Source organism: Staurois parvus, unplaced genomic scaffold, assembly GCF_062004578.1.
Source record: "Staurois parvus isolate SC_StPar_1 unplaced genomic scaffold, SC_StPar_1.0 ptg001447l, whole genome shotgun sequence".
NCBI classification, from domain to species: domain Eukaryota; kingdom Metazoa; phylum Chordata; class Amphibia; order Anura; family Ranidae; genus Staurois; species Staurois parvus.
Window position 1 is genome coordinate 1 of NW_028319243.1, and position 53,402 is coordinate 53,402.

At 45.9% G+C, this 53,402-nt stretch overlaps 1 protein-coding gene across 1 annotated transcript; it reads right to left on the reverse strand.

Moving 5' to 3' along the window:
• Positions 1-5,863: 5,863 nt before the first annotated feature.
• Positions 5,864-53,016, reverse strand: LOC149435926 (SAM and SH3 domain-containing protein 3-like). The gene is made up of 4 exons (XM_089662245.1): positions 52,879-53,016; positions 28,497-28,589; positions 6,794-6,937; positions 5,864-6,085 (listed from the first exon to the last, which is right to left on the reverse strand). Exons 1-4 carry the CDS (start codon positions 52,933-52,935, stop codon positions 5,864-5,866), a joined length of 516 nt encoding a protein of 171 aa, XP_089518371.1. The 5' UTR covers positions 52,936-53,016.
• Between the last annotated feature and the right edge of the window lie 386 nt (positions 53,017-53,402).

Sequence of the window (53,402 nt, forward strand, 5' to 3'; positions counted from 1 at the left end):
GTTTTCTGCCACTAACACTGACAAAGGGGCACAATTCATCCCATTGACACCAATGATGAGGATGTATTCTTCCCACTGATATTAATGATGGGCCACTACTCCTCCCAATGACACTAATGATGGGTCACTATTTTTCCCATTGACGTCAATGATGGAGCACTATTCCTTCCACTGACACCAATGATGAGGCACTGTTTCTTCCATTGACACCAATGATGGGGCACTATTCCTCCCACTGACACCAATGATCGGGCACTGTTCTTCCCACTGACACCAGTGATGGGGTACTATTCCTCCCACTGACACCAATGATGGGGCACTATTCCTCCCACTGACGTCAACAATGGAGTACTATTCCTCCCACTGACGCCAACGATTGGGCACTATTCCTCCCACTGACGTCAACAATGGAGTACTATTCCTCCCACTGACACCAATGATGGGGCACTATTCCTCCCACTGACGTCAACAATGGAGTACTATTCCTCCCACTGACGCCAACGATTGGGCACTATTCTTTCCACTGATGCCAGCAATGGTGCACTATTCTTTCCACTGACACCAATGATGGAGCACTATTCCTCCCACTGACACCAATGAGGGGGTCACTATTTTTCCTATTGACATCAACGATGGGTCACTATTCTTTCCATTGATACCAATGATGGGGTGCTATTCCTTCCACTGATGCCAATGATGGGGTGCTATTCCTCCCACTGACACCATTGATGGGGAACTATTCTATCCAATGACAGGAACGATGAGGAACTATTCCTCCCACTGCCGTCAACGATTGGGGCACTATTCCTTCCACTGATACCAATGATGGGGCACTATTCCTCCCACTGATACCAATGATGGGACACTATTCCTCCCACTGATACCAATGATGGAGCACTATTCCTCCCACTGATACCAATGATGGGGCACTATTCCTCCCACTGACACCAATGATGGGACACTATTCCTCCCACTGATACCAATGATGGGGCACTATTCCTCCCACTGATACCAATGATGGGATACAATTCCTCCCACTGACACCAATGATGGGACACTATTCCTCCCTTTGACAACAACGATGGGGCACTATTCCTCCCACTAATACCAAAGAGGGCACATTGTTTTCTCCCACTGACATTGGATCATTTTCTAGTCCTGCAGGCCAAAGTCTGGCCCCCTAAAGTTTGAAGGACAGTAAATTGGCCTTTTGTTTAGAAAGTTTGGAGTTTCCTGATCTAGAACTAAAAAAAAAAAAAAAAAAAAAATTGGTTAGCATTCCACTTTCTTGAGGGAAGTTTTGTAGAAGTTCAGGGATTTCTTTATAATTAAACAACTCAGTTATTTGGCTGACGATAGGATAGAACTGTAATCTCAACCAAACAGGCCTATTTCAAAGCCTCTAATAAAAGATATCATTTGCAAGGCTTTTTACTACGTATTTCTTTTCCTCTATCAGATTCAGACTCACCATAAATTAGGTGGGTACTTTCTTCTACCTAATTAAAAATACAGTATTTGCACAAAAAAAGAAAAAAAGAATGCTGTAGGCAAACAAATGCACTGCTGTTATCTGAATCATACAAAAATAGATCTATCTTTGTTTATATAGATGGTGAGGGGTATAAAAATATTCATTTGAACTTCTTTCAAATGATATGAGTGCCAAAGATCCAACCCCAAGAAAACATCAAAGTTTAATGAAACAACAATGAAAAGTCATTCTTCCGCCTAGGTATCTTGTCTATCGCCTCTTCGTTAAAGTCATAATAACTCAGTATAAACATCCTGAAGTGACATTTCCCTTCATAGGATATCCTACAATCCATTTTTGTATACTTATTTTGTAGTTCTGCCCCATAAGAGGGCAATAAAGGGCAATCTGTTCACCCTATTGTTGACTCCAATTTCTTTTTGTGTGTTATGGTGCCTGGCAGCCTGGTACCCTGGCAGGTGAAGCAGGATCACTCAAGGCATGGAGTCTAGATACCAGCTGGTCTTCACCAGAGCTCCTGATGGTGGAGATTGGCTGGGAAATCCTGCTGTTCCCTGGTTTTCTTTGCTACAAACTGGCACCAGGTCACAACCCTCAAGGTTGTCCCACCAACGGGTTGCTGTGACAGAATGAATACATTGCGGACACTGTTCACGATTCTATAGACAAGATAGTAGTCAGGTCCAAGCAAATGTTATGGTAGGCAGCAGGCAAGAGAACATTTAGTTCCAGGCAGGGGTTGAGCCAGGCAGCAGGCAAGAGAGTAGTCAAGTCCAGGCATAGGTTGTAGCAGGAAAGAGAGTGGTCAGGTCCAGACAGAGGTTGAAGTTGGGTGGCAGGCAAGATAGTGGCCATGTCCAGGCAGAGATTGAAGGTGGGTGGCAGGCAAGAGAATGGTGAGGTCCAGGAAGAGGTTGAAGGCAGGTGGCAGGGAAGAGAGTGGTCAGGTCCAGACAGAGGTTGAAGTTGGGTGGCAGGCAAGATAGTGGCCATGTCCAGGCAGAGGTTGAAGGTGGGTGGCAGGCAAGAGAATGGTGAGGTCCAGGAAGAGGTTGAAGGCAGGTGGCAGGCAAGAGAGTAGTCAGGCCCAGGCAGAGGTTAAAGGCAGGTGGTAGGAAAGAGAGTGGTCAGGTTCAGGCAGAGGTAATGGTAGGTGGCAGGCAAGAAAGGAATCAGGTTTAGGCAGAGGTTGTGGCAGGTAACAGGCAAAAGAAGAGTCAGGTCCAGGCAGGGATCGAGGCAGACAGCAGGCAAGAGAATGTCCAGGTCAATTTAGGTTAACAACAAACAGGCATGTGGAGAGATGCAACATGGTGCGGATAGTAATTGCACAGACCCTGGTTGTAGGAAAACTTGGAACTTGTATTAAACAGAATACCAACCTTATAAACACCCTGGCAAGAGACCACAGCTTGAGAAACAACTCGAAGTTCAATGCAGTCAGATGTAGAGGAGGAGAGGTGCCGACAGAGTCTGTTTCAGAGAATGAAGCTCAGCCTGGCCAGTCAGGTCCCAAGAGGGAGGCTCCTATCCAGGAAAGTGAGGCCCTAATCTTTCCCTCCTCATCAGGAGCCTTTCCCTACCATTAGCTGCTTTCCCTAACCAGTGGGGTCTCTCCCCCTACACTACCCACATGCACAAGCACCCCAAAACCCAGAGGTAGGGGATTAAATAGACCCTGAAGACCCAAAAAGGCTTCCGAGGGTCACATAGACACAGAGTAACCAACCAGGACACTGCTTCATTGACCCAGGAAACCACAGAGAAACATAATTTCCCTTGGACTTCCTCTCTAGGCTGTGGTGCCACTTAGTTGAGTGCCACATGCAACTAACAGGTAAGTATTTTAGCACTTTATCTCTCAGGTAGCTGGTGATAATACACAGCACCAGACACTTCAAAGGCGGAAGTTTAAATATCCTTTTGGTCAGGGGTCACATCCGGCGTCAATACTGGGAACTATGGAAGCCTTGGAGCTAGTGAAGGCCCTAGGAATTTTGAAAGATCCGGTAGGGATCCTGCAAAGAATCCTGGAAGACCCACCAGGGATCCTGTTAATATGGTAACCTAGTGATTATTATAGGGTGTATCACTTTTGTGATTCCACTAATATACAGTATGTCCATCCTGGATATTCATTCTCTACCTCTCATCTAATTTTTCAACAGGTGGAAGTTCACAGTGTTGGATTCTCCCATTTGACTCAAAAATGTGCTCCCAGCAGAATCTCCAATTAGGCCTATGCGTGTCCAGCAGAGTCTCCACATACATGTGGCTCCAGCAGAGTCTCCACATACTGTAGATCCAAGAGTGGCCTGCAGAATCTTCCCTTAAATCCATGTGGCTCCAGCAGAGTCTCCACATACATCCAGGAGTGGCCTGCAGAATCTTCCCTTAAATCCATGTGGCTCCAGCAGAGTCTCCACATACATCCAGGAGTGGCCTGCAGAATCTTCCCTTAAATCCATGTGGCTCCAGCAGATTCTCCACATACATCCAGGAGTGGCCTGCAGAATCTTCCCTTAAATCTATGTGGCTCCAGCAGAGTCTCCCTCAACCTTTCAGGCCAATAGTTCTAGCAACCAACCACAGCGGAAGGGGGGAATCTGCACTGGAGACTTGGGGAAGGTCACAGCTGAGTGGCAGTGGATGTGCTTATCTCTATATTCCAATATATGGACCAGCACATCCATTGCCAGCTAGCTGGGGTTGCTACGGGTCAGATGTGGCCCATGCGCCGTAGTTTGGAGACCCTTGGTCAGGGGCGGACTGACAACTCATGGGGCCCCTGAGCAGTAGGGGATCATGGGGCCCCTGAGTCCTTGCCTACACTCAAAAAAAGCCTATAAAAGGTACCAGGGGCATTTCACGGGGCCCCCTACTGACCCCAGGCCCTCGGGCAGTGCCCGAGTTTTCGAATGGTCAGTCCGCCCCTGCCCTTGGTCTATATGGATAAGGATTTATCTATTCCAAAATGTTGAACTCTAGTTTGCTCAGCAAGTCTCCTCTCTCTGTTTCAAGAAGTGAACTTTTAGATTTTCTGCTCAATTTACCAAGAAGAACCATAAAAGAAGCCAACGGAAAATGAAGGAATACAGACAACAGCCAAGTATTACAAGAACACAAATTTTGCATCATCACTTTCACTGAAACTCAGCCTGGGGGGGGGGGGGGGGTCAGTAAAAAAGGATATAATGCCAGTACATGACCCCAATAAATGCACACTGCTGACCTTGAAAAGCCTGTTGCTGGCTTGTGCCTATTAAATGTTTTCATCTAGTATTTGTGTAATTCACACTTTAAAATAGTGACTGTGCCTAGATTGAGATTATGTCATCAGTCTGCTGCTGGCAGGTGGAAGCAGTTCCTCAGTCTCCTCTTTCCTAGTGACTTTGCCTAGGCCACAATGAAGTCATCAGTCTGCTGCAGGCACAAGGAAGCATTTCCTCAGTCTTCTCCTGTGACTTTGCCTAGGCTGAGATGATGCCATCAGTCTATTGCAGGCAGGAGAAAGCACCTCCTCAGTCTCCTCTCCCTCTGTGACTTTGCCTAGGTTGAGATGATGCCATCAGTCTGCTGCAGGAGAGAAAGCACCTCCTCAGTCTTCTCTTCCTCGGTGACTTTGCCTAGTCTGAGATGATACCATCAGTCTGCTGCAGGCAGGAGAAAGCACCTCTTCAGTCTCCTCTCCCTCAGTAACTTTGTCTAGGCCAGGGGTGGGCAACTGTGGCCCTCCAGCTGTTGTAGAACTACAAGTCCCATGAGACATTGCAAAACTGACAGTTACAAGCATGACTCCCAAAGGCAGAGGCATGATGGGACTTGTAGTTCACCAACAGCTGGAGGGCCACAGTTGCCCACCCCTGTCTAGGCTGAGATGATGCAATCAGTCTGCTGCAGGCAGGGGGAAGCACTTCCTCAGTCTCCTATCCCTTAGTGACTTTACCTAGTCTGAGATGATGCCATCAGTCTGTTGCAGGCAGAAGAAAGCACCTCCTCAGTCTCCTCTCCCTCAGTGACTTTGCCTAGTCTGAGATGATGCCATCAGTCTGCTGCAGGCAGGGGGAAGTACTTCCTCAGTCTCCCCTCCCCCAGTGATCAGACTGCAACATTGTAACTTTATATCAAATCTCAAGATGAGAAGCTGCAGCAGGGGCTGATCTGTGTCAGACGTTTGCGAACACAACCAACTCCAGGATTCAAATGACTGGTATCTCCGTCTAGGATGAAAATGGTGACCCTGAATGATGATTGAACAAAATGGCGCCGCCCTTCTGGAGAGAAAAGCAGATGAAAGCATTGTCAGGGGGTGCTGTGATCTCTGGGAGAGGTAATATATACCTGACATATTACTTAGGATGCATTCACTCAAAGATCCACATACAAATAAGTTCCCGGTGTGACTCGGATTGCAGTCTCCATCGTCTTGGTGCAGGAAATGCGCAGACACATACACTCACCGGTGGAGGTCTGTCTGCTGACAGATGTGTGCTGATTGTCCTCCGGATCAGACAGTTTCCCCGGGAAGCTCCCATCCAAACTGCTATCTAAAGACGTCGGAGACAAAGACCCAGACTCTCCCGTCTCCCCCTACAGGACACAAAGAGAAAAGTTAAAGGGGAACTCCATCTGTTGAAATACAGACAGTAGACGTAACTGTTCAGCCAGCCTTGCGAATCAGATGCGTCAGGTATAAAGCAAGGGTAGGCAATGCCAGCACTCCACTGTGGTGAAACTACAAATCCCATCGTCCAGCTGCCTCTGCGAGTCAGGCCTTGCAATGCCTCATGGGAGTTGTAGTTCCCTGGAACGCTGAGGTTGCCTACCGCTGGTATAATACATAGTGGTATAACACAACCAGGGGCGGACTGACCATTTGGAAACTCGGGCACTGCCCAAGAGCCCGGGGTTAGTAGGGGGCCCCATGAGATGCCCCTGGTACCTTTTTCATAGGCTTTTTTGAGTTTGGGCAAGGACACAGGGGCCCCATGATCCCCTATTGCCCGGGGGACCCATGAGTTGTCAGTCCGCCCCTGAACACAACCTCTGCAGATTTGCAGCTTCTTGTGTCACATGCATGGCTATTGAAGAAAATCAACTCTCTGCTGAGGTCCTTCTAGCCCCCAGTGCCTGAAACATGTCAGACAGCAATGTAAGATAATATTAAGATACTCAGGGGCCACTTTATTAGGGCCACCTACATGTTAAATATCCAAACAGTGAATCATGAGGCTGCAGCATAAAGCACACAGACATCACCAAGCCATCCCCCCCCCTCCCCCGCTGATCTCCTCTCACCATCTCGTCAGCCATGGCCTTCATCATCATCTTGCCGCTTTTCCTGTTCATCGTCCTCGATATCACCGCCCGCCATTTCTTGCCTAGTTTTACTGCACTGCGTTTCCCTTCTTCATGGGCGTGCGTGTTTTCATCCTCTGGGATCTGTGAAGAAAAAGCCGGAATCAAATGACAAACCTGAAACGTTGTTTCATTTCCTGTTCTTAGACATGGTCACAATCAGGGGCGGATTGACAACTCATGGGGTTCCCGGGCAATAGGGGATCATGGGGCCCCTGTGTCCTTGCCCAAACTCAAAAACGCCTATGAAAAAGGTACCAGGCAGGGTCGGACTGACAACTCATGGGGCCCCCGGGCAATAGGGGATCATGGGGCCCCTGTGTCCTTTCCCGAACTCAAAAAAGCCTATGAAAAAGGTACCATGGGCATCTCATGGGGCCCCCTATTGACCCCAGGCCCTCGGGCAGTGCCCGAGTTTCCAAATGGTCAGTCCGCCCCTGGTCACAATGCGTCTTGAACAGTTGTACCGGTTTCTCTCCTGGACTGAAATGGCTTCCTCTGATTTCCCCGCACACTGTGAGCTGCTCACCATGTGCATTAGAAGCTGCAGCCAGTCAGATAGAGCTCTGCCTCATTTCCTGGCTGGAGGATGTCCAGCATCTTCTAGTGCTTTCCTCCTCAGCCTGACTTCCCCTGGCCCCGCCCATTTCATTAATTGGATTTCAGTTCTTTTCATCAGGGAGGCCAGATACCACAGCATACCTGCAGAGGTCTAGTGGAGTCCATGCCTACACGGGTCAGGACTGTTTTGGCAGCAAAAGGGGGACCTACTCCATATTATGTGGGTGGTCATCAAGTTAATGGCTGATGGATATGTATTGATGGGTGCTGGGTGTGTATTTATATTGTATACAGTCATGGACAAAAATATTGGCACCCCCACATTTCTGTCATATAACTTCGCCCAGAAAATTGTTGCAAAATATATATAGTCATGGCTAAAAATATCGGCACCCCTGCATTTCCACATCTCCCAGAAAATTGTTTCACTTAAAATTGTTTCAGCATTCTCATGTTTATTTCTTTTGTTTGTATTGGTATGACACAAAAAACATGGAAAAACAAAAAGCCAAATCTGACACATTCCATGGAAGACCCCAGAAATGGGCTGGACAAAATTATTGGCACCTCCTCAAAATTGTAAGAAATAATTGCATTCCAAGTTTGTGATGCTCCTGTAATTTGTAAACTCACCTGTATCAATTAACAGATCATAATGTTCCTGTGTCCACTGTGCGCAACATTGTCAAGAAGTTTACAGCCCATGGCACTGTAGCTAATCTCCCTGGATGTGGACTAGAGGGAAAAAATTGATCAAAGATTGCAATGAGGGATTGTTGGAAGGGTGGATAAAGAACCTCCATCAACTTCCAGACAAATTCAAGCTGACCTTCAGGTACTGGGTACAACTCTGTCCACTCACACTATACGTCACCATCTGAATGAAAAGGGACGCTATGAGACCCAGAAGGACCCCATTGCTGACACAGAAATATGGTAGGAGACCCAGGAGGACCCCACCGCTGACACAGAAATATGGTAGGAGACCCAGGAGGACCCCACCGCTGACACAGAAATATGGTAGGAGACCCAGGAGGACCTCACTGCTGACACAGAAGCATAAAAAAGCCATTCTGGAGTTTGCCAAAATGGACCCAAGGATGCCAAAATCCTTTTGGGAGAATGTGCTGTGGACAGACAGAACAAAATTCTAGCTTTTTGGTAAAGCCCATCATTCTACTGTTTTCAGAAAAAGCAATGAGGCCTTTAAAGAAAAGTATCCAGTCCCTCCAGTCACACATGGTGGGGGTCACTGATGGTTTGGGGTTGCTTTGTTGCTTCAGGCACTGGATGTCCTGACCGTGTGCATGGCATTATGAAATCTGAAGACTACCAAAGAATTCTGGGGTGCAATGTAGGGCCCGGTGTCAGAAAGGTAGGTCTCCGTTAGAGGTCATGGGTCTTCCAGCAGGACAATGACCCAAAGCACTTGTCAAAAAGCCCCCAGAAATGGTTTCAGAGAAAGCCCTGGAGAGGACAGAACTGCCCAGCAATGAGTCCAGATCTCAATCCCATAGAGCTCCTGTGGAGAGATCTCAGAACAGCAGTTGGGAAAAGGAACCCTTCCAATCTGAGAGACCTGGAGCAGTTGGTGAAAGAAGAGCGATCCAAAATTCCAGCAGAGAGGTAGAAGAAACTCATTGATGGTGACAGGAAGCCATTGATTTCACTTATTTTTTCCAAGGGGTGTGCTACCAAATATTACATTGAGGGTGCCAATAATTTTGTCCAGTCCATTTTTGGGGTTTTGTGCGGAATGTGTCAGATTTGGCTTTTTGTTTCTCCACTCTTTTGGGTCATACCAATACAAACCAAAGAAATAAACATGGGGATGCCGAAACAATTTTAAGAGCAACAATTTTCTGGGAGAAGTGGAAATACAGGGGTGCCGCTACTTTTAACCATGACTGTATATATATATATATGACTTTTCATTGTAGTTGAGAATCGCTGTCTGAGCACGGAGAGAAGTCCGCTCTGATCTGACGTCACCTGGTATGTCACCACTTCACCCGTCCCCAGACGTCCTGTCACTTAGGTAAGAGGGAACCTGGCAATCCGCCATGTCTGAAACTTATTAAGGTCACCAAGATCTCATGTGAAGAAGGGGAAGTCTGGGGGGATTGAGCAAGTTCCCCCACTTGACAGCACTGGAGATATCTGACCAGGGGCGGACTGACAACTCATGGGGATCATGGGGCCCCTGTGTCCTTGCCCACACCCAAAAAAGCCTATGAAAAAGCCAATGAAAGGTACCAGGGGCATCTCATGGGGCCCCCTACTGACCCCGGGCCCTCGGGCAGTGCCCGAGTGCTCGAATGGTCAGTCCGCCCCTGTATCTGACAGTTACATCATCCTGCAGATTAGCTGGATCCTCCGGGGTGTCAATCCACTAATGTGAGTTATATCAACATAGATTGTCAAATAGACGTAAACCCAACGGGGTCATAAAAGCTTTAAAGCCCATCTGAACCTTTATCCTCCTAGATTGTAAGCTCTCCGGATCAGGGCCCTCTGTTTCCTCTTGTACCAAATTGTATTGTAACTGTTATGTCTGCCTTCATTTTGTAAAGCGCTGAGCAAACTGTTGGCTCTATATAAATCCTGTATAATAATAGATACACTGAGCTAAATACATTCCAGGTGCAGTCAGGGGCGTATTTACCACAAGGCAAACAGGGCATTTGCCTAGGGCGGCATTTTTCAGGGGGGGGCAGCACTGCCCCTGGAAAGAAGGGATGGAAGAAGGGACACACGCGGCATGGGGACCTGGTGGGTCCACTGTGGGTTTCATGACGGTGTATGCACAGCCCGACTCTCGTTCCTGGGGATGTCCGGAGCTGTGAAGTTGAGTGTCTTTCTCTCTCTCGCCATGGGGGATGATGGCTGCTGTATGGGGGCAGTGGTAATGCAAGGCTCGGGTGGAGGGCAGAAGTGCTCTTGGTCAATGTCAGGCTCTTTCTGTGGGGGTGGGGCACCGATTTTTGTGTTGCCTAGGGCAGCACAAAACCTAAATACATCACTGAGTGCAGTAAAGCAAAATGTGTGCAAGTTGGTTTTCTTTGGAAAGCAGACACAGTCTGAGTAGAAAAGCCTGTCCCCTGCCTGAATGCTGCAGAGCAGAACCTATGCCCTCCGTGTGGAAGCAGTGGTATCTCTGCAGAGGTCCTGTTGCTGATTCAGATCTATAGCTCTTCATACAGCAAAGCTCTTGCTCCCCGCTGATTGGAAAGTTGTGGCTCTGACTCAGCAGGAGACGTATTCAGGGGCGGACTGACCATTTGGAAACTCGGGCACTGCCCAAGGGCCCGGGTTCAGTAGGGGGCCCCATGAGATGCCCCTGGTACCTTTTTCATAGGCTTTTTTGAGTTTGGGCAAGGACACAGGGGCCCCTTGATCCCCTATTGCCCGGGGGCCCCATGAGTTGTCAGTCTGCCCCTGGACGTATTAGACCTCTGCAGACAGACCACTGCTTCCACTTCCAATGCTGTAGCTGCTGGCAGGAGACAGGCTTTTCTACTCTAAGCAATGATCTTTCTGCACAGAGGTCCGATATGCCCCCCCGCCCCCCATGCCCACAGAGTCAGAGTAATGAGACCACTGCTTCCCCACAGAGAGAAGGTGTATTTAGCCACTAAATGCCATTCAGTAAGGATTTACATCTAAAATACATTGTGCTGCATAAAAATGAAAGGTGTCTTATGGTTTCTAACGCAGCCACAGCCTGAGGAGCCAACAGCTGCAGAGAGGAACTTACTTTCTGTGGGGAAGCAGTGGTCTCATTGCAGGGATCTGGCACACTCCTTGTCAGGGGCGGACTGACAACTCATGGGGCCCCCGGGCAATAGGGGATCATGGGGCCCATGTGTCCTTGCCCAAACTCAAAAAAGCCTATGAAAAAGGTACCAGGGGCATCTCATGGGGCCCCCTACTGACCCCGGGCCCTCGGGCAGTGCCCGAGTTTCCAAATGGTCAGTCCGCCCCTGCTCCTTGTTAAGTCAGAACTATGCCTCTACAATCAGTGAGCTGTGACCAGGGGCGGACTGACCATTCGAGCACTCGGGCCCGGGGTCAGTAGGGGGCCCCGTGAAATGCCCCTGGTATCTTTTATAGGCTTTTTTGGGTGTGCTTTGAGTGTGGGCAAGGAAACAGGGGATTCATGATCCCCTATTGCCCGGGGGCCCCATGAGTAGTCAGTCCGCCCCTGGCTGTGACTCAGCAGGGGGGGGGGGCATGTCGGACCTCTGCAGAAAGATCATTGCTTAGAGTAGAAAAGCCTATCTTCCCCCATCAGCTACAGCATTGGACCCTTGCCCCCTGCGTGGAAGCAGTGGTCTCTCTGCAGAGGTCTAATATGTCTCCTGCTGAGTCAGAGCCACAGCTTTCAAATCAGTGTGGAGCATTAGCTTTTCTATATGAAGAGCTATAGACAGGAGAAGACTGACGACTGATGGGGCCCCCGGGCAATAGGGGATCATGGGGCCCCTGTGTCCTTGCCCAAACTCCAAAAAGCCTATGAAAAAGGTACCAGGGGCATCTCATGGGGCCCCCTACTGACCCCGGGCCCTCGGGCAGTGCCCGAGTTTCCAAATGGTCAGTCCGCCCCTGGCTATAGATCTGAATTAGCAACAGGACCTCTGCAGAGATACCACTGCTTCCACGCAGAGTGCATAGGTCTTGCTCTGCAGGATTCGGGAAGGGGACAGGCTTTTCTACTCCCATTGTGGCTACTTTCCAAAGAGAACCAACTTGCACTCCTTGTGCTTTAATGCACCTGGAATGTATTTATCTCGGCTTCACTCAGCAGGGTGCATGTTGGATCTCTGCAAGGAACCTGTGTCCTGCCAGCAGCCACAGGGCTGGACCTTTGCTCCCTGTGTGGAAGTCCACGGTCTCTCTGTAGAGCTTCAACACGTCAGAGACAGAGCTTTCCGATCATTGGGAAGCATGACCTTTGCTGTTTCCACAGCTATAGGTCTGACCAAGGCTGCTATTAGATATCACGGGGCCCCATCAGGGGTGGACTGACAACTCATGGGGCCCCCAGGCAATAGGAGATCATGGGGTCCCTGTGTCCTTGCCCAAACTGAAAAAAGGCTATGAAAAAGGTACCAGGGGCATCTCATGGGGCCCCCACTGACCCAGGGCCCTCGGGCAGTGCCCGAGTTTCCAAATGGACACATAGGATAACATGCTGGAGGGTTTACTGGGTATAGAAAAAACGTCAAAAGCCAAAAACGCTCGCTGTAAAAACGTCCCGTGTGCATGAGGACACATACTGAAAGTTAAAATATGAAAAGAATGTGGCGCTAATCAATAGCAAAAAAATACAACAATATGAAAAATATATATATATCCCCTCAATTATAAGTGAATAAACATATCTATTCAATAACCTCGTGTCTCTAAACACACACAAAACTCCTATAGTGATGGTGAAAAAAACAATCCTTTCAACTAATCTTGGTGCGTGTTTTACCAAACATATATAGACACATAAAATACACTTAATATATGTACATATGTATATATACACACACCACAAAACTCATAAAGGTGAATGAAAACAGAATCATGTGCACAAGTGAACTCAAATTAGTGCAAAAAAAACACAATAATAAATATTCATGCGTTTTAAAAGTCCAACTTTCAAAAATCACCCTCCAGTGAAAAAATAACTCGTGCTGATATCCGTGCGAACAAAACGTGAATTGGTGGCTATATAGAAAATCATCCGATAACCGGCTGAATGAGCCTCTCACCTTCCAGACTCGACCCTTGCGAGTCAAAACGTTTTTATACAGGATCCCTCTCACAGATCCTCCAGGTTGATATCACTCCAAATGACTGCTCCCAATATATACGGATCTCCTGAGGAAGTCACATGGTACTGTGACGCAACGCGTAGGCCCGACGTAGTGACGTATTTCCGGCGTGGCGGCCATCTTGGTACACCTTTTCTCATCCTGTACACCCATGCAGATAACATCCAAAAGCATGTGGTAGGAGCCTTGTTTTTTCACCAATGTAAGTGCGCATTCTTTGTTACCACACTTTGGCAATAAACATATTACGCTATGGGAGCTTTGTGTTTATGTTACATGTGAGTGGTTAGCGCAGTATGTGATCCTGCCTGGAGAAGGAGCTATTCTTGGAATCGTAATCCCTAGAGGGAGATCCGTATATATTGGGAGCAGTCATTTGGAGTGATATCAACCTGGAGGATCTGTGAGAGGGATCCTGTATAAAAACGTTTTGACTCGCAAGGGTCGAGTCTGGAAGGTGAGAGGCTCATTCAGCCGGTTATCGGATGATTTTCTATATAGCCACCAATTCACGTTTTGTTCGCACGGATATCAGCACGAGTTATTTTTTCACTGGAGGGTGATTTTTGAAAGTTGGACTTTTAAAACGCATGAATATTTATTATTGTGGTTTTTTTTTGCACTAATTTGAGTTCACTTGTGCACATGATTCTGTTTTCATTCACCTTTATGAGTTTTGTGGTGTGTGTATATATACATATGTACATATATTAAGTGTATTTTATGTGTCTATATATGTTTGGTAAAACACGCACCAAGATTAGTTGAAAGGATTGTTTTTTTCACCATCACTATAGGAGTTTTGTGTGTGTTTAGAGACACGAGGTTATTGAATAGATATGTTTATTCACTTATAATTGAGGGGATATATATATATTTTTCATATTGTTGTATTTTTTTGCTATTGATTAGCGCCACATTTTTTTCACATTTTAGTTTAAGAATCATTAGATATATGATTTAATGTTGGCAGCTTCTCACATTTAATTATTAATATTACTTAATATTATTGTGAGCGCAGGAGGTTCACACCACTATTGCTATACATACTGAAAGTTCTTTTGGGCTTTCAAATCCTCTGATCACGTACGTACAGCCCATGTATTTTCTTTTTGTAGCAGAATGCTCCTTTATTTATATATATAATATTTATTTTTACAATTGTATATCTAATTTTTTTTTTGTCTCTCTCCATCAAAATGTTTCCTTTTCTTTTGCCTTGAACAGTCTGAAAACAAAGAATATATAAAAGATTTGCTGCCAAGGGCTGAGAGCGGATGATGAAAAAAAAAAAAGTGTTATTTCAGGGCCGGTAACCTGTTGCATCCGGCTGTTGAACCCCCAACCAGTTCCTGCTCAGTGTGCAGATTGTATATAAAGCCAGGTCTCTGAACGCGATAAGCAGCTTTATCGCTGCACACATTTTTTAGAAGAAGAAAAACTTTAAAGTGTTCCTTTTGTAACCACGTCTGCTTGTTTGTGCAATGCTGCGTCTTGTGAAACTGTCCAAGTGACCACGAGGAACATCAAAATCAACATTACTGCCATTGTTTTTGAAAAGTAGGAGCTAAATAAAAATTGGTGCTTTATGTTGATTGCGTATAATGTCTCAACTAGAAGTGAGCAGACTAAGGCTGATCTGCTGCCTGAATTACTGGATCTGAGCTATAGAATTATTTATTGATTTATATTTTGCAAACTGGAATATGGTAATAGAGATGGGGCTCATGGAAATACCCCCCTCCAAAACCCAATCCCAGGGCTGAAGGGCACTAAGGTCCTCTGCACATGTGGTGCTCTGAGAAAGATTTTGTGAGCATTTTGGGGTTTTACAACTTTTATATAGTGTAAAAATGATATAGTAGTATATTTCTTTGGTTCAAAGCATTTGGACATGATTGGGTTCAGGTCTGTCCAGTGAAGGGTACTGATACATACAAGGACATTTTTAGATGAGTGATTTTCAACCAAGGTTCCATGGAAACCTAGGGTTCCTCAAGAGGTTGATAGGAGTTCCTTGAACTATGGCTGATTGACCTCCTATATGATGGTGCCTGTGTAACCGAATTGTTATAGGGTGATAGGGTGATAGAGATAGTTATACCAGAGGAGGGGGCTCATGGAAATACCTCCCTCTTATAGTAGTATATTTCTTTGGTTCAAAGCATTTGGACATGATTGGGTTCAGGTCTTTCCAGTGAAGGGTACTGGTTCATACAAGGACATTTTTAGATGAGTAATTTTCAACCAAGGTTCCATGGAAACCTAGGATTCCTCAAGAGGTTGATAGGAGTTCCTTGAACTATGGCTGATTGACCTCCTATATGATGGTGCCTGTGTAACCGAATTGTTATAGGGTGATAGATAGTTTTACCAGAGGAGGGGGCTCATGGAAATACCCCCCTCCAAAACCCAATCCCAGGGCTGAAGGGCACTGAGGTCCTCTGCACATGTGGTGCTCTGAGAAGGATTTTGTGAGCATTTTGGGGTTTTACAACTTTTATATAGTGTAAAAATGATATAGTAGTATATTTCTTTGGTTCAAAGCATTTGGACATGATGGGGTTCAGATCTTTCCAGTGAAGGGTACTGATACATACAAGGACATTTTTAGACGAGCCCTTTTCAACCAAGGTTCCATGGAAACCTAGGATTCCTCAAGAGGTTGATAGGAGTTCCTTGAACTATGGCTGATTGACCTCCTATATGATGGTGCCTGTGTAACCGAATTGTTATGGGGTGATAGAGATAGTCTTACCAGAGGAGGGGGCTCATGGAAATACCCCCCTCCAAAACCCAATCCCAGGGCTGAAGGGCACTGAGGTCCTCTGCACATGTGGTGCTCTGAAAAGGATTTTGTGAGCATTTTGGGGTTTTACAACTTTTATATAGTGTAAAAATGATATAGTAGTATATTTCTTTGGTTCAAAGCATTTGGACATGATTGGGTTCAGGTCTTTCCAGTGAAGGGTACTGATACATACAAGGTCATTTTTAGACGAGTCATTTTCAACCAAGGTTCCATGGAAACCTAGGATTCCTCGAGAGGTTGGTAGGAGTTCCTTGAACTGTGGCTGATTGACCTCCTATATATGATGGTGCCTGTGTAACCGAATTGTTATAGGGTGATAGATAGTTTTACCAGAGGAGGGGGCTCATGGAAATACCCCCCTCCAAAACCCAATCCCAGGGCTGAAGGGCACTGAGGTCCTCTGCACATGTGGTGCTCTGAGAAGGATTTTGTGAGCATTTTGGGGTTTTACAACTTTTATATAGTGTAAAAATGATATAGTAGTATATTTCTTTGGTTCAAAGCATTTGGACATGATGGGGTTCAGATCTTTCCAGTGAAGGGTACTGATACATACAAGGACATTTTTAGACGAGCCCTTTTCAACCAAGGTTCCATAGAAACCTAGGATTCCTCGAGAGGTTGATAGGAGTTCCTTGAACTGTGGCTGATTCACCTCCTATATATGATGGTGCCTGTGTAACCGAATTGTTATAGGGTGATAGGGTGATAGAGATAGTTATACCAGAGGAGGGGGCTCATGGAAATACCTCCCTCTTATAGTAGTATATTTCTTTGGTTCAAAGCATTTGGACATGATTGGGTTCAGGTCTTTCCAGTGAAGGGTACTGGTACATACAAGGACATTTTTAGATGAGTAATTTTCAACCAAGGTTCCATGGAAACCTAGGGTTCCTCAAGAGGTTGATAGGAGTTCCTTGAACTATGGCTGATTGACCTCCTATATGATGGTGCCTGCATAACCAAATTGTTATGGGGTGATAGAGATAGTCTTACCAGAGGAGGGGGCTCATGGAAATACCCCCCTCCAAAACCCAATCCCAGGGCTGAAGGGCACTGAGGTGCTCTGAGAAGGATTTTCTAAGCATTTTGGGGTTTTACAACTTTTATATAGTGTAAAAATGATATAGTAGTATATTTCTTTGGTTCAAAGCATTTGGACATGATTGAGTTCAGGTCTTTCCAGTGAAGGGTACTGGTACATACAAGGAAATTTTTAGACGAGTCATTTTTAACTAAGGTTCCATAGAAACCCAGGGTTCCTCGAGAGGTTGGTAGGAGTTCCTTGAACTGTGGCTGATTGACCTCCTATATATATATATATATATATATATATATAATACTACCATGATGGGGTTCAGGTCTTTCCAGTGAAGGGTACTGATACATACAAGGACATTTTTAGACGAGCCCTTTTTAACCAAGGTTTCATGGAAACCTAGGGTTCCTCGAGAGGTTGGTAGGAGTTCCTTGAACTGTGGCTGATTGACCTCCTATATATGATGGTGCCTGCATAACCAAATTGTTATAGGGTGATAGAGATAGTTTTACCAGAGGAGGGGGTTCATGGAAATACCCCCCTCCAAAACCCAATCCCGGGGATGAAGGGCACTGAGGTCCTCTGCACATGTGGTGCTCTGAGAAGGATTTTGTGAGCATTTTGGGGTTTTACAACTTTTATATAGTGTAAAAATGTTATAGTAGTATATTTCTTTGGTTCAAAGCATTTGGACATGATTGGGTTCAGGTCTTTCCAGTGAAGGGTACTGATACATACAAGGACATTTTTAGATGAGTAATTTTCAACCAAGGTTCCATGGAAAACTAGGGTTCCTCAAGAGGTTGATAGGAGTTCCTTGAACTATGGCTGATTGACCTCCTATATATGATGGTGCCTGCATAACCAAATTGTTATAGGGTGATAGAGATAGTTTTACCAGAGGAGGGGGTTCATGGAAATACCCCCCTCCAAAACCCAATCCCAGGGATGAAGGGCACTGAGGTCCTCTGCACATGTGGTGCTCTGAGAAGGATTTTGTGAGCATTTTGGGGTTTTACAACTTTTATATAGTGTAAAAATGATATAGTAGTATATTTCTTTGGTTCAAAGCATTTGGACATGATTGAGTTCAGGTCTTTCCAGTGAAGGGTACTGGTACATACAAGGAAATTTTTAGACGAGTCATTTTTAACTAAGGTTCCATAGAAACCCAGGGTTCCTCGAGAGGTTGGTAGGAGTTCCTTGAACTGTGGCTGATTGACCTCCTATATATATATATATATATATATATATATATAATACTACCATGATGGGGTTCAGGTCTTTCCAGTGAAGGGTACTGATACATACAAGGACATTTTTAGACGAGCCCTTTTTAACCAAGGTTTCATGGAAACCTAGGGTTCCTCGAGAGGTTGGTAGGAGTTCCTTGAACTGTGGCTGATTGACCTCCTATATATGATGGTGCCTGCATAACCAAATTGTTATAGGGTGATAGAGATAGTTTTACCAGAGGAGGGGGTTCATGGAAATACCCCCCTCCAAAACCCAATCCCGGGGATGAAGGGCACTGAGGTCCTCTGCACATGTGGTGCTCTGAGAAGGATTTTGTGAGCATTTTGGGGTTTTACAACTTTTATATAGTGTAAAAATGTTATAGTAGTATATTTCTTTGGTTCAAAGCATTTGGACATGATTGGGTTCAGGTCTTTCCAGTGAAGGGTACTGATACATACAAGGACATTTTTAGATGAGTAATTTTCAACCAAGGTTCCATGGAAAACTAGGGTTCCTCAAGAGGTTGATAGGAGTTCCTTGAACTATGGCTGATTGACCTCCTATATATGATGGTGCCTGCATAACCAAATTGTTATAGGGTGATAGAGATAGTTTTACCAGAGGAGGGGGTTCATGGAAATACCCCCCTCCAAAACCCAATCCCAGGGATGAAGGGCACTGAGGTCCTCTGCACATGTGGTGCTCTGAGAAGGATTTTGTGAGCATTTTGGGGTTTTACAACTTTTATATAGTGTAAAAATGATATAGTAGTATATTTCTTTGAATATACCGTTGAATATACCGTGATCAGCAGCCGCCAGCCAGCTTGCAGTAAGGGACTGAGTCTGAGAGGAACACTGGAAGGAGCAGAAGCTTAGCTGCTACACTGACCCCAGACACCCGGCATCTTTCTCTGTCCTTTCTTCCTCCCCTCTGCCTCCCCTCCTCTCATCCGAAGGATCATTTATGACGTGGTGGCGTCCCACACAGAGAGAGTGCTGGCCGGTGCAGTGCCTAGGTGCTCCTAGGTGGCAGTGTGCCCTAGGCAGCCACCTAGTTTACCTACTGGAAGTACTGGCCCTGGGTACAGCCATTCTCAATTAGGGTTCCATGGAAACATTGGGTTTCCTCCATGGGTTGGTTTCTTGAGCTGTGGCTGATTGACCTCCTATTTGATGGTGCCTGTATACCCCTGGAGTCATCACCACATAGTATAGCCAGATACCTAACACCAATTATATATTTAGCTGTCTGTAAAGAGGGTATTCTGACCACCACCGTAAGTGGAGGTTTCTTACCACTGACCACCAATGTACAGTAAGAAGCTGTTTTTTCCCACTGACCACCAATATAATTATTTAGGAAGGGGTTCCCCAAGATCTTAAATTATTTCAAGGGTTTCTCTGGGCTAAAAAGGAAGAGAAAATTTGTTTTAGATAAGGAAGACCCCTTTCTGTTCCACCATGACTGTGCAGCTGCGTACAAAGCCAGCTCCATAAAGACATTACTTGATCGGTTTGGTGTGGAGGAACCCAAGTGACCTCCACAAAGCCCTGGCCTTAACCCTATCGAACACCTTTTGGATGAATTGGAACACTGATTGAGAAACAGGTCTTCTCTTCTGACATCTGTACCTCACCTCCCAAATTTACACAAATTCTCATAGACACACTCCAAAATCTTGTGAAAAGCCTTCCAGGAAGACTGGAGACTGTTACAGACACAAAGGTTGGGGGGACAGCTCTCCATGGTTTGACCAGTTTGATGTGAAGGATCTCAGGTTGCCTACACAGAGCCATGGTTTTAATCCTACTAAAGACCTTTGGGATAAATTAGAACACTGATTGTGACTCACGTCTTATCATCCAGCATGAGCACCTGACACCACAAAAGATCTCTTGGCGGAATAGACACAAACTACCACAGACACAATCCAAAATCTTGTGAAAAACCTTCCTAGAAGAGTGGATGCTTTTATAGCCACAGAGGGAGGATAGCTTCATGTTATTGTCCATGTTTCTGAAATAGGAGGCCCAACAAGGTGTGATGCTTAGGTGTCCACAAACATTTAGCCATATATTGTATTTGCATATATTTGTATTGATATATCTAAAGTCCCAGGAAACTCAGTTGACTCCCAGTATCAGTGCTGGGACAAGGTCATCTAACACCCAGGGTGAAGAAACCAAATGATGCCCCTCATCCTCAAAATGTATGAGCAATATTTGCAGCACCCCCCCCCCCCAAGCATAAATTCCATTTGCAACCCCAAATTTTTCTCAAACAAAATCTCCCCATCTTCCAGTACAAATCCCCTCCCCCCCCATTGAAATCCCCGACCCAGAAAAAATATTTGCCCCTCTCCTAGCACAAATCCTCTATCCCTCAAATTTCTCCCCAGAACATAAATTCTCTCTCCCCCTCCAAATTCCCCTCTCATAGCGCTAATCCTTCCCCCCAAATTTCCCCTCCTAGTACAAATCCCCCCAATTATCTTTACTAGCACAAATCCTTCCCCCCAAATCCCTGCTCCTAACACAAATCCCCTCTCGTAGAAAAAATCTTCTGCCCCCCCAGCACAAATCTTCCCAGACCCCCCCCACAACAATTCTACTACCCCCAAAAAAATCTTGCCTCCTAAGTGCCACTGCCACCCTCAAATTTCCTCCTCCCATACAAATCCCTTAGCCCATATCCCCTTCCCCAACCCCCCTCATAGCACAAATACTCTCATCTCAAGCACAAATATTTGTTACTCTGAAGCTATAATAGAGGAGGATGGATGCCGCTCAAACCGAACCCCAGGAGTCAGAGAAGAATGAAATGTGGTAGGATGGTCTCAGCCATAACTGTAGCCACGCCCTCTGATGCATTTCACCCCACCCATAGGCCTCTGTGACCAAGCCCCCTATGGCTGTGGCAAAACGCATCAGAGGGTGTGACCAGAGTGATCGCTGAGACCATCCTACCACATCTCGTTGTTCTCTGACTCCTGGGGCTTGGTTTGAGCGCTGTCCAGGGGTGGACTGACAACTCATGGGGCCCCTGGGCAACAGGTGATCATGGGGCCCCTGTGTCCTCACCAACACTCAAACCACACCCAAAAAAAGCCTATGAAAGTTACCAGGGGCATCTCATGGGGCCCCCTACTGACCCCGGGCCCTTGGGCAGTACCCGAGTTCCCAAATGGTCAGTCCGCTCCTAGCACCGTTCATCCTCATCTATATTGCTAAGTGTCTGGAGTTACTTGGGACGCTGCTCCCATCTTTTTGCCGGCGGGGTGACCTTTGTTTCCTGTCAGTCTTGAGCGGTGCCAAAAGCACATTCATGATTTCCATTACTCTAAAGCTATTTGTCACCAGGGGTGGACTGACAACTCATGGGGCCCCCAGGCAATAGGGGATCATGGGGCCCCTGTGTCCTTGCCCAAACTCAAAAAAGCCTATGAAAAAGGTACCAGGGGCATCTCATGGGGCCCCCTACTGACCCCGGGCCCTTGGGCAGTGCCCGAGTTTCCAAAGGGTCAGTCCACTCCTGTTTGTCACTATTCCTGCCAGCTTGTAGGTAGGAACTCTCCACGCAACCCCCCTCTGATAACACCGCACCCAGGGCAACCGCCCCTCATGCCTACCCCTTGTCCCAGCCCAACCCAGTACTGATACTGGAAGCTGCCTTGAAATGTACCTGTGCTTTTTCCATGTAGTGGGAAATAATAGTCTAATTATAAAGTAACACAGTGTATGTAGTAAATGGGGTATTCAGCGTCACCTACAACACTGCCACCTCCCCCTCCCTCCCCCTCTCTGTCGGGGTCCCCCAAGGTTCTGTCCTCGGGCCCCTCCTCTTCTCCATCTATACCTCCTCCCTTGGCAAACTTATTCACTCCCACAGCTTCAACTACCACCTCTACGCTGACGACACCCAAATTTACCTCTCCACCCCCCACCTCACCCCCTCACTCTCTGCCCGCATCGCCCACCTCCTAAACGACATATCAGACTGGATGTCGCTCCACTTCCTCAAACTTAACCTATCCAAAACCAAGCTCCTGGTCTTCCCCCCACCCCGTGCCCCCCCCCCATCATCTCCATCACCACTAACAATGCCACCATCTCTCCCACCCCACATGCCAAAGTCCTGGGTGTCACCCTGGACTCCGACCTCTTCTTCCTTCCCCACATCCAACTGCTATCTAGATCTTGCAGGCTCCAGCTCCGCAACATCTCCAAGATACGCACATTCCTCACCCCAGACACCACCAAACAACTCGTACACTCCCTCATCATCTCACGCCTGGACTACTGCAACTCCCTCCTCACTGGCCTACCCAAACGAACGCTATCCCCACTCCAGTCGATCCTAAACTCCGCGGCCAGACTCATCCACCTCACCAAGCGCTCCACATCTGCCACCCCCTCTGCCAATCCCTCCACTGGCTCCCGATTGCCCAACGCATCAAGTTCAAGCTGCTAACCCTGACCTACACGGCCACTCACAATGCCGCCCCGAACTACATAACTGACCTGATGCCCAAATACCACCCTACCCGTGCCCTCCGCTCCTCACAGGACCTCCTGCTCTCTAGCTCCCTGGTCTCCTCCTCCCACGCCCGATTGCAGGACTTCTCTAGGACTTCCCCCATCCTCTGGAACTCCCTACCCCAATCCATCAGAATGTCACCTACCCTCCTCACCTTCAGGAGCACCCTATAAACCCTCCTCTTCAGGGAAGCCTACCCCAACCTCTCCTAACACCGGACCTCACCTTACAACCAACCTCCTTCATTCCACCCACCACTCCATCCCCCACAGCCATCTCCTCCTGTACCACCTTCCCCTCCCTCCTAGATTGTAAGCTCGAAAGAGCAGGGCCCTCGAACCCCTCATGTATTGTATTGTTACTGTCTTGTCTCATGTTCTGTCCCCCCTTGCTACTGTACAGCGCTGAGCATACCCTTTGGCGCCATATAAATACTGTATAATAATAATAGTTTTCCCTTTTGTCTGGCCCCATGTTAAATGCAGTAGTCAAAGCCTGTTTTTGAGTCATCACATCTAAAAATGGACCTAAAATGTATCAAAATGTTGCGATAACCTTTTTCTACAGTACACTACTGTCACCTGACTGTGTATATAAAAAGAAAGAAAAGTAAAAAAAAGAGGAACTAGAGGCAAAATGCATTTCTGATGAATTATGTGTCACTGAAAAAGTCAACCATTAGTGAAGTATGAAATCATGAGGCCGTGAAAATATAAAAAAATTGAGAAGATATATTTAGTCTTACAGTAAACAGTGAGAGGCTCTCCCTTTCCTTTTATAAGCTGCATTGGAGGAACAAAAGCTGATTGGTTGACACGGGCAATAGTAATAATTATAAAAAACAGCGCAGCGCTGTAACAATAAATAAGTAGAAAATTCCCAGTAAACTATTACGATGATACAACTTAATAAATATAAAGTGCAGAATGATGCAAACATTGCCACAATAAATACACTAAATAAGTGAATATAAAGTGCAAGAGAACTAGTAAAACCACAAATGGGTGGGTAAAGTGGAAAACATATATCAAAAAGTCCAAGTGACAACTTGAGGATCGTAGCAGGTGTCAACTTAACCTCCCTAGCAGTCTGATTATGTCCATATTTCTGTGCTCAAAGCGGTACATTTTTTTGCATGGAAATATGTATTTTTTTTATTATAGGCCTGTAATTTTTAGCAATAACTCACTGAAATCTGTCTGAACAAGAGTCTAGTAAACATCCCGGGGAGGATAAAACTAGAAACACGAAATCATAAATTATAATTTAATAAATAATCATAAAAAATAATAATATAATAATAATAAATGTAATTCAATAATATAATCAAACCAAAAACACTGAAATTTGAAATATAGCGCCAAGTTCGCACATCACTGAGGAAAGTCGCAAAATCGTTTTCAGTGTCTGATGAGGAATTTCCCCCACGAATCATTATCACTCAATTCTGCAAGTGGTTCTGATTTACTATCGCTGTTCTCTAGCCGGTCTAAAACCGCGTCTGACCTAAAGGGACGCTTTTTGGACGCCATGGACGTTTCTCAGTTTCCAGGCAGAAAGAACAGTAAAAATGCAGGCAGGGCGCCGGACAAAGCACTCGGGACAAAATGTATGTGAAATGGTTTGATACAGGAATGTTATACTATGTGATTTTAGTGAATTTAGTGAATGTCACTTTTGTCATTTTCAAATTTCCCGCCAGTTCCATCCCCCGTACGTCCCGACGTCTCAGGGGACAGAACCCAGATGACAGATGCCGGAGGACATTACAGGGGACACTGCAGGGGGGACATTGCGGGAGTGCAGGATAAGGTAAGTGATCAAGGGATCACGGAGCAACGCCGCAGGGTATTCCAGAGTGTAGCTCGGGGTTACCGCTTCTGGTACTGAAACTTTACCCCGAGATACACTTGGGAATATCACCAGCGAGACTACAGTGCTCTATTCCTCTATATCTGGAGTGATAAGTGACGTGACTGAAAATAAATGAATTGCGCACTCACCAGAAGTGCGCAATAAATACGCATTTGAGATCACTATAAGTCTCATCCGGTCAGCCAGATCACTCATTCACAGGTAAGGTCGGGTTGTTGCTCCCGTTCTCTTCAAGAACCCTTCAAGAACCCTCAAAACGGTATCACTGCCTCAGGATGCTTCTAAAAAGGCGCCTGCGAGCGGTGGAACTCACAATTCTTAGATGTGATGGCTGCATTAGTTTTCTTTTTTAGACTTGCTTCATTTTGGTGTTTTTCAAAAGCTCAGACTCTCCAGCAGAATGTATCGGTTTACCTTCTCTTTACAGACTCTCCAACACAACCTGATCCAAGTGCTCTGCTCCTGACTTTCCCTCTCCCTGATTACAGTCACCTGGGCCTTCTCAGTGAAACCTGCCAGGGGGTTTCTAGTAAATCCAGGGAATAGTAATAATTCTTAAAACATCTACTGCTACCAGGGACAGACTGACCATTTGGAAACTCGGGCACTGCCCGAGGGCCCGGGGTCAGTAGGGGGCCCCATGAGATGCCCCTGGTAGCTTTTTCATAGGCTTTTTTGAGTTTGGGCAAGGACACAGGGGCCCCATGATCCCCTATTGCCCGGGGGCCCTATGAGTTGTCAGTCCGCCCCTGACTGCTACTATAGAGTATTTTCGGGGAGAACAAATTTGAATACTTCAGGCCAGGAAGAAAGAAGGCAGGGAGGAGATGATCATGAATGGGAGGAAAGAAAGAGGAGGCAGAAGAAGAGCTGAAAAGTTATCGAGTAGCTTGAGATGGCAAGAGTGAAACAATTATGAAGAAGAGGAAGAAAGAGGCAACAGAGAAAGATCTTACTGTAGACATGGGATAGGTGAAGCTGAGTGTGATCTGCATGGGCGGAGCCAGGGGTGGACTGACCATTTGGAAACTCTGGCACTGCCCGAGGGCCTGGGGTCAGTAGGGGGCCCCATGAGATGCCCCTGGTACCTTTTTCATAGGGTTTTTTGAGTTTTGGCAAGGACACATGGGCCCCATGATCCCCTATTGCCCGGGGGGGGCCCATGAGTTGTCAGTCCACCCCTGGGTGGAGCTTGAGGGGTTACAGGGGTATACATATCAAACCTAAGCCTCGATGAAGAGGAATTCATGTATGAACCCTCATCCATCAGCTGGGGACAAGTCAACTGTAGGCGCAAAACTCCAGCTAGGGTTGGATCTGAATGGGGGCACCCAGGGGCAGACTGACAACTCATGGGGCCCCCCGGGCAATAGGGGATCATGAAGCCCCTGTGTCCTTGCCCAAACTCAAAAAAGCCTATGAAAAATGTACCAGGGGCATCTCATGGGGCCCCCTACTGACCCCGGGCCCTCGGGCAGTACCCGAGTTTCCAAATGGTCAGTCCGCCCCTGGGGGCACCTGTGCTTTCCTTCTATGTTCATTACTGGTAGCAGAGTAGGAAATATCCATCTTTCTACCACCCAAGGGGAAATATTTGTTCTGTGAGTATCTAGGCAGGACTGAGAATCATCAGGGGCCGGGCTCATCACTCAGATCTGGAGTTCCCACAGAAAACACTGGCAAAACCCCACTGAAAAGAGGAAGTTTCAATACTCTTAATCCCTTTAATTATACTGTATACAGGGACGGACTGACCATTTGGAAACTCGGGCACTGCACGAGGGCCCGGGGTCAGTAGGGGGCCCTGTGAGATGCCCCTGGTACCTTTTTCATAGGCTTTTTTGAGTTTGGGCAAGGATACAGGGGCCCCATGATCCCCTATTGCCCGGGGGCCCCATGAGTTGTCAGTCCGCCCCTGACTGTATATGATTCTATATTCAACATATATTTTAACCACTCCTACTTTCACAACTCTTACACCTCTATGGACCAGAGCAATTTTTACATTTCAGCTTTGGATCTGTTTATTCAGCAATCCTCGTCATTACATGAGATAACAAAGTAATACATATTTTTTTTTTTTGTTCGTTTTTTTTGCTGATATTGTCCTGAAAACATTGTTATATATTTTTTTCCCCCAATTTTTTTTTATTGCTTTTCCAAATAATTTACAAAAACAAAATTATATCATTACAGAAAGAGACAAAAACCATACTAAGATCATTCTAGGGCATTTAGTACGATAGATCAAAAAGACAAAATGAAATAGAAAACAAGAAAAGAAGAAAATTTTAAATAAAATATAGGTCACAGTATTTCGGTTTGATGCAATCCATACACAAAAAAAGTAACAAAAATAAAAAAAAAGCACTTTTCTGATTATGGTTAGTTTAAAAAAAAATTGTTACGGTAGATAAAAAGTAAACATTATCCGGGGGACACAGCGGGCACCGGATCGCGGTGCTGCAAGCTCCCAGGGAGCTTGCAGCACCGCGATCCGGTGCCCGCTGTGTCCTCCGGACACAGTGAAACACCGATCGTCGGACGGGACCTCTGTACGAGGTCCCGATCATGTGATCACTGATTGGCCAATCAGTGATAACATGCAAAGTAGTAAGCAAGATGTCACTTCTGACATCATTGCTTACTACGTGTGAAATCTGTGAATGATCACAGAGGTCACATGGTACAAGGCTATTCACAACAGCCTTGTACCATGTGACAAGCTGTGACCAATCACAGCTCACTCAGTACTTCTCAATGAGTGCAAGAATGCAGACAGAGAGAAAGAGAAATGATTGCTTTTACATCCTATATGGGTGTAAAAGCAATCAGTGTAAAAAAAAAAAAAATCTTCATCACCCCCCACAAGTAGTACAGCGTCACCATGGTGACACTGTACTGCTAGGGTGCCAGTATGTAAAAAAAAAAAAATAAATAAAAAATAATAATATTAAAAAATAAAAGAAAAATGTAAAAGAAATGTTTAAAAATTATAATTTTTGGTTATAAACTAATTTGGATTTTTTTTTTTTTACTAAAAAGATAATGGAATAAATTTTGGCCAAGATTTATGATGAAATATTATTTATTTGCAAAATGTTATAAAAAAACACTTTTTTTCAAAATTTTTATACTTTTTCATTTACATAGCAAAAAAAATAAAAATTCCAGCGGTGAATAAATACCACCAAAATAAAGCTTTATCTGTCTCAAAAAAATGGTAAAAAATTAATTTGGGTACAGTGTTGCATGACCGCGCAATTGTCATTCAAATGTGATAGCGCTGAAAGCTGAATATTGCCCTGGTCAGGAAGGGGGTAAAAGTGTCCGGACTGGAAGTGGTTAAAATGACACAAAAATTATTATTATGGTAAAAATCACCACTATTTAAAAATAAAATAAATACATAACTAAATAAATAATAATAATTAAATAAAATCTAAAAATAAATAAATATATATATATATATATATATATATACAGTGTATATACTATATATATTATATTGCCAAAAGTATTGGGAATCAGGGGCGGACTGACCATTTGGAAACTCGGCACTGCCCGAGGGCCCGGGGTCAGTAGGGGGCCCCATGAGATGCCCCTGGTACCTTTTTCATAGGCTTTTTCCAGTTTGGGCAAGGACACAGGGGCCCAATGATCCCCTATTGCCCGGGGGCCCCATGACTTGTCAGTCCGCCCCTGAGAGATACACAAGACAAGTTCAGAAATGTTCTATGAATTCTCACTCACTTCAGTTTCCAGGTTGAACTCATTGCAGGAAATGGGCGAGCTTGGTTTTGATTTCCCGAAATCCTTAAAGCTGCTGGAGCGTTGTAGTGACAACTAGAGAGAATAAAAATGCATTGTATGTAAAAAAGATGTCACAAGCAGAAAATTCACAGACAAAGCAATGAGCACATAAGACAAAGGACACCGTGCAGCCAATCCGAGACTGTCTCTGATTCTACAAGTCCAAAGAAGACCAGCACACCCACAAGTACCATTCCTATTTATGAATCCATCAAGGAAGTCCACTAGAAACTTGGGAGCTGGTAAACAGGTCCTAGCACCACATCCCAAAAACTTCAAAAACATTAACCTCCCTAGCGGTCTGATTATGTCCATATTTCTGTGCTCAAAGCGGTACATTTTTTTGCATGGAAATATGTATTTTTTTATTGTAGGCCTGTAATTCTTAGGAATAACTCACTGAAATCTGTCCGAACAAGAGTCTAGTAAACATCCCGAGGATGATAAAATTTGAAACACGAAATCATAAATTATAATATAATAAATAATCATAAAAAATAATAATATAATAATACATTTAATTCAATAATATAATCAAACCAAAAACACTGAAATGTGAAATAGAGCGCCAAATTCGCACATCGCTGAGCAAATTCGCAGAATCGTTTTCAGTGTCTGATGAGGAATTTCCCCCACGAATCATTATCACTCAATTCTGCAAGTGGTTCTGATTTACTATCGCTGTTCTCTAGTCGGTCTAAAACCGATTTTGACCTAAAGGGACGCTTTTTGGACGCCATGGACGTTTCTCAGTTTCCAGGCAGAAAGAACAGTAAAAATGCAGACAGGGCGCAGGACAAAGCACTCGGGACAAAATGTATGTGAAATGGTTTGATACAGGAATGTTATACTATGTGATTTTAGTGTATTTAGTGAATGTCACTTTTTAACATTTTTAAATTTCCCGCCAGTTCCCTCCCCCGTACGTCCCAGCGCACACAGGGATCGGAACCCGGAAGACAGATGCCGGCATCGGCCGGAAGACATTGACGGGGACGCTGCAGGGGGGACATCGCGGGAGTGCAGGACAAGGTAAGTGATCGAAGGAATCCCGGAGCAACGCTGCAGTGTATTCCCGAGTGTAGCTCGGGGGGGTTACCGCTTTTGGTACTGAAAGTTAACCCCGAGCTACACTCGGGAATACCGCCAGGGGGGTTGAGGAACTCCACTAAAAACTTGGGAGCTGGTAAACAGGTCCTAGCACCACATCCCAAAACTTCAAAATCATTAATAGAATATGTCCAGGGGCGGACTGACCATTCGAGCACTCGGGCACTGCCCGAGGGCCCGTGGTCAGTAGGGGGCCCCACGAGATGCCTCTGGTACCTTTCATTGGCTTTTTCATAGGTTTTTTAGGGTGTTGGCGAGGACAAAGGGGCCCCATGATCCCCTATTGCCCAGGGGCCCCATGAGTTGTCAGTCCACCCCTGAATATGAGGATACCTAAACAGCTTCAGAAGGTCTCCAGAGGGACATCAGAGGAGAACTCGCACCCTTACCAATGGAGCCCAGCAGCAGGGCTATCTTAATGCATGGGCACCCCTGGGCACTGCCCAGGGGCCCCATGTGCATGTAGGCCCCATGATAATCTTGCATTACATCATACTTGCCAAATGTCATGCTTTTTACTTAGCAGTTCCAATGGCTGTGTCCCTGGCAGTGTTCCAGAATCTGGGTTATGGGGACAGTAGCATCCTATCACTAGTCAAAATCTACAATTGGCTCCCCCCTGTACTGTGTTCTCCTGTCCCTGCTGTACTGTGCCCACTGTGTTCATTAGTCTGTGATTTGCGGCACATTTTCTTATTGTTTAAAACTGATTTTATTAAAAGTACTAATAAATATATGTTTAATTCTATCAACTATTTATACTTTAATTTAGGTGCATAAATTGGGGCCGGCTGGTAAGGGTCCCAGAGCATTACTTTGCCCAGGGGCCCATGATGCTATTAAGACGGCCCTATCCAGCAGTCGTGCTTCTGTCCATCTGTGAGCACCCTCTTTGGAAATTGGCAGATTTAAATAACTGATTTTTTTTTTAAGTCCGCACAGGTGCGAAAAAAACGAAGAAACCTGTAAGTGAACAAAAAACATGCAAGTGCAAAGCACAAACACAAAAAGTGTACTTAGGGGTGTGCTTTAGTCCACCCCCCCCGAAGGGGTAGGACCTCTACCCTGATCCACCAGGGCACAAGACTCTTGACAGAGACTGAGGTTTCCACATGGTCCACCTAGCCAAAAGGCCTGGCGGACCCCTTTCCTTGTGGCTAGCCGAAGCCAACCACCAGGTAATAAGTCAGGGGGCTCTCCCGAAGAGAGACCCCTCCAGGAACAGGGGAGGAAAGAACCAAAAGGCCACACATCTTCAACCTAGACTTCAGGGCAGGACGAGGACCCACACCCTACCATCCATGAGAAAAAAACACACACACATAAGTGAAAGGTGACAAGAACGTGGGAGGATAAATCAATAAATCAATAAATAATGGCCGTGCAATTGTCCACTGGCTAGGCCCTGAGGCCTGTACCATAAAAATTGCCCTGGACTTAGCCAAAAGATCTAGCCTTAAAAGGTACAGTGCAGAAGAAGTGTTTTAGAACAGTGACTGTGTGCACTTTTCACACGTGGGATCTCACCCCCATGTGCTACTAAGAGCACCCCTGAGGCGACCACTCAGGGGGCACTGCTCTGCGGACTCTCTGCCTCCCTGGCCCCTGGCCAGACAAGGTAGACCCATTCAAATCAGGAGGAACTGGGCCCCTCTGGCTTTCCCAGGGGAATTACTCCCAGGCCCCATTAGCCTGTGGGCTCCTCGGTTTCTCTTCCAGCCGGTACTAGCCTTCAGAGCCCCCATCATACCAGCAGGGGTACTATACAGCCAGCCATCCTCGCCAAGAAGCAAGAATGATGGTGGAGCACCTCTACTGGACACTGATAAGAACTGATACTAAACTTGATCTTAGCCAAAAGGCTGGATTTATATAACTGATAGTCATCACTTGGGAAAATTAGTTCATAAGCTGCTGAATATTGAGGATCATGGGGGGGGGGGGGTGTTGTAGGTTTGAAGGGTTATAGGGATGGTTAGTGTGAGAGGTACAAGGTTTGTGTTTGGTTACCTAGAGGCAGGGGCGGACTGACAACTCATGGGGCCCACGGGCAATAGGGGATCATGGGGCCCCTGTGTCCTTGCCCACACTCAAAAAAGCCTATAAAAAAGGTACCAGAGGCATTTCATGGGGCCCCCTACTGACCCCGGGCCCTCGGGCAGTGCCTGAGTGCTCGAATGGTCAGTCCGCCCCTGCCTAGAGGGTATTGTTAGTTTTATGGGGAGGATTGGGGAGGGTAGTGTTAGGGTTAAATTGAGGTTTATTGTTGGGGTTATAAGAACAGTTATTTTTATTATTTCAGGTACTTATATAGTGCTGTCAATTTATGCAGTGCTTTACATATATATTGTACATTCACATCAGTCCCTGCCCCCGAGGAGCATACAATCTAAGGTCCCTAACTCACATTCATACATACACATACTAGGGACAATTTAGACAGGAGCCAACTCACCTACCAGCATGTCTTTGGAGTGTGGGAGGAAACCCACACAGGCACAGGGAGAACATGCAAACTCCTGGCAGGTGGTACCGTGGCTGGGATTTGAACCAACGACCCAAGTACTGCTAGGTGGAAGTGCTAACCATTTAGCCACTGTGCCGCCCATAGAGTGTTAATGTTGAGGTTACAGGGATGGTTAGTGTTAGGCCCATTCACACTTGGCAATTTGGAATTGGTGGGAGAATCAATGAGATTCTGCCCCCAGTCCCAATCTGTGGCAAAACACATGACGCACGTGTGGGTGCCATTATTCTTAATTATTCTGGCACCTCAAATGTGGTGTGATTGTCACATGACAGGATCTCATGGAAACACTGGCCACGTTGCGTCAAAGCCAGACCTAAACCTAATATCTCTCCCCCACTTTGTGTCTGTTTGCCCCAGGTTGGCATTGTGTCCATAGTAGCACTTGTGTTGGCAGAGCAGAGTAGGACTGGAGGGATTACTTTGATGCAGTCGGCCAGCCTAAACATGTATTGAAATACGTGTGAACTGAAAATACCTATTTTTTTTATTGCAAAATCTGCTGGAAAGGGTAATTAGCAGTGTGCAGAGGGTCCCTCCAGGAGTTCTGGTGTTAACATGTGGCTACCCCCCTTTAGCACCTGATAGATAATTGTATGTACAAGCTATTGGGATTTGAGCCCAGGTATATCTTGTTTCTAGGATCTTATGGAAAACACGTCTAAAATTTGCACAAAGCTTGTTGCCCAAAATGGAGCAAGAACTTCTTAACTTAAATAAAGGAATGCGCTAAAACCACAAACTATTCCTAATTTAGTGTAGAAACATTAGTGCAAAAGATATACCGTATTTGCCGGCGTATAAGACGACTTTTTACCCCTTGAAAAACTTCTCAAAAGTCGGGGGTCGTCTTATACGCCGGTATACGGCATACTGACACTTTTTAGGGTGGCGGCGCGGGGGCGGAAGGGACACTAAGTACAGGGGTGGGCAGGGGCTGTTTCTTACCTGGCTCCGGTCCCACGATGATCCAGTCCAGGAAGCGCGGCTGCTCCTTCAGTTCGGCCACTGGATGTTCGCGCGGCTGCTCGGCTCCGCCTCCTCACCGGTGATTGGCCGCCAGAACTGTAGCTCAGGAAAGGCACACAGGGGGCCAATCACCGGCGAGGGGGCGGAGCCGAGCGGCCCCGCGAAAATCGAGTGCAGGACCAGCAGGTAAGTGTTCAGTGTAGAGGTGCTGCTGCAACCACATATGCTGGCTGCAGCAGCACCATACGAGAACAGGGTCAGCAAGTGTCAGTGGGAGGAATAGTGCCCCATCATTGGTGTCACTGATACCAATGATGGAGCACTATTCCTCCCACTGATACCAATGATGGGGCACTATTCCTCCCACTGATACCAATGATGGGACACTATTCCTCCCACTGACACCAACGATGGGGCACTATTCCTTCCACTGATACCAACGATGGGGCACTATTCCCCCCCCCACACTGACACCAACGATGGGGCACTATTCCCCCCCCCACTGACACCAATGATGGGGCACTATTCCACCCCCCACTGACACCAATGATGGGGCACTATTCCACCCCCACTGACACCAATGATGGGGCACTTTTCCACCCCCCACTGACACCAATGATGGGGCACTATACCACCCCCCACTGACACCAATGATGGGACACCATTCCTCCCACTGACACCAATGTTGGGACACTATTCCTCCCACTGACACCAATGATGGGGCACCATTCCCCCCACTGATACTAATGATGGGGCACTATTCCTGCCACTGATACCAATGATGGGGCACTATTCCTCCCACTGATACCAATGATGGGGCACTATCCCTCCCACTGACACCAATGATGGGGCACTATTCCTCCCACTGACACCAATGATGGGGCACTATTCCTGCCACTGATACCAATGATGGGGCACTATTCCCCCCTCTGATACTAATGATGGGGCACTATTCCTTCCACTGATACCAATGATGGGGCACTATTCCTCCCCCTGATACTAATGATGGGGCACTATTCCCCCCACTGATACTAATGATGGGGCACTATTCCCGCCACTGATACCAATGATGGGGCACTATTCCTCCCACTGATACCAATGATGGGGCACTATTCCTGCCACTGATACCAATGATGAGGCACTATTCCTGCCACTGATACCAATGATGGGGCACTATTCCTGCCACTGATACTAATGATGGGGCACTATTCCCCCCACTGATACTAATGATGGGGCACTATTCCTCCCACTGATACCAATGATGGGGCACTATTCCTCCCACGGATACTAATGATGGAGCACTATTCCTGCCACTAATGCCAATGATGGGACACTATTCTTGCCACTGATACCAATGATGGGACACTATTCCTGCCACTGATACCAATGATGGGGCACTATTCCCCCCACTGACACCAATGATTTGTTTGGACATTGGAAGAAGTTCAAAATTGGACAATTTTTATATTCACAAATTTAATTATTTAAATTACTTATGCACTAAAAAATAGTTTTGCACATAATTTTGATATTTTTTGATATTAATTGAGAATAGATATATATATCTTTTGCACTAATGTTTCTACACTAAATTAGGAATAGTTCCTAATTCCTTTATTTAAGTTATAGCACTAAGAAATTTATTTGGTTTCTTTGAGGTGGAATTGCTGCTTTAAAGTATTAAGGGTGTGGCGCTTTTATTACACTTGTGATATTGAAGAACTTCTTCTGCAGGGAAAGGTTTCTTCACAGTAAGAGCTGTATAAATGTGGAATAGACTCCCTCAAGAGTTGGTTCTGGCCAGCTCAGTGGATTGCTTTAAAAAAAGGCCTGGACTGTTTCTTAGATACACAGAATATAACTGGATACTAACATTTATAGGTAAAGTCAGGGGCGGACTGACAACTCAAAAAAGCTTATAAAAAAGGTACCAGGGGCATCTCATGGGGCCCCCTACTGACCCCGGGCCCTCGGGCAGTGCCCGAGTTTCCAAATGGTCAGTCCGCCCCTGGGTAAACCTGATCCAGGGAATATCCGACTGCCTCTCAGGGGATCAGGAAGGAATTTCTGATCCCCTGAGATATATAGGGCAGCTCATTTAAGTGAATAGGCTAGAGAAACTAGACAGCCAAGCTCTACTGCTATAATCCTGATGAAATCTGGAGACTGGTGCTCAGGCCTTCGGTGTTCACTTGTCACAGTAATCTTCAAATGTATACAGCCGGCTACATGGATGTATAGAAGACAAACCTAGGACATTGTCACTACCTAGTCCTTCGATTTCTTGTTTCTTTTTGGATATTTCCCTTATCCTGTTTTGTTTCCTGGTCCTCCTCCATTTTGTCCTTTTTTTTCTTTACGATATGTTGACTGTGCCACAGTTGGAGGGTTTTTTGTAGATCTTTCTAAGGAACTTTCTCTAGAGAAGACCGAGCCCACAGAAGTTCTAGACGTATTGGGAGATCGCAGCTCAACTGCATCTGAAAACTCTGATTGGGGGTATCTGAAGCTTCTGGTGAACTGAAATTAAACCCAGATTTTTTTTTCAGAATTGATTGTGGAAACCTTCTATTCTTCCGTACATATATTAACCCATCTTCGTAATCTTTCAAATCTCGTAAGAATTTAGATTGTTTCGTCTCCATAATCTTCACCTCTAAGTCCGTGATGTTGGACATTAAATATTGATTCAGACTCTCATTTATAGAGAGTGTCCAATATTGTAAAATGGATTCCTTCAACAAAGTGATATTTTGATTTGCCTCCACCAACAGTTTTTCCTCATATGATAAAATAATTAAGTAACTACCGCCCTTGGAGGTTATTGTTGGGGTTAGAGAAAGGAATATTGTTGGGGTTCCAGGGATGGTTAGAGTTAATTCAAGGGTTATTGTTAAGGTTACAGGAATGGTTAGGGTTCAATCAAGGGTTATTGTTGGGGTTACAGGGAGGATTAATGTTGGGGTTACATGGAAGGTTGTTGTGGGGGTTACAAGATGGGTTATTGTTGGGGTTACAGGGAGGATTAATGTTGGGATTACACGAAGGTTGTTGTTGGGGTTACAAGAAGGGTTATTGTTGGGGTTACAGGGAGGATTAATGTTGGGATTACATGAAGGTTGTTGTTGGGGTTACAAGAAGGGTTATTGTTGGGGTTACAGTGAGGATAGAGTATTGTTAGGGTTACATCAAGAGTTATTTTTGGGGTTACAGGGAGGATTAATGTTGGGGTTACATGGAAGGCTGTTGTTGGGGTTACAAGAAGGGTTATTGTTGGGGTTACAGTGAGGATAGGCTATTGTTAGGGTTACATCAAGGGTTATTGTTGGGGTTACAGGGAGGATTAATGTTGGGGTTAGGGTTATTGTTAGGGTTACGGGGAGGTTATTGTTGCGGTTAGAGAAAGGATTATTGTTAAGGTTACAGGGATGGTTAGGGTTAAATCAACGGTTGATGTTAAGGTTACAGGATTGGTTCAGGCTACATAAGGGGTTATTGTTGGGGTTGCAGGGAAGATTAATGTTGGGGTTACATGGAAGGTTGTTGTTGGGGTTACAAGAAGGGTTATTGTTGGGGTTCCAGGGATGGTTAGGGTTAAATCAAGGGTTATTGTTAAGGTTACAGGAATGTTAGGGTTACATAGGGGGTTATTGTTGGGTTTAGAGAGAGGATAAATGTTGGGGTTACATGGAACCTTGTGGTTGGGGTTACAAGAAGGGATAAGTTATTGTTAGGGTTATGTCAGGGGTTATTGTTGGACTTATAGGAAGGGTTAGTGTTAGAGTTATTGTTAGGGTTACAGGGAGGTTATTGTCGGGGTTAGAGAAAAGATTATTGTTGGGGTTCCAGGGATGGTTAGGGTTAAATCAAGGGGTATTGTTAAGGTTACATGATTGGTTAGGGTTAAATAGGGGGATGTTGTTGGGTTACAGGAGGATTAATGTTGAGGTTACATTGAGGGTTGTTTTTGGGGTTACAAAAAGGGTTATTGTTGGGGTTACAGGAATCATTAATGTTTGGGTTACATGGAGGGTTGTTGTTGCGGTTACAAGAAGGGTTATTGTTGGGGTTACAGGGATCATTAATGTTGGGGTTACATGGAAGGTTATTGTTGGGGTTACAAGGAGGGTTGTTTTTTGGCTTACAGGGATCATTAATGTTGGGGTTATATGAAGGGTTGTTATTGGGGTTACAAGGGTTATTGTTTGGGTTACAGGGATCGTTAATGTTGGGGTAACATTGAGGGTTGTTGTTGGGGTTACAAGAAGGGTTATTGTTGGGGTTACAGGGAGGGTTGTTGTTGGGGGTACAAGAAAAGTTATTGTTTGGGTTACAGGGATCATTAATGTTGGGGTTACATGGAAGGTTGTTGTTGGGGATACAAGGAGGTTAGGTTATTGTTGGGGTTACAGAGTCAGTGTTAGGTTTATTGGGAGATTGGTGTTATGTTTTCAGGGTGGGTTTGTGTTACTGTTACAGGAAGGTATGGTGTTAGGGTTACAGGGAGTCCTGGTGCTAGATTTATGGGAGGGTACAACTGGGGGAATCAATGCTGGAGAAGGATCTGGGGGTTCTGGTAGATCACAAGCTTAATAATGGCAGCAATGCCAAGCTGCAGTTTCTAAAGTGAGCAAAATCCTCTCTTGTATTAAAAGAGGTTTATACTCCAGAGAGAGAGATATAATTCCCCCCAGTACAAAGCATTAGTAAATCCTCATCTGGAATATGCAGTTCAGTTTTGGGCACCAATTCACAAAAAGAACATTGGGGAACTGGAGAAAGTACAGAGAAGGGCAACCAAACTGATAAGAGGTATGGAGGAGCACAGCTATGAGGAAAGATTAGAGGAACTGAATTTATTCTCTACTGAGAAGAGGAGATTAAGGGGGATATGATCTCCATGTATAATACATAAGGGGGGGCTATGATCTCCATGTATAATACATAAGGGGGGGATATGATCTCCATGTATAATACATAAGGGGGGATATGATCACCATGTATAATACATAAGGGGGGATATGATCTCAATGTATAATACATAAGGATGGATATGATCTCCATGTATAATACATAAGGGGGATATGATCTCCATGTATAATACATAAGGGGGGGATATGATCTCCGTGTATAATACGTAAGGGGGATATGATTTCCATGTATAATACATAAGGGGGGATATGGTCTCCATGTATAATACGTAAGGGGGATATGATTTCCATGTATAATACATAAGGGGGGATATGATCTCCATGTATAATACATAAGGGGGGATATGATCTCCATGTATAATACATAAGGGGGGATATGATCTCCATGTATAATACATAAGGGGGATATGATCTCCATGTATAATACATAAGGGGGGGATATGATCTCCATGTATAATACATAAGGGGGGATATGATCTCCATGTATAATACATAAGGGTGATATGATTTCCATGTATAATACATAAGGGGGATATGATCTCCATGTATAATACATAAGGGGGGATATGATCTCCATGTATAATACATAAGGGGGGAGGGGGGGATATGATCTCCATGTATAATACATAAGGGGGGATATGATCTCCATGTATAATACATAAGGGGGGGATATGATCTCCATGTATAATACATAAGGGGGATATGATCTCCATGTATAATACATAAGGGGGGGATATGATCTCCATGTATAATACATAAGGGGAAATATGATCTCCATGTATAATACATAAGGGGGGATATGATCTCCATGTATAATACATAAGGGGGGATATGATCTCCATGTATAATACATAAGGGGGGATATGATCTCCATGTATAATACATAAGGGGGGATATGATTTCCATGTATAATACATAAGGGGGGGATATGATCTCCATGTATAATACATAAGGGGAGATATGATCACCATGTATAATACATAAGGGGGGGATATGATCTCCATGTATAATACATAAGGGGGGGATATGATCTCCATGTATAATACATAAGGGGGGATATGATCTCCATGTATAATACATAAGGGGGATATGATCTCCATGTATAATACATAAGGGAGGATATGATCACCATGTATAATACATAAGGGGGATATGATCTCCATGTATAATACATAAGGGGGGATATGATCTCCATGTATAATACATAAGGGGGGATGTGATCTCCATGTATAATACATAAGGGGGGATATGATCTCCATGTATAAATACATCAGTGGTTCATATAGTGAACTCGGTGTAGAGCTATTCACCCTGAGGTCATCACAGAGGACAAGGGGGCGCTCTTTACGTCTGGAGGAAAAGAGATTAAATCTCCAAACACGGAAAGGTTTCTTCACAGTAAGAGCTGTGAGAATGTGGAATAGACTCCCTCAAGAGTTGGTTGTGGCCAGCTCAGTGGATTGCTGTAGGAACGTCCTGGATTGTTTCTTGGATACACAGAATATAACGGGATATAACATTTATAAGTAAAGTTGATCCAGGGAATATCCGATTGCCTCCCGGGGGATCAGGAAGGAATTTTTTTCCTAGCAGGAGCAAATTGGATCAGGCTTTGCTGGGTTTTTTTTGCCTTCCTCTGAATCAAATGTCGGTGTAGGATTATAACTTTTTTTTTTTCTATGGTTGAACTGGATGGACATTTGTCTTTTTTCAGCCAGACTAACTATGTAACTATGCCGCACTGCTTTCTAAACCAAACACTACCAGGGCCATGCTCCCGGAGATGAAGGCCGATGAGTCTTCCCATTATCCCTTACTCCTTGAGACATGGATCTATTGGCTTTGCGCAGTAATCGTCTCTTTATGGAGATCTGTACCCATTGAACAGCCAAATACACGACCCCGAGACTTCTATTTGCTTACATTTACAGTTAAAACATCTACAAGAAACAGCTCTCTGCTATAACGAGAAATAATAAGCGGTGGAAGTCTTCTTCGCAGCTCGCAGTGCGGTTTCTGCCTCTCTTCTGATCAGGATGCTAAAACCTCAGATTCTCAACATGCGTTAACCCCTCCTATGCTGCATCCTGCACATACAGCGCTCTTACAGGAAACATGCTCACACCTGACAAGCAGGGAGGAAGTGGCACCAAATGTGTCAAGGTTTGACTAAGCAGAGCAGCAGACCCCTTGCTGGGGAAAAGGCATTTGCATCAATACTTCATTAGGATGGAAAGAAAAAAGGTTCAGGGCAGCTGTCTGAAATGTAAATGATTTTGTCTAGACAGTTCTCAGGCCCCAGGTATAGTATCAGGACCTTTTGCCCAGCTGCCGAGCAGCTACGCGTTTCACCATACATTACAAAGCTCATGCATATCAATACATCCAGAAATAAATAAAATTCTGACTTGTTTCATTCCAGCACATAAATTATTATTATTATTATTATACTGTATTTATATAGTGTCAAAGGGTATTCTCAGCGCTGTACAGTAGCAGGGGGGACACAACATGAGACAAGACAGTAACAATACAATACACGAGGGGTTCGAGGGCCCTGATCTTTCGAGCTTACAATGTAGGAGGGAGGGGAAGGTGGTACAGGAGGAAATGGCTGTGGGGGATGGAGTGGTGGGAGGAATGGAGGAGGTTAGTTGTTAGGTGAGGTCGGGGTAGGCTTCCCTGAAGAGGAGGGTTTTCAGGGTGCACCTGAAGGTGAGGAGGGTAGGTGACAGTCTGAAGGATTGGGGGAGGGAGTTCCAGAGGATGGTGGAAGTCCTAGAGAAGTCCTGCAATCGGGCGTGGGAGGAGGAGACCAGGGAGCTAGAGAGTAGGAGGTCCTGTGAGGAGCGGAGGGCACGGGTAGGGTGGTATTTTGGTATCAGGTCAGTTATGTAGTTCGGGGTGGCGTTGTGAATGGCTTTGTAGGTCAGAGTTAGCAGTTTGAATTTGATGCATTGGGCAATCGGGAGCCAATGAAGGGATAGGCAGAGGGGGGAGGTGGATGTGGAGAGCTTGGTGAGGTGGATGAGTCTCGCCGCGGAGTTTAGGATCGACTGGAGTGGGGATAGCGTTCGTTTGGGTAGGCCGGTGAGAAGGGAGTTGCAGTAGTCCAGGCGTGAGATGATGAGGGAGTGTACGAGTTGTTTGGTGGTGTCTGGGGTGAGGAATGTGCGTATCTTGGAGATGTTGCGGAGGTGGAGCCTGCAAGATCTAGATAGCAGTTGGATGTGGGGTAGGAAGGAGAGGTGGGAGTCCAGGGTGACACCCAGGAGTTTGGCGTGTGGGGTGGGAGAGATGGTGGCGTTGTTAGTAGTGATGGAGAGGATGGGGGGGGGGGGAGACCAGGAGCTCGGTTTTGGATAGGTTAAGTTTGAGGATAAATGGAATAAAAGGAAAGGATTATCACACTCCAGGCTACAACAGAACTTTTATATTAGAATGGCAGCGGAGATACATCCCTTATGCGTTTCGTGCCACCACAACACTTTCCCAAAGAGTCAAGACAGGCTTTTAGAAAAAGTGCTGTTGTAGCATGAAAAGTGTAAGAGCTTGTGAAGGGAGTCACTTTGGGTGGGGGGCCCATGGAACACAGCTCACTTTGGAGAGGTGGGGAGACCCCTTTCTCAGCTCCCCATATCCCTCTTATGTGTAAGTCGCCCTGTGCCTGTTAGGGGTACAGGGTGAAATGTCCTGTTATTGAGTAGACATGTATAGGTGGGGTGGGGGGGGTTGTTCATTGTTTAATGCCACGTGGTTGTCCCATTGTTCTATTGTGTGTCTGGCTTGGGAGCAAACTATTATGGGATGTATGTGTTTATGTGTATTGGCTTGGTGGGGGGGGGTGGGTGTTCCCAGCAGCCCTCCTGATAGGAATGTTTGCTGATGTGTCTCTGATTGCTAGATTTGGTTTGCCCCTCCCTGTGTCCATATGCAGGGAGGGGGGTTGTACACTTGAATGTTTATATCTTGTGTCTGTGTTAAAATAAAGCAGTCCACTTCCTGTTTTAATACAAGTCTGGAGCTGTCTTGTCTTGTATGGCCAGCGGTGGGGTCCGTGGATCTGTGTTCGGACAGGGAAGCAGGAGTCTAACGGAAATACCCAAGTGCAGTCGGGGTCCGGTTCCTTTACAGAGCTGTGTACCAATAATGGGGCATTATTTTTGCCAATGACACCAACTAAGGGGCACTATTCCTCCCACTGACACCAACAATGGGACACTATTCCTCCCACTGACACCAACAATGGGGCACTATTGTTCCCTTGATACCAACAATTTGGCACTATACCTGCAACTAACAGCAACAATGGGGCATTATTCCTTTCGCTGACACCAATATTGGGGCACTATTTTTGCCACCAACGATGGAGCACTATTCCTTCCACTGACACCAACAATGGGACACTATTCCTTCCACTGACGCCAACAATGGGACACTATTCCTTCCATTAATACCAACAATTTGGCACCATTCCTGCCAATGACACCAACAATGGGACACTATTCCACCCACTGACACCAATGATGAGGCACTATTCCTGCCACTGACACCAATGATGGGGCACTATTCCTTCCACTGACACCAACGATGGGACACTATTCCTCCCACTGACACCAATGATGGGGCACTATACCTCCCACTGACACCAATGATGGGGCACTATTCCTCCCACTCACACCAATGATGGGGCACTATTCCTCCCACTGACACCACTGATGGGGCACTACTCCTCCCACTGACACCAATGATGGGGCACTATTCTTCCATTGATACCAACAATTTGGCACTATACCTGCCACTAACAGCAATAATGGGGCATTATTCTTTTCACTGACACCAATATTGGGGCACTATTTTTGCCACCGACACCAACGATGGGGCACTATTCCTCCCACTGACACAACAATGGGGCACTATTCCTTCCATCAATACCAGCAATTTGGCATCATTTTTGCCAATGACACCAACAATGGGGCACTATTCCTGCCACTGACAGCAACAATGGGGCATTATTCCTCCCACTGACACCAATGATGGGGCACTATTCCTCCCACTGACACCAATGACAGGGCACTATTCCTCCCACTGATACCAATGATGGGGCACTATTCCTCCCACTGACACCAATGATGGGGCACTATTCCTCCCACTGACACCAATGATGGGGCACTATTCCTCCCACTGATACCAATGATGGGGCACTATTCCTCCCACTGACACCAATGATGGGGCACTATTCCTCCCACTGACACCAATGATGGGGCACTATTCCTCCCACTGACACCAATGATGGGGCACTATTCCTCCCACTGATACCAATGATGGGGCATTATTCCTCCCACTGACACCAATGACAGGGCACTATTCCTCCCACTGACACCAATGATGGGGCACCACTCTTTTCCTCATTGACCACCAAGCCTAAAGTACTGTCCCACTGATGCTGGAATATTTTCTGCTCCCGCTAGCTACAGTCTGCCCCCCCCCCAAATCTGAATAACAGTAAACTGGCCTTTTGCGTAGACTGTTTGGAGACGCCTGACCCAGGCTATTATCTCACAAGACCTAATATACATAGCTGTGGTGTCACTGATATACACTATAATGCTACCAGTAGAATACAAGCACCTACAGCAAATGTGCATAAAAAAAGTGAAATGAGTCACAAAGTCAACCAGCATATCAGTCCAGAAATTACAAAATCAGCAGAAAACTGCAAAAAAAATACAAAACGTCAAAACCACCGCAGCAGGATTTTCTTTCCCTAATACACAACTTGACCTTTGTGATAAAAGTGACGCGTCGTAAAGCAGAACTGCAGAAAATGGTCAACAGTAACCACTGATATCACTTCTTCTGCTTATATACATTCCTTGCTGCTGGGATAGAGAGCAAAGCTTGCATCTCCTGCCATGAGCTCTACTATTGTGCTCCCCGGAACACAATCACATTACAGGGGCGCTAGAATAAAACTAGAACTCTTGCTGCTTTCTTGATTGGGTTAGACTAGATCTTTTATTTGGGAACATAGCCAGCAATTTAAAACAGGGGTCTTCAAACTTTGGTCCACTACAAGATTCTATCTGGTCCGCAGCTGATCTGCACAATCTCCAATCCCCCTTCCATCAGTACTGGGGCAGGGTCATCCAGCGCTCAGGGTCATCCAGTGCTCAGGGTCATCCAGTGCTCAGGGTCATCCAGCTCCCGGGGTCATCCAGCGCTCGGGGTCATGCAGCGCCCGGGGTCATCCAGCGCTCGGGGTCATCCAGCGCCCGGGGTCATCCAGCGCCCGGGGTCATCCAGCGCTCGGGGTCATCCAGCGCCCGGGGTCATCCAGCGCCCGGGGTCATCCAGCGCTCTGGGTCATCCAGCGCCCGGGGTCATCCAGCGCTCGGGGTCATCCAGCGCTCAGGGTCATCCAGCGCTCAGGGTCATCCAGCTCCCAGGGTCATCCAGCGGAGACCCTCATAAAGACTCAGATGTAAGGAGGGAGTAATGATAGATACCCTCATATAAGTTACATAGTTAGTCTGGCTGAACTTTGGTCCACTACAAGATTCTATCTGGTCTCTGCACAATCTCCATTCCCCATCCCCCAGTACTGGGGCAGGGTCGTCCAGCGCCCAGGGCAAGGATCCAGAAATGCGCCCCCCTCCCCCTCTGTTAATACATACCGTAGTATAAGTGTACCACCATGAGTCTATTCCTTGCCCCCTTGTTTGTCTGTTCCCAAGGCAGCTGACCCTCCTGCCCATTCCTCGTCCCAGCCCTGCCACCCCCGCTCCCCAAAAGTAAGGGGAGACTCTGATGGGGGGCACTGATGTATGGGGGGATTCTGATGAGGACTCTGATGTAAGGGGGACTCTGACAGGGATCCAGATATAAGAGGTGACCTGAGTTATATAAGGAGAAACTCTTATTGGGAACCAGATGTAAGGAGGGAGTCATGATAGATACCCTGATGTAAGTGGAGACCCTCGTAGAGACCCAGATGTAAGGAGGGTGTAATGATAGATACCCCGATGTAAGTGGAGACCCTCATAGAGACCCAGATGTAAGGAAGGAGTCATGATAGATACCCTGATGTAATTGGAGACCCTCATAGAGACCCAGACGTAAGGAGGGAGTCATGATAGATACCCCGATGTAAGTGGAGACCCTCATAGAGACCCAGACGTAAGGAGGGAGTCATGATAGATACCCTGATGTAAGTGGAGACCCTCACAGAGATCCAGACGTAAGGAGGGAGTCATGATAGATACCCCGATGTAAGTGGAGACCCTCACAGAGATCCAGACGTAAGGAGGGAGTCATGATAGATACCCTGATGTAAGTGAAGACCCTCACAGAGACCCATACGTAAGGAGGGAGTCATGATAGATACCCCGATGTAAGTGGAGACCCTCACAGAGATCCAGACGTAAGGAGGGAGTCATGATAGATACCCCGATGTAAGTGGAGACCCTCACAGAGATCCAGACGTAAGGAGGGAGTCATGATAGATACCCCGATGTAAGTGGAGACCCTCACAGAGATCCAGACGTAAGGAGGGAGTCATGATAGATACCCCGATGTAAGTGAAGACCCTCATAGAGACCCAGACGTAAGGAGGGAGTCATGATAGATACCCTGATGTAAGTGAAGACCCTCATAGAGACCCAGACGTAAGGAGGGAGTCATGATAGATACCCCGATGTAAGTGGAGACCCTCATAGAGACCCAGACGTAAGGAGGGAGTCATGATAGATACCCCGATGTAAGTGGAGACCCTCATAGAGACCCAGACGTAAGGAGGGAGTCATGATAGATACACTGATGTAAGTGAAGACCCTCATAGAGACCCAGATGTAAGAAGGGAGTCATGATAGATACCCCGCTGTAAGTGGAGACCCTCATAGAGACCCAGACGTAAGGAGGGAGTCATGATAGATACCCCGATGTAAGTGAAGACCCTCATAGAGACCCAGACGTAAGGAGGGAGTCATGATAGATAGATACCCCAAATTATTGGCGCTCTATAAATCCTGTATAATAATAATAATACAGAGGATCTGACCCTTCCTCATCCCATTCAGAACAACCTTTTTAATTTCTCATTTCAGGTTTAGCTCTGCAGATAGGATGTCAGTTGTTAGTTAGGATCTCAGAATATTATATGCCACTTTATTAGGTCCACCTTGCTAGTACTGGGTTGGACCCCCTTTTGCCTTCAGAACTGCCTTCATTCTTCATGGCATAGATTCCACAAGGTGTTGGAAATATTCCTCAGAGATTTTGGTCCATATTGCCATGATAGAATCATGCAATTGCTTCAGATTTGTCGGCTGCACATCCATGATGTGAATCTCCCATTCCACCACATCCCAAAGGTGTTCTACTAGATGGAGATCTGGTGACTGTGGAGGCCATTGGAGTTCAGTGATCTCATTGTCGTGTTCAAGAAACCAGTTGGAGATGATTTGAGCTTTGTGACATGGTGCATTATCCTGCTGGAAGGAGCCATCAGAAGATGGGGACACTGGAGTCATAGAGGGATGGACATGGTCAGCAACGATCCTCAGGTAGGCCATGGCATTTAAACGATGCTCAGTTGGTACTAAGGGGCCCAAAGTGTGCCAAGGAAATCTCCCCCACACCATTACACCACCACCACCAGCCTGAACTGTTGATACAAGGCAGGACAGATCCACCACACCATGACACCACCACCAGCCTGAACCTTTGATACAAGGCAGGACAGATCCACCACACCATGACATCATCACCACCACCACCAGCCTGAACGGTTGACACAAGGCAGTATGGATCCCCCACATCATGGCACCACCACCAGCCTGATCCGTTGATACAAGGCAAGACGGATCACCCACACCATGGCACTACCACCACCAGCCTGAACCGTTGATACAAGTCAGAACAGATCCACCACACCATGACACCACCACCAGCCTGAACCGTTAATACAAGGCAGGGCAGATCCACCACACCATGACACAACCACCACCAACATGAACCGTTGATACAAGGCAGGACAGATCCACCACACCATGACATCAGCACCACCACCACCAGCCTGAACCGTATTTTGCATACCTTGGCTGTAACAAGTGGTGATTGGGATTACTGTTGCCTTTCTATCATCTGGAACCAGTCTGCCCATTCTCCTCTGACCTCTGACATCAACAAGGCATTTTCCTCCATACAACTGCAGCTCACTGGATATTTTCTCTTTTTCGGACCATTCTCAGTAAACCCTAGAGATGGTTGTACATGAAAATCCCAGCAGATCAGCAGTTTTTGAAATACTCAGACCAGCCCATCTGGCACCAACAATCATGTCACGTTCAAAGACACTTAAATCCCCTTTTATCTCCATTCTGATGCTCGGTTTGAACTTCAGCAAGTTGTCTTCACCACGTCTAGATGCCTAAATGCATTGAGTTGCTGCCATGTGAATGGCTGATTAGCAATTTGTGTTAGCAAGCAATTGAACAGGTGGACCTAATAAAGTGGCCAGTGAATGTATATTGACAGTGCTGGGTCTTGTCCAGGGGCGGACTGACAACTCATGGGGCCCCCGGGCAATAGGGGATCATGGGGCCCCTGTGTCCTTGCCCAAACTCAAAAAAGCCTATGAAAAAGGTACCAGGGGCATCTTATGGGGCCCTCTACTGACCCCGGGCCCTCAGGCAGAGCCTAAGTTTCCAAATGGTTAGTCCGCCCCTGGTCTTGTCACAGTGTCAGACGGCTAGAATGTCACACAGGGTTGTTACTTATGCAGGTTCAGGGGCTCCGTGATGTCTGTTCTGAGTGGAGAAAACGGGTTTTGCAGTTTTCTCCATAATTGGATTCTGGAGCTCAAAGACTTTGTAGAGACTTGGGAGCCTCTAACCCTGGGTCCAAATTTTACTGAAAACCAGCATCCTGATTGTTCCGGTTTGCACAGCAATTTTAGTCCAAGGGCAGTCTATGGTTCAGGGCTCTTTCCCTGGAGGCAAGTTGTAGAGACACTGGGAGCCTCGAGAGCCGATCTGACCTGGGGCCCCACCAGAGAGAGGTATTACAGTGATACTAAACCCACAACAGTACAATCAGTCTGTAGATGCAGTAAAGCATGCTTGTTATACTCACTGTGGGACCTAAGGGGTTAAAGCCCAGTACACACGATCGGAAAATGATCCAAAAAATACCGCTTTCGAATCGATCGTGCGATAATCTGATCGTTAGTACACAGCATTCGTCAAAAATTATTGGAAGGGTCAAGAACAGAAATTTTTCTCGTACGATACCAGATCGTACAATTTTTGTTTGATCAGTACAGCGTCCGTCCGAAAATACAATACAAATACACGACATCACTTCCAAGAACTTTCAGAACTTTAGTAACCTCTTCCCTTTCGATAGAAACGGACGATCATTCTTCCAATATTCTCAGGCGTAATCCTATGCATTGTGTAAAAAGGATGTTTGGTCCTGTCTTCTCTGATCCTCCTCTTCTTCTACTGTCCCCAACCCATCTGCCATAGTACAGAGCAGCAGTGGCAAGTCTGCACATGCTCTGTTTGGTGTGTTTACTTAAAGACCTTTTTTTTTTTGGAGGGTGCATCAGCACAGGGTCAGTCAGCACTGTCCAGACAGAGGGTCAGGGGTTATGCAGCCTCATAGGACAGTCAGAGGCAAATGAATACTCCTCCTACAAGATTAACATGTGCTCTGCTGGACACTGATAGAAGTCACAAGACTGCTATATACTATGCTATGAGAAAAGGGATTTAGCAGTTTATATTTTCTAAAATAATTGCATTTCCATGTTCTGTGTACTGTGGGAGACCAGATATAGTGAATGCAGGGTCCAGGGAGAGCGAATATAGTGAATGCGGGGTCCGGGGAGACCGGATATAGTGAATGCAGGGTCTGGGGAGACCAGATATAGTGAATGCAGGGTCCGGGGAGAGCGGATATAGTGAATGCAGGGTCCGGGGAAAGGGGATATAGTGAATGCAGGGTCCATGAAGAGCAGATATAGTGAATGCAGAGTCCAAGGAGACCAGATATAGGGAATGCGGGGTCCGGGGAGAGCGGATATAGTGAATGCAGGGTCCGGGGAGAGCGGATATAGTGAATGCAGGGTCAGGGGAGACCGGATATAGTGAATGCGGGTTCCGCGGAGAGGGGATATAGTGAATGCAGGGTCCGGGGAGAGCGGATATAGTGAATGCAGGGTCCAAGAAGAGCGGATATAGTGAATGCAGGGTCTGTGGAGACCAAATATAGTGAATGCAGGGTCCGAGGAGAGCGGATATAGTGAATGCGGGGTCCGGGGAGAGCGGATATAGTGATTGCAGGGTCCGGGGAGACCAGATATAGGGAATGCAGGGTCCAGGGAGACCAAATATAGTGAATGCAAGGTCTGGGGAGAGAGGATATAGTGAATGCAGGGTCTGGGGAGACCACATATAGTGAATGCAGGGTCCAGGGAGAGCGGATATAGTGAATGCAGGGTCCAGGGAGAGCGGATATAGTGAATGCAGGCTCCGAGGAGAGAGAATATAGTGAATGCAGGGTCCTGGGAGAGCAGATATAGTGAATGCAGGATCCGAGGAGAGAGGATATAGTGAATGCAGGGTCCGAGGAGAGCGGATATAGTGAATGCAGGGTCCGGGAGAGCGGATATAGTGAATGCAGGGTCCGGGGAGAGCGGATATAGTGAATGCGGGGTCCGGGGTGAGCGGATATAGTGAATGCGGGGTCTGGGGAGAGCAGATATAGTGAATACAGGGTCCGAGGAGACTGGATATAGTGAATGCAGGGTCCGGGGAGACCAGATATAGTGAATGCAGGGTCCGGGGAGACCGGATATAGTGAATGCAGGGTCCGGGGAGAGCGGATATAGTGAATGCAGGATCCGGGGAGAGCGGATATAGTGAATGCAGGGTCCGGGGAGACTGGATATAGTGAATGCAGGGTCTGGGGAGAGCGGATATAGTGAATGCAGGGTCCGGGGAGAGTGGATCTAGTGAATGCGGGGTCTGGGGAGACCGGATATAGTGAATGCAGGGTTTAGGGAGAGCAGATATAGTGAATGCCTGGTCTGGGGAGACTGGATATAGTGAATGCAGGGTCCGGGGAGAGCAGATATAGTGAATGCATGGTGTGAGGAGACTGGATATAGTGAATGCAGGGTCCGGGGAGAGCAGATATAGTGAATGCGGGGTCCGGGGAGACCGGATATAGTGAATGCATGGTCTGCGGAGACCAGATATAGTGAATGCAGGGTTCGGGGAGACCGGATATAGTGAATGCAGGGTCCGGGGAGAGCAGATATAGTGAATGCAGGGTCTGGGGTTTAGTAACACTTTAGTTGTCATCTGCAAGCCTAAAGGATAACTACCTTGACAACGCATTATTGCTTTCAATGATGTATATTGGGGGGGGATACAAAGAAACTTTGTAAATATAACCTCTTACTTCTGCTTCTGACTTCCCCTGTGTATTCAGAGCTGTCATCAGAGGCCCAAACCAGTGTAAACATTGCTTGGTTTACATTCAGACTGTCTGCATTCTATCTGCAGACAAGAAATTAAAACCTATGATTATGAAACACATTGGCTTCACATACATGTTTGATACAATTACACTATGCCAAGAGTGCAATGCAGTCACGTAATCTCTGGAGATCACCAACTGCTAGAAGCAGACAGATCCTACATGAGTTTAATTATGTCCTGCTCAGGGGCGGACTGACAACTCATGGGGCCCCCGGGCAATAGGGGATCATGGGGCCCCTGTGTCCTTGCCCAAACTCAAAAAAGCCTATGAAAAAGGTACCAGGGGCATCTCATGGGGCCCCTTACTGACCCGGGCCCTCGAGCAGTGCCCAACTTTTCAAATGGTCAGTCCGCCCCTGCTGATACCCTCATATTTCATGTGATTTCCTGCTGTGGAAAGCAGAGCATATATCTAGAGGAATCCCTGATGCCTTCCTCGTTCTCCAAAAATGTTCTCTCTCTGCACTATAGCTGAATTCAGGGACTGTTTGCTTTTAGCAGTTTGTGATCTCTGCATATTACATGAGTGCAGTGTGGCAAAGAAACTGTTACTTATGGCTCTTCGCAGTGAATAAAACATACGTATATTGGGGCAGCCAGCTTTGCTCATTATATATTCAGGCTCCACCCCCAGCTTAGTAATGATGCACAGTGATTGGGACACTGTTTCTCTTCACAAATGCACGTTTATTAGTATGTTTAGGCTATCTGACATCAGCCTGAACATGCTACTTATCCTTGTATCTCAACAGTTGTCATGTAGAGGTGGTGGCTACATCAGTACATACATAATTACATAGTTAGTCTGGCTGAAAAAAAGACAAAATTCCATCCAGTTCAACCATCAAAAAAAAAAAGAAGTTATTATCCTACATCCACAGTTGATCCAGAGGAAGGCAAAAAAAATCCCAATTTGCTCCTGCAGGTAAAAAAAATTCCTTCTTGACCCCCCGAGAGGCAATCGGATATTCCCTGGATCAACTTTACCTATAAATGTTATATCTAGTTATATTCTGTGTATCTAATATAAAGGATGTACTAAAGTGTAAATAATATTGGATGAAATCCTATAATGTAGCAAACTGTATGTGTAATATTCTATAAAATACTATAATGGAACATCAAGCAAGTTAAAATATGAAAGTAGCGATAATTGTTTGAAAAATAAACTGTGGAGTCTATAAAAAAAAGTTATATATTTCTTTTCTATGATCATCAGCTCCATCTAGTGGTCATGATGTGGTATTTCTATGATTGGAGAATTTCAGGAAAATACTGCATTATGGCCACTAGATGGAGCTGACAGTCATAGGAAATATTGTACCAATAATTTAGAAATAATAGTAATAGTTTATTTATTACAGGTTATCACCAACAATGTGCCCAGCACTTTACATCAGTACCTGTCTTCAAGGAGCATACAATCTAAGGTTCCATTCTCACATGTATACGCAAACATACTGGGCCTAGCTTAGACAGGAGCCAATGTCTTTGGAGTGAGTGGGGGAGCCCACTCAAGCCCAGGGAGACCATGCAAACCCCATGCATGGTCCTGGTTGGAAATTGAACTCCAGTCCATGGTCCTGGTTGGGAATTGAACTCCAGTCCATGGTCCTGGTTGGGAATTGAACCCCAGTCCATGGTCCATGGTCGGGAATTGAACTCCAGTCCATGGTCCTGGTTGGGAATTGAACCCCAGTCCATGGTCCATGGTCCTGGTTGGGAATTGAACCCCAGTCCATGGTCCATGGTCCTGGTTGGGAATTGAACCCCAGCCCATGGTCCTGGTTGGGAATTGAACCCCAGTGCTGCAAGGCAGAAGAGCTAACCCCTAATTCACTGTAATGAATGTCAATTTAAATTCCCTGAATGGTGCAAAAAATAATCAACACAGTAATAATAAACCTATATAGACAATAATAGTAATATAAACGTATATAGGAAAAGTCTTTATAGTATTCCAAAATAATCGAGTACTCTTAATTATATACAGATTGAAGAGGACTTTTATGGACCAGCCGGTGAATGGGGAAAAGCGAAACAAGTAAATCGGCAGATTGTTGATCCTCTTGACTATCTTTAGGTTTGTCCAGTTTGCTGACTATCATACAATGTATGGACCTCGATTGGACATTTTCTTGAATTGTGTGAAACTCTGCCAACCAAATATATCAACATGGACATATTCAGATCAAAATTTAGCAAATTTGCAATCAACGGCCAACGTGCCTCACCTTTTTTTTCTGAGCAGGGTCTTTGTCCGAACAATTGGAGGGCTTCCGTCTCAACATCTCTCCAATTGCTTGGCTGGGCTCGGTGCCGAGAAGTGATGGATTGTCTGCTCAGTTTACTACTGCAGCCTGGCTTGTTCAGCGTGCAGAAACTTCGACAGGAAGTAGGGTCACATGACTTGCCAAAAAACACAGCTTTGTGCTTGGGGTGGTTGCAAAAGATTGAGACGGAGGGGACCTGAGAATAAGGAAGGAAACTAAAGAGAATTAGCATGCAAATGAAGAACAAGGGTCTGCAAGAGACGGAGAAGTGAGACCCTCAATACTTCGAACAACACCACAATGGCCAAAGAGAACCCAACAGGTTATATTCTAATTTAACTGCATCTGTCATTGAAATGACCTGTCAGGAGGCACCTCAAGGAGCACACGACTTCACAAGTATAGTGTATCTAAGGACAAAATCTTCTAGGTTAAGAAGAAGTGGTGATGGGTGTCCCCTTTAGGGATATTTACAATCTCTAAGC

Coding starts and splice junctions, on each gene's coding strand:
- LOC149435926 (XM_089662245.1), bottom strand. CDS start 52,935: ATGTTGAGACGGAAGCCCTCCAATTGTTCGGACAAAGACCCTGCTCAG. Junction 6,938..28,496: donor AGTTCAACCTGGAAACTGAA/GTGAGTGAGAAT, acceptor TTTTCTTCACAG/ATCCCAGAGGATGAAAACAC. Junction 6,086..6,793: donor AGGCCATGGCTGACGAGATG/GTGAGAGGAGAT, acceptor TGTGTCCTGTAG/GGGGAGACGGGAGAGTCTGG.